This window comes from Homalodisca vitripennis, chromosome 8 (genome assembly GCF_021130785.1).
Source record: "Homalodisca vitripennis isolate AUS2020 chromosome 8, UT_GWSS_2.1, whole genome shotgun sequence".
In the NCBI taxonomy this organism is placed as follows: Eukaryota; Metazoa; Arthropoda; class Insecta; order Hemiptera; family Cicadellidae; genus Homalodisca; species Homalodisca vitripennis.
The window spans coordinates 12,070,871-12,142,959 of NC_060214.1; the positions used below are offsets into that span (position 1 = coordinate 12,070,871).

Here is a 72,089-nt window from a genome sequence, read left to right on the forward strand (position 1 = left end):
TGTATACACTACTTTTCAATTTAAAAAATATTTCAGCAACAACAGAATTACAGAAAGGAATGAACCCTTGTCTTCCAAAATGACCTCTATATCTTTTCTGTATACACCACTTTTCAATTTAAGAAACACTTTCATCAATATCAGAATTGCAGAAAGGTGTAAATCTCGTCTTCCAAATTGATCTCTACACCTTTTCTGTATACCCAATTTTTTTAATTTTAAAACCACTTTCAGCAACAACAGAATTACAGAAAGTTATGGCCATTTATCTTCCAACATGACCTCTAGATCTTTTCTGCACACACCACTTTTCAATTTAAGGAAATTTAAAATTTTCAGCAACAAAAGAATTACAGAAAGTTATGAGCACTCGCCTTCCAAGTATGACCTCTATAGCTCTTCTGTATGCAACACTCTAGAATTGAATAAAATAGTTATGTATTTTTAAGGCAATAAAATTCTGTCCATTCTCAAGGTACAACATGAGTTACTGAATCTAAAGCTATCGACTCTTGGGCAAGACACCGAGGGTCCTGCTAGTTCTGACTACAGATAAGTTGGTCGTACGAAACCATAAATGATGGTACCCTTACGAGTCCTAATTTTCACAGATGCTCATTCAACCGCCTCGGCTAAGAGCGAGAGATAAGTGCTACTGCTGAGATGTAAGGTTACTGTTCAATCACCGACTCTCAGTCGAAGATTTCTCCACGTACGAACCACGTGACTGGGAACCTGTGCAGTAAACAGACATACTCGAGATAATCGAGTAATTTCCCATGGTGCCGCGACGTCAGCCCCACGTGGCCTAGTGGCGGAGTCCATGTTCCTCACGCTCTCAAGAGGATATGCTCAGTTAAGTGATCATTCTTTCTAATTGACATAGGACAGAGCTTGCGCAGCACGTGTGCTTTCCTACGCTTTAACTTACGGGCGAAGTTTTAGACTGACTCGGATAAGTTATGGACCCGAAACAAGATGACGTTCAGCACATTACACATACGGCTGGTTACAGTATGTAAACAACTGCGCGAAGGGGGGGGGGGAGTGGCTAAATCCGTGTTGTACAGACTCAAGTTCAAAATCATCAACTGCGGTGGGGTGGGGGATGTGAGTTGGTTTAGAATTCACTTTTACAAAGATTTTTGACTGACTGTAATTAGTACAATACTGATATTAGTAACGACGTCAATTGCTGTGACGGTGCAAAGTCAATAAGAATAAATAAGATTTATTAACTCGGAAAGATTTGTTAATGATTTTTTTAAATGCCACTTTTTAGAGCAAAAATCGTATGTAATAATTTATATTAAAAAAAGATGTATTAATTTATTCAGACAGCAAATAGTGTATTGGTGATTGGACAGTTTGAATTTAAAATCCTAGCTTTTGCGCTGAAACCTACAACATACAACTGTTTAAGGGGTAGCTATATAAAGCAGTGTGCTCTTATTTCTTACACTTGAGCAACCGGCAGTGGCATCATAGCTAATTATGAAAGTAAACTGTTGAAATGTCTTGACGCGGTTTGGATAGAAAAACTTGATAGTGAAAGTATTAAACATACCCTTAGGAAGTTCAAGGGCAGTCCACCAATTTCATTATATTACGAAAGTTACTACTAAATGTAGGCGTTTTCCCTAAAAAAATAGTTACTATACAACTGAGCTTAAATATTTTATAAGATAAAGTACGAATATTGGAGGAGCCCCAGTCTCCAAGAGTATCCTGGTGAGACTCTGTAGGATACGCACTTTTCTTGGCGTTCGTTCTATGATGAGTAACGCCACTGATGTTACAAAAAATCAAACTGGATTGGTTACGAAATTGCCTAGCATATAGATAGTTGTTGCGTGTCTCAATATCACGATACAATCAACGAATAGTCATAAATTCTCATCCTTCGGTCTCCACGTTGAAACTGCCAAAACGTTTCCGTTTGGTTGCTCGAACCTAACCATGACGGCACGATATGCTGTATATATATAACTGTTGTCGGTTCAATCTTCGTACAATAAGCATTAAAACTTAGGTCTATTGAAAAATGTATCCTTGCCACTAATCTAATCCTGCAGGAGTCTTCTTCGGGACCTCATCAAGACATTTTATGAACATTTCGTGGAACTTTCGCATCTATACTATTTAAAAGCCATCCCTATTTCTCCAGATTTTCTTCCAAATTGAAGAGTCTAAATTCCATTACCAACAATTCCATTAAAGGGAAGGTTCTAATTTCCATTAGAGGCTTCCCGTTGTTTGATTAACCCCTCTATGGTTTCAGAGAATTCCACAAATTTCCAACAATAACATTTCGCGGACTTCTTGCTTTTCAGCTAGTTATATTGTCCATAGCATATATCCACTTCTCCCGTTTATTTAGCCCAATCAGAGCCAAAATTCCCTTTTGTCATCAATTTGAGGCTTCCAATAGATTATTCGGGTTCCTTTTGTTAGATTTCGTTACTCTCAGGCTTTGATCAACCCCTCCATAAAACCCCAGCAGGGATCGCTGCTGGCTGGTTTACACCTTCCAGTTGAACCTACCACTGGGCACAGCAAAAACCGAAGTGTCACTTAACTCTGGGTAATCTTATGGATGTCCAGGAGAGGCACATCACTAATCGCAAATGTCGAGATTCTGGGGTGCGAGGGTATTTCGATAGGACTGGGAGAGATGACTGTTGGAGTTGGTGGGGTTTGTTCCATAACTATCAGAGGTTCTTGCTAGCCTCAAACAAGGGCGTGCCACCCCCTGCTTGCTTTGACTGGAGAGGCTGGTTCAGAGCTGGTCTCTCATTCTTTCGGGGGAACATGACTTTGAGATTGGTGCCCTAATTCTTCCTCATGGATCTCGATAGGATGCGGCCCCTACTCCCTAACCTTACCCATCTTGAATATCCTGTCACTCCGGAAGCAACGATAAGGTACTTACTGGACTAAGTGCAATTTATAAGCTTCTTGTCCCAAGAGAACAAAAAAAAACTCCTCCATGAATGTTTCTGATAAGTCCAACATTTTCACTTTATCTTTCCCATTCCATCCAGTTCCTTGGTGATGTCATGTGAAGTTTAAGAACTGAAACGCCCATCGGGAATAAAATTATGACAAGATTATTTTACGTATACTAGATAGCCATAGATATATATTAACTGTTTCTGCTCATCCTTGGATGAAAATCTTCGAGGTCGGTTGTACACGGATTGAGGGGAGGGGGGGGCTGGCAGATAGGAGATAATGTACAACCTACAAACGATGTCACATTAACTGTATTTAAGTTATTTTAGTACAGCTGGAAATCAATTCGGACACATTACCACCGCTACTCATATAAGATTTGAAAACATAAATATGCTGTTTACTTCCTCTCATTCATCAAACCTTCAAGCTTGTATGAACTAAACAGCGAAGAGGGCCGATATCGAAGTACAACCTAATAAAAGGAATGGACTGAGTTTTTTTTTATTTTCGCAAAATAAAATTCGCCCGATTCTTTCTTCATACACTCAGTCATAGGTGTATATTTACTATGACAAATGAATTCCAGTATTAAAAATGCAATATAATAAAACATAAAAATCAAATACAAAATTTGCGGACGCAGTACTATTGGGAAAAGAATAAAAGTCCTGGTAAACATCGATGCCACAATGTGGGTCCCCTGAGGTACGCCACTGGGCACACCTGGCCCCGGTGTTCGCTGAGAAGTGTAAACAGCTGCTACAACTGTGCCAAGTGGCGAGACACTCAAGGACGTGCTCTACAGCTGTTGGATTGTTCTTCATTAGCTTGTGGCTTGCTGTCCCAAAACCAAATGTGAAGAAACAGGTGTAGCCTAGAGACTGCTTTTCTTCAACAAGTACCATTCATTAGTCTAAAAATGCAATTTCTGTAGCGCTACATAGAACTCTTACTCTATTTGAGGAAATGGTGGTCGTGAACTGAAATTCAATTTGATGTCACGTTTTCATCAAAAAATCTTCCCTTTAACATTTTTAAATGAGAGCATCCATCCAAGATCTTACGCATCTGTATTATACGTAGTACATACCATATCGTGTTTTGGGATGTTCAACTGGCATTTATCAAAAAAGTATACTTGATGTACCCCCAGTTCGTACTATAGTATTAACAAATAATACTATAGTACGGCTGGGGCCCATGTAGGTTTACACCGACACTATCCTAAAGTGATTAGTATATATACATAACGACAAAGATGATACCATTCAACGTACCATACACTGAAATTGTCACAGAGCATTCCTTAGTCAGAATTCTAGACGTTACTGAACAGCCAATATGACAGAAAACAGAAAGAGTCACATACTCGTGAATGTGGTGGTGCGTGCGTGCAAGCAACCGCATTCCCTATTTGTTAATACTATAGGAAGATAATACTATGTTAGTTATTTGGGTTTTCTAAATCGTGTTTTCTAAAGAGAGGATATTTTACTACCACTGAGTAGGATTGCCAGTCCAAAGTTGACGATAAATCATTGTGATGCTACTGTCAGTGGTAGATTGAAAAGTAATGTGATAGAAAGTTCAGCAAATGAACAGATCAACAACAGATATCACGCGTGTTTTATCACGTGGTATTTCCACTAAATTATTACAATCGTTATCCGCATTCTTAAAGGGTTCAGTAGAAGACATGACAATTAACTTATTACGAGTGCTTACTTATTTAGTTTATTCAAGATTTTTGAAACTGGATAGCTCTTATCAAAAGTATCTGCTTGCTCTACTAGTAATTGTCTGCAAGTTGGCCAGATTTCTTCTGAAGTAAGAAAGAGCAAATGGAACGTGTAGCACATAAAATGTTTACTTTCCTTCGAAAACGTTTTCTCTTTTCATACCTGATCATTCTCTCAGATATTTCACAGATGCTCAAACACAATGTAGAGTGAGGCTGGATCAAGTGGTAACACTGCTCAAGTTCCAGCGGAAGTAGCAACACATCAACTTCCAACACTGGACGAGTCTAAAACACGGCAGGACTCAAATCAAATCAAATCAAATCAAAACATCCTTTATTCCATATAACATATTACAATGCATTGGTTTGCGTCAACTTAGTACAATCATGTGTAGAGAACAATTTACATATGAACAAAATACATAGGAAGGACTAAATAAATTACGTATTGCTATTAATGTAGTCATCTACAGAATATAAACAGTGTTCAATAAGATAAGCTTTAAGCATTCTTTTAAAACAAAATAAATCCTTTTCAGCTCTAAGAGCATCCGGAAGAGCGTTAAAAAGGGACGTGGCATTGTAAAAGGTGTGATGTTTAAAAAAAGTAGTGGAATGGTAAGGAATATTCAGTTTATGTTTTTGTCGAAGACTGTATCCCGACTGAGGAACAAGGGACCGGAAAACACCATGGTTCTGCTGTAAGAAAATCAAGATCTGAAAAACATAAATGCTTGGGAAGGTAAGCAATTTAAGTTCCTTAAAAACAGGCCTGCAAGTCTCCATTCGACGGATGCCAGCTACTATTCTCACTGCCTTCTTCTGCAAGACAAAAAGCCGTTTTGTGCGACAACTTTCCGATCCCCAGATTGTCACCGCATACGAAAGATAAGGGAAAATTAGAGCGTAGTAGGTTGTTAAGAGGATCGCAGCGTTTGTAAAAGGTGCCAGTCTACGAAGCACAAAGATTCCAGAACAAAGCTTACGTGCTACATAATTGATGTGGGATGAAAAATTCAGGTTTCTGTCTATAGACAATCCCAAAAACCTAACTTGCTGTTCAGAAAGGATTTCCTTATCATCGACCCAAACGCTGAGATTATTAATGCTATTAGATGAGATTGCGAAATCAACAATTGCGGTTTTAGCAGCATTTACCACTAGACCATTTTCCCTAAACCATTGAACAATCTTATTAGACTCCACAAAAGTGCTAACCTCCATGGCCTCACGACATTGGTTTTCCATTACGATGGACGTGTCGTCTGCAAACAAACACAACTGGGCCTCCGCATTACAACTCCTGAGGTCGTTTACATATATAATAAACAGAAGAGGGCCGAGTATGGAGCCCTGTGGCACCCCCGCCTTAACGCTCAGCACATCCGAGTAGCATCGCCTCACAGTGCCTGCAGCATCGATGAAGGACACTTCTACGGCCTGTCGACGATCCCTCAAATAAGATGAAAGCCATTGGTTCGCCACTCCTCGAACTCCAATGCCTTCGAGCTTTTCCAACATGATGTCATGGGAAACCACATCGAAAGCCTTCCGAAGATCGAAAAAGACACCGGAAGCAGACCTACCTCTATCCAAGGCATTTACTATTTTGTTGATGAGCGTAAACATTGCATTGACAGTTGACCGTCCTTTAACAAACCCAAACTGATTCTCAAACAAAATACTGTTGTGATTAATAAAAGACCATAATCTATTTAAGACTGCCCTTTCAAATATCTTTGAAAACGTTGATGTGATAGATATTGGTCTAAAATTATCGAGTTCATCCACTCTTCCTTTTTTAAGCAAGGGCTTCACAACAGAAAGCTTCAACAAATCTGGGAAAACTCCACCTTCGAATGAACAGTTAATAAGGTGAACGAGTGGGTCAACAAAACATTCACTACATGACATAAGCAATTTAGATGATATCCTGTCGCAGCCAGAAGACGTCTTTGGCTTCAAAGACCTGATGATATCTGTTATCTCTCTCCTAGTAACTGGTGATAAGAAAAATGAAGATGTACACAATCCAGGCTGCACATAAGAATGAGGAATACTGGATGAGGTTGATGCACTATTAGACACATCAATAAAAAATTTGTTAAACATGTTTGAGACCAGTTTTGGATCACTGATATCAACTCCCTTGTCATCTTTGACGGTGCGGGGGACATTACATGGAGACTGATTCTTCCCTCTACTTTCATTAACGATCTCCCACATAGTTTTGACTTTATTAGAAGATTTTTGTATAACATCAAGCACCTTAGATGACTTAGCAAGCCTAACACAAGACTTGTATTCTCTCTTCAATGATAAGTAATGCTTTCTCCTCAGATCAGAAGAATCCAAATCTTTAGTGAAGCAATACCACTGGAGAACCATATCTCTAAGTTTCAATTGGTGATCACTCAAGGACACTTTGCTGCGTGAGGCACCTTTGCGAACTCTTCTTTTCTTTTCAGGAAAAGCCTGTTCAAAATAAAAGGAGATTGAAGATTGGAATAGACGCATTTTATCATTTATAGTCCCAGCCTCGTAAACATTAGACCACGTTTCCTTATCAATTAGATATTTGAAAATACGGATATTATCATCAGAAAACGATCGCTTGAGATAATACTTAGGATGACTTGAGTCACTTGAAGTGGGTAGTTTGACACTGATCACCAGTGCATGGTGATCGGACAATGCAGTAATTAAAACGGAACAACTACAAACGTCATCAGAGAGATCGGTGTAAACATGGTCAATCAGGGACTTGGAGTTTTTAAATTCCCTGGTATAAGATTTTACCTTATTTTTAAGGTCATGAGAAGCCATGGTGTAAATCAAGTCATCAACTTTACCATCAGACACAGACAAGTCGACATTGAAGTCGCCCACAACAATGGTTCTGATATCTGGACTTATAATTTTTTCCAGACATTCTGATAAACACCTGTAAAATGTCTCGTGCTCCTGTATTGAGGACGAAAAAGGCTGTGGCTTATAAGCAGTGATTATCAAAAATGAGGTGTTACTAAGGTGAAACCTGGCAGCAGCAAGCTCGCACCTGCCCTCCAGACAAAAACGTGAGACATCTATTACCTCAGATTTGATTGAAGACTTACTATAAATACATACACCTCCCTTATGAAGAGTTTTTCGACAGTAGGCTGTGATGCCATTATATCCGTAGAAAGATGCAACTTCAAATTCAAAGTCTCTTAAATGGTGTTCCGAAAGGCAAATTATGTCTGGATCTTCAGATTCAATGAACATTTGAAAATGGTCAAACTTACTTGAAAGACCCTGAACATTATGGTGAACTATCTTTAGTTTGCAAGGTGAACTGTGCTCAGCTACAGTGGTAGGGTCATTTGAGACAGATCCTCTAAAAAATGTTCTCCTTGGGTGATATCAGATGGACTGCAAGGAACCTCCTCGGGCAGAATTGGCTCTTTTGAGGCATTTTCCTCCAAGCCAGGAATTACACTAACAGTGTCATATCCCTTTTTAAGACCGAAGGCAACAGAAAACACTTCTGAAAACAGAGTTCCTAGCTGATGGCTACCTTTGCTATTCAGATGCCTACCATCTCTGGCAAGATGTTGCTTCTTCACCCAACAATTTGCCTCAACAAACATTACACCAAAATTGTTGCACATGACATCCAGCTGATCATTAAAATCAAACAAAGCTCTATATGTTATATCAGACCTTACTAATATGCTATTAACAAAAACCATAGTATTAGGAAAATGGGTTTTGGTGGTGAACAAAAGGTCGGCCATGTCATGGAGGGCCTCACGCTTTCCATGGCCACCGTTATAGCCAGCCCCTCCATTATACCATCTTTTAAGATTGTTTGTTCCCACATGAAAATATATGACAGAAATTTTTTCACCAGTGTACTTCAACAATTTCTCTTTTATATCCTTAATTTTGCCACCCGGACAAAGTTCCACTATTGCTCCCTTCTTAAAGCTTATTTCACTTGCATATCGAATAATTGAGTCACCTATTAATAACACATTTTCATTAAATCTAGAGTTGTTACTTCCGTTACTCACATCTTCGACCAACAACTCACTTTGAAGAGTAGACTGATTTTTAGTCATTGTAATAGGAGTCATTACCTGTTCTTTCTCAGTCACAGACTGAGTTTTAGTGTGGCGCATTAATTTAACATGGTCTTTTCTTGAAATTTTTTTATGCTTTGACATTGAACTTTGAGATTTTTGTTTCCATGTTCCAGATACATTTCTTATGTAAGAAACTTGTACATCAAGTGGTTCTTGTGAACCTAAACTACTAAACTTATTACTACATTCAAAGCGAGCTGACTGCTTTGCAACCGGCATGAGTTTTATTTCGTTCCCTTTAGTTTTAGTTTTTTTTGTTTTAACTAACTTCCAGCAATTTTCTGCTGATTTCTTGAGTATTACAGGACTTACAATTTGTTCGGCATTATCACTAAAGCTATCAGCTCTTTGACAGATAGATTTTCTATTTACAGGAAGATCAACTACATCAGTTTTATTTACAGAGTCATCAGGCAAACTCGACCCATCATGGAACCATTCGAGAAACGGTTTTTGTACATGAGAACAACAAAAATAGTTGAAAATGAACTTTGCATTTAGGATTACATTTATCCCACATTCATAACTATTGTTTTGCTGAGTGCAACTAACAGAAATCAAATTTTCAGGTGGGATTTTCAAGTTGGTAACAGTTGTAAGAGCAGGAAGGTCATTAAATGTTACTAGAGAATCTAGATGATAAGCCTGGTGTCTAGATTTGTCAATAAAAACAAGAGACCAGTGAGAACCATTCCCCCCATTAGCCTCACCCAGGATATCACTGACAGCAACAAACACATAATTGCATGCCTGATAAGATGGAGATTTTAAAAGATCCAAAGCAGTGTTACTGTCTTTTTTAATCAGATGTGACACGGAGGGACTGACAAATAAGCACTGACCCATATCACCTACACTACTTTGCATAGATGAGAAATAATCATGGATGATATTATCATCTAACCATTTATCAGTTGTCATTTGTTTAAGATTAGAAATTTCTTTCTTTGCTAAATCAAACTTTAGGTTCAGATTCTCTATACATTTATTTTTGTTTTCATTTTCAAACTTAAGAGTCTTAATACTATTAGACCTGTCATCTAACTTAAGCTTGTAAGAGTCTTTTTCGGCAGTGATGGATGAGATGTGCAGATCCCGCTGTCTCAGAGAAGCCTGCAGTGTCTCAATGCGCTGGCTCAGTGAACGCTTTTCTGACGCTGCTTGGTCCTGGATTCTGAAAGACGTATCCTTTTCCTCCTGTCTTACGTCCTTCTCTAAATTGAGTTTTGACTCTAGCACTTTCACTTCCGCACTTAGAGCCTGGAGATAGTCCTGTTTATTTTTACACTCCACATTTAAAAGGTCCAAAAAACGAAGCAAACTGGTAATATGTACAAATAATGCTTCAAAATCAACGTCAGGATTGTTGGCAGCAAGAATATTCAATTCTCCCGACAGAGAAAGTAGAATTTCTTCCTGGTTATCATCGTGCAATGGAGTTTCATAAATAATTTCCTCCATCATATATAATAAAATGGTAAATTAATAAAAATTTTAAGTTCCAGAAATTGAGTTTGGCCACTTGAGCGTATGTCCGGTATAGCTACTGTATTTCACTGATTCCAGAACCCCAGGGCTATACTCATACGAAACAAAGGCATTGAAGAAGCCAACGTTCAGGACAGGTTAAAAACAATTAAGACAGGTTAAAAATAAAAAAGTAATTAAGACTCTTATAAATAGTTATTATAACAATAAAAAGTAAATTGTGAATCAATTACAAATATTAAAATACAAAAGTTGTAAGCCAGATAAGTTATAAGCATAAAAGGTGACAATAATAATTACAATGCATACATACAAAACATTTAACATTAAAATAATAAAAATACACAAATATAACAATTAGTTAAATAAGTCAAATAGCAGTCAGATAAAAGATTAGAATAAAATAAAAATTTAAAACATTTTTTAAAAACTTTAAAAACCTTTATAAAAATTTTTATTACGTTCAGACAAGATTACTAATAAATTTAAGAATTGAGGTTGCAAAAAGTATACGCCACCAGTGGGATTTGAACCCAGATCTGCCACATTAGGAGCCAGTCACCTTATCAAATGAGCTATTTGATATTGATAATCAGTTATCAGAACTAAACACTGATAGTTCAGTTTATCCAACTGGCAAGAGAAAAAGAGTTTTCTTGTCTTAAACAGTCACTGGGCTTTCCAAAATGTTATTGTTAGTGTTAATATCTGTCAAACTTCAAATTCCACTGTTAATCTTTCAAACTATTGTGATTATGTGATGAAGTCAGTACAATTAAGTTTTTTAATAATAAGAGTGAGGTTATGTTATGAGAAGATTATACAATTTTAAAACTTCAATTAAAAATAGTCTTACAGTCCAAGTCCATGTCTTCAAGGATGTCACTGTAGTGAAATATTCACAAAAACACAGAATTATAGACCGATGGAAAACTAAAATTTTATATAATTACTTAAATTAGACACCACATTATAGAGCTTGTCAGTTCAAAAAAAAGGAAGGACTACATTTCTAGATCTTCTTCAGACTACACAGATTCTTCAAGTAGCTTTACAGAACACATGCTAGCAAAAAGTCAGGCACTCGGTACGTCTATATCAAAGTGCACCGTTGAAGACTAAATCTTAGCACATACTTTAAGTATGATACAATGATATATATTTAGGTGACTTTCATTTATACTGATTTACATTCTTGTTCGAAAGTACTTTATTGCGCCACCTTTAATTAACTGTACCAGTGTAAACCTTGGTAATCTCAAACTTGTAGTTTCAAGTGATTTGTTTGAAACTTCCGCAAGTTTGATTTTGACTTGGATTTGATTCAAGCAGAAGCTACTCATGTAGTATAAACTCAATAATTAAGTGGACTTAATTATCCACAGTAAAATATGTCCCTTTTTACTTGCATATAATGTAAACACCATAGTAAGCAGATTAGGGATCCCAAAATTTCCACTTAAATTCTAAATTTTGTATGGAACATCAAATATTCCAGATTTTTCGAAGATTTCTAAAAAAAAATAAGGAAGAAGAGGAGCCTCAAATTCCCATTAGAGTAGTTTCACAGACTTCTTATCGAGTCTACGGTTAGAGTACATAGACACATACAGGTCCTAAAATTCCATTTGTCCGTCTGCAGAAGATCAGGTGTTTCTGGATTCTGTCCAACTAGCACAGACGTTGGCCCGACTGTGAGACGTGATGTCATGAGACAGACTGGCAGGAGAACCTCTGCTGTTAGCCCGAAGGCCCCTCAGTTTACCGAGAACCTAGGCCATCGATCCTGGTACCCTGCCATTAACCGTGGGTGTCAAGGCCGCCTGAGTCACTATCTTTGTCTACATTCTACTAAATGATAGTTATCAACTGATTCCCTTGAAGCATTTAGAATTTCTGCTGTAACAACTGAGCATTTAAACCATTAGATTGGGAGTGAAGGGAACATCTGACAGGTGACTCACTTTAATACCAGAATCCGTGACGAGGAATTGAGTTTCAATCCTACATTCCAGCAATTAGAAAGTGTTTTTATTGGTTTTTCAGTAATTCGGATGTGCGTTTGTGGTTTTAATTTTTATCTTATTTGCAGCAATGTCCTTATTTATCTTAGATATCGCATTAAGCCCTGAAATCCGAACAGAGGGTGGATAGTAATTACAAAATTTCAAGTTCTGAAATTGGAAAACAGTATTGCAGTTTCATGCTTTGTGTTTTATAATACAAACATTCCTATAACAAAACTTATCTTAAGATATTCAACTTAGGAGGCTTCGATTTTCTCAGTTCAGGTATTACAGCCAGACGAATCGAATTTATGGAAGGGAAAAATTACCTTTGTGCTGTTAAAGAAGACTCTAATCTCCCTAGTAGGTTAAGGTAATAGGGTATTAATTATGGAATAGATGCTTGTAAGAAAGCAGCTTCTACAGACCAATCAAATCTTAAACAAATACTACATTAGTAAACAAATCAATGCAGATCCATTAAGCAGAATAAAAGACACAGTAAAGAGAGATTTTAGTAACTCTGACCCAGAACTGCCATTAGTGTATGGGTTGTCCAAAGTACATAAAGAAAGTATATCTTTGAGAGTTAGTGTCAGCTCTGTTGGGTCACCTACACAGAATACAGGGATACATCGTTTGAAAACAGCACATTGTTAACACATACATGATAAATACAACATAATACATTTGGAACCCATTAAAAAAAATTGAGACTTCATCAAATCAACAAACCAACCCGACCAGTCAACCATCAGTCGAGATTAGGCCGTTTTGGTTATCTACAAAATTCTATTGGTTCTAAAAAGTGAAATAACAAGGAAACCTAAAGTATCAAACAAATTGGAAATTTGAAAAAAAAATTCAATGCTGAGTCTTAGTGTGGTTTTTAAAAGTCCACATAGAATGAACCAATAAATATAATTGATATAATAGATATAAAATCCCCACCTCTTTATTTCGATACTAAATAATTATATGAGAATGTATTCGTTATTGATTGAGATCTAATCTTTAAAATATTACCAATAAGGAACGTTGTCTCATTAAACGTAAATTATGTTTGCGTTATTACTATTGTTTAGGCTGAACGGTGGGACTGTACAATTTAGTAATCTGAGCCATAAACTCGTTAATCATAAAATATAGGTCATAAAAGTCGACTCTTAGCGTGCAAACGATAACCTTTAATTGCAATACCAGATAACTCTTGTTTACAGGCAAATGTTACGATGAAAAAGACGTTGATTCTGACAGCGACAACAAGAATCATGGGCAGCATTGGTTACGTACGATGTAAAAATCATCGAAGTCGAAATTTGACGTAGATATCGACTATACGTACGCGTATTAGACGAATATATACGAAACCGTGTCTGAGTGTAAGGGGGGGGGGAAGTGCACAGGTGCTGGATTTTATCATATACTAGCTGTTCCCCGCGGCTTCGCACGCTTTTTGTAAGCTTTGCTCGTGTATGAGCACTTCTGGTTCAAGTGAATTATATTGTCAACGCCGATGTAGAGTTTACCTTGTTGACACTATCAAGAAAATCTGCCAAAAGTGTATGTTTATAGCCATTGTACACGTACATGTACTTAATAATAAAGTGGTCTAACATTCAAGCTATAAGGCCACACAGAAATTAATTTAAAAGACAAATATCCATAAAAACTTAGCGCCTTCACATAGTGTGTGGTTATTATACACAACTATCTCGTAATTGTAGTTTACAATGTGCAGGCGCTTTGATAACTTATATATTTTGCAGCGCCTCCTGGTGGTGATTTACATCAATGGGCATAGCATATAAACCTTCTACATGGAAAAATACATATACATACAAATTTTCATAATGATCGGTCAAATAGTTTCTGAGTCTATAAAGGACAAACACAAAAACATTCATTTATATATATATATATACTAGCGGGCCCGGCGCGCTTTGCTGCGCATTTCAATAATTTTTTGCAAAAGTTGCCCGCGGCTTCGCACGCAATTTCCCGTTGAAAACAGTACACTATATTCACTTATTCTTTTTCTATCACATTCTAAACATTGCTGAGATAATTGATAGTCGTTCCATCGTGAGCCTCTTGGGCGTATTATGAAGGTATGTACCATATTCCTGCCTCTATCTAGCTGTTACCCACGGCTTCGCACGCAAATCTTAAGAACCGAAGTCCTTATATTACTTAGTAAATTTTTTTTTTTACTATAATAAATTTTAGATTAAATTAGTTATATCTCCGATGCCACGATTGAGCTTGCTTTGTTGTCTCGATCGAGAGAATATGTACACACGGAGTTTTGAGAACCATACTTCTGTCAAAAAAAACAACTAAGGTTGATTTTATAACATTCTTTATATTTGTAGCCAACGTAAGATAGTAATTATGATATCTGCATTACTCTTCTGATCAAGCATGAGCATGGTTTATATTAAATAAATATTGCAGTTAAAGGTGAATTTTTACGTCAAATTTGAATTGTATTATCTGGATAGTAAAGTCTATGTTTAACAGTGATTGCAAAAACAGTTTAAACAAAATTTGTCGTTTCTCTTAAGCTTACTCTATGCTTTAAAACTATAAGTGTAATATATGTTTACAAAGAACAGCTGATTAAAAAATTTGAAAAGACGTTAACATATGTTTGCTGCAATGCATTTCTTATGGGTATTTCTGTAACCAGTGGGGCGGAATCCTGAATCGGGAAAGGGATGGGCATAGCTTATAAACCTTCTCCGTGGAAAAATACATATACGTACAAATTTTCATCATGATCGGTCCAATAGTTCACGATTCCATAAAGGACAAACATACAAACATTCATTTTTATATATATAGATATATATATATATATATATATATATATATATATATATATATATATATATATATAGTTAGTTAATAGTTAGTTAGTTACTCGTGTGTGTGGAGTGTTATAATTTGTTTTTCTTGATTGATTCGGTTAACCCAGATGTTCGGTTAATCGGGTTTCGGTTAGTCGAAACTCTAGTGTCATTTTTTATAAGGTTCTCTCTAAGCCAATAGCAGTTTAGTTTGTTTAAAATATTTTAATGGAAAACGGAACAAACTCATTTGCAAATCTGTATTGACCTCTCTTGAAATCAAACAATAACCTCTCGACCAAAAGCACTGCCTTACTCATACGCTGTCTCCTCTCTGGCATCCGAAGCATTGTGGATGTTAGACATTAAGAGGGACGATTCCAGAACTTGTAAGTTTTTCCAGGTCTACGCCATGAGTCTCATCCTGTATTTTTGGTTCTCACACCATGGCTCAGAATTTAGACCCGGTATAAAGCATTATTAATTTTTCTTTTTGTTTATTTATTTATTAACTCGTTCTTTGCCCTTGCTCAACTAGCTATTGAAATAAATAAATAAACGTTTGATTTACAATTATTATTGAGTTTATTTGTCACATGTATGATTCAGGGTTTCGTGAATTATACTGCCATGGGCACATACAAAAATTATATCCAACATAGAAAAGGTTTTGGTGCATGTTAGGTTTGAATTTTGAAAGATTTGGAATCATAAATTGGGTAGATCTTACTTGAGTTCAAGTCCAGTTTTACTTTGTGTGTTCCATTGACATTTATTCATCTTCCAATCATCCTTGTCGGTTTAGTGTGGATTTAATACTGGCAATGTTGATCCTTGAAGATTTGGGAGTTCTGCTTACCATCCAATATTCGAGTAGTCATCGTCTAGTAAATGTCTATTCTGTTCTTTTACAAAAATCGAGATTCACCAATTTAACACAAATAATAAAATGTATGACTGTATTTAATAACTCAAATGTTGCTTAACTTTGTGTTTTTTAATAAATTTCTTGATAAGAAAAGGTTTTTCTCAGTCTCATATTGTCATTATTCAAAAGAATAAATTCCATTATTGTAAAGTCACCAGCTGATCTAAATTCACTTTATAGCTCCAGGTGTTGTAAACTTACTTTGCATTACAATCTCCTTGTTTTTTATTTTAATATTTAATGTATTCTGTGGTATTTGATCTAAATAAATTATTTTATTTTATCTGATGATTCAATTTTACAATAGTTTTTAGAATATATTTCTATCTTATATGTATGATAATTTGTTTTATGTTAATTTTAACTCTAAAATAGGTTGCTAGTTTATCTTAATTTTAAAATCTATTGACTTATATATATATATATATATATATATATATATATATATATATATATATATATATGTTTATTGTAAGTTATCAAAATTGTATGGGTGTATGTTCTTCTTCTTGTATGGATTCCTGTGTGTGTGTATATATACATATGTGGTATAAACTCCTTTAGTTATTTATTAATCTTTTATAAACAAACATAAAATAACATGAACTATTAACTTTTCAAAACAAAACTGTAATAGCATCCATCAAGTCTTACCAATTCCGTGTCTTCTAAATATTAATTAGACGAATCAAGACCTTTCTAGAAAGGTTTCATTTGACATCCTGAAGATTTGCGTGTGTGATGCAGTTGATTTGCATAATCTACGGGAGGCAGACGCAGCATCACAACCGGTTCCCTACAACTTGTCAACCGGTTGTTTATTCTTGGACTAAAATCTTGATCGTAGTCACGTCCACGTAGCTATGAGTCACGTGGTCGTACCTTCAGGCTGGATAATCGGATTCTGCATTCTGAAAGCTTTATTAATCATATCGGATTACCAGGGATTGTGCAGATGTTCTTACAATGCTGGCTCATTATTATACAACAGGAAGATAAACGAATACCCGTTTCTGCTGGACAGTGATCAACTTATAATTTATTCTCTTCTCAAACCTGCATGTAATAACAACACCGATAACGGGTTTTAAGGTAATTGATACTTATTTTATAAGGCGACAGTCTTATAAATGCCATGTTAAATATTTATTTTGTAGATAAATTAATACAGTGCTAGAGATTTATCTGAAAGTTATATTACAATTAAAAATGGCGATGACGGTAGTTGGAAACCAGCTGGTTCGTTTTTACGTCCTCCTTGGCATTTATACATCTTGGCAGCATGTTTTAACCTGCCCACCCACTGCAGGGTGGAATCCAGAAAAATCCGGTAATATCTGGTTTTGTTATATAAGATAAGACGGGATAGCTCGGCGAGTGCGCAGTGCGCAGTAGCGATTAAGTTGAGAGTCCAATTGTCAAATTTAAACTGCGGATCTGCCTGTCGCAATTGTCCGAGGGCTGTCACTCATTTATACATGATAGTCCTATTGACCCAAGTCGGGCGGTATCACTGTCACTAGGGTGGGCTTCGTTAGAAGGGTTACCTGAGATAATTACTTGCAATATCTGTCTGGTTGGCCCCAACTACATTCGTTTATATTCATGAAAGAACGTCCATTTGCAATATCAAAATATTAAAAGTGAATACAGTACTTAAAGTTATTCATGGTGAATAAAAAGTCAAGACCCCACCTCGTGTTTTTTTCTCAAGTTTGTTAATGGATATATCATTTGGATAAGGGTGCAATTTGGAAAGAAAGACTCCCCAAAAATGCGATATTTTGGGTTACTCAAAACTTTTAAATGTAAAGCCCCTCAAGGAACTCCTAATTTTGAAAACCATAAACAAACTTAAAGAATGGTGAAAACCACAGATCGCTATCTCTTTCCTATCCAAAATATTTTTTATTCACCCTGTAGTATGAGTTCGGTTTTGCTGTATCTTTATAGTACAAATATAACCGAAAATCTGGACCGTATGAGTAGTTATTATAACCACAAGTCTCTATACTACCAGCTCTGTAAAAATTTATTCGATTTCAAAGTTCACACTGTTTATTTTAAATCAGAGTGTGGACTTTTCCGTTTTAAATTTATTGCTTATAGCTCACATTGTATTGTGTTGTGACTTCAGCACAAAAATGTTCTCCATGGGAGTCTTTTAATTTCGGAACGAGAAATAAAATTATAATCAGAACTCTCAGATTTTGAACACAGCTAGGTTACCCACGTAGAAGTTGGGAAAATTGAAACATAAACATTGTATATTTTAAAACGGTTCATTTCTATATCTATGCACCCTCTATTTCCCACTTCTCATGTGTAACTGGAACCGCCTTCTTGATGGAGTAGAATACTATTATTAAATAATGGTAATTTTTAATGTCACGACAATTAAACTGCTCTCTTCTGCACTCTGGATTCTCAGGAACTGAAGGGCTTTTCGTCCTTGGGGTCCGCCATGAATATGTAAACTACGACCTGACTATTGACGTTCCAGGAAAATCACGTATACCAGGAATAGGCCTGCAGATGTTTCAAGGAAAGGTTCAACGTTTGATTGTTCCTGGGTCTCCTTGACTCTCTCTCTCTCTCTCAACAATTTATGATGAGTCACGGTTCGGCCTCTGTGCAGGTTTAAATGAGTTATTTAGATCGAATACCCCAAAACTAACTGTGGCCAGTGGTGGATCTAGGAATTTACTAAGGAAGACTGAAACCACACAATAATGGAGAACTTCACGTAAGTATTCCGTACGTTCACGAAAAGAAAGTAAGATTGTTAACTTGCCGTGTATGAATTGTACAAGCAAAAAACAAACAACCTTATATATTAATATTGTTAGGATTATACAGTTTTGTAAACCTTCACTAAGGGAGACTGCTCTCTCATATTCTGTTGCAGTGAACGTGTTACAAACGTTAAATACAAATAGAATCCAGTTTTGAACAGTCTTTGACGTATCATTCGTTTTTGTAAGTTAAAAAATAAAACTTCGACAGTGTCAATGAATTATGAATTGTGCATTGTAACGAAATCTACGTAAGATGCCTCGCACGCAAACCACTTTCGTCTGTAGGAGAGACTGCCATAAATTCAATGACCAAAGTATGTTGGAGAGCCGCTATTAATACAGTTACATAAAATTGAGTTGTTGCTTGGTTTTAGTTATTAGAATACAAATTAATTGCATTTTATTTGAAAATCTGGCCCAGAACTGTATATCACAACACTTCAGTTTAGGCTATGTGTGAAAATGCCGTGCCCAAAACGGCATGAATGGAATCTGTGCCCGCAACTTTCATTGTAACTCCAGGGTTACACCACTGGACTCGTAACTCCAGGGTTATACCACTGGACTCGTAACTCCAGGGTTACACTGCTGGACTCGTAACTCCAAGGTTACAACGCTGGACTAGTAACTCCAGGATTACACCACTGGACACGTAACTCCAAGGTTACAACACTGGACTCTTAACTCCAGGATTACTGGACTCGTAACTCCAGGGTTACAACACTGGACTCGTAACTCCAGTTACACCACTGGACTCGTAACTCCAGGATTACAACTGGACTCGTAACTCCAGGGTTACACCACTGGACTCGTAACTCCAGGTTACACCACTGGACTCGTAACTCCAGGGTTACACCACTGGACTCGTAACTCCAGGGTTACACCACTGGACTCGTAACTCCAGGTTACACCACTGGACTCGTAACTCCAGGGTTACACCACTGGACTCGTAACTCCAGGTTTACACCACTGGACTCGTAACTCCAGGGTTACACCACTGGACTCGTAACTCCAGGGTTACACCACTGGACTCGTAACTCCAGGGTTACACCACTGGACTCGTAACTCCAGGGTTACACCACTGGACTCGTAACTCCAGGGTTACACCACTGGACTCGTAACTCCAGGGTTACACCACTGGACTCGTAACTCCAGGGTTACACCACTGGACTCGTAACTCCAGGGTTACACCACTGGACTCGTAACTCCAGGGTTACACCACTGGACTCGTAACTCCAGGGTTACACCACTGGACTCGTAACTCCAGGGTTACACACTAATGGACTCGTAACTCTACTTTACACCACTAGACTCGTAACTCCAGGGTAACACCACTGGACTCGTAACTCCAGGGTTACACCACTGGACTCGTAACTCATGAAGTACGAACTATCAGATGTTTGCTGCAAACTACAATCGACACTAGACTTGTCAAACCATTACTCTAACTAGGTATCCATGGGAGTTATAAGCATGCAGTATGACAAACATAATATCTTTAATTTTATACCATTGAAAGTTACATCTAGGAACACGTATATTCCATATAAGCGTCTATTCCATTAATCTAGCATTGTATAACTACCAGTGCAATAACAAGTTATGAAGTTGCGCTCATTAAACATCCATCATTCAGAGAGATATAAAGTCACCGAGTGCTCAATGTTCTCTGATAAGGATTTGCGGCGATCCAGTGACATCCACGTAGTTCTGAGTGCCTGTACAGGTAGTAAAGTGTCAATCGCTGGCGTTAAATCAATGGCAGACTTACGTAAACCGGTTCTAACCAGATAAATCTGGTTCAGCAAGCGCAAGCTGTACAGGAATCCTTATCGGACAATATCAGTAACTGGTTTCAGGCGACAAACGTGCTCAATCTGAAGCCATGCTTGACGTCAGAATGGAGCATTCTTTACTTGAATTTCAGACATGTAAGCCTAAAACTGAGCTGTCGGTTGCGTGTTTAGATATTGGAGTACAAATTAATTGCGTTGGTTAAATTTACTTAATGATTTGAAACACTGGCTCAGATCTGTCGCTGTACTTAGGCAGAGGCTGGGGTGATTATATGTGTGGAAATGACGTGCCCAAATCTGCATTCGAACCCGGGTCTCTAGTGTAAAAAGTTTATACCCAATGGACGAAACACATGGGGTTGGATACCGCTGAGGTCGTAGTAATTAATACTCGATTTGCAAAGTTTACTTGTGGCAAATAAACAAAAAGCACCACTTCTAGATGTTAAAAATAAAATAATGTACTGCCACTTTGCTACCAAATAGAGTGATAATGAACTAAATGATCATACGGGTGGGCCTAATAGTTTCAATGTTCTATGGACATTTCGCATACGAACTTAATAATTATATAAAACTTTAAAATTAACTTCCCTTCACGTTAATGTCGACTCACAAGCGCGGGCTTCAGCATTTTTGGTTGACATTGCAGTTGTAGTCGGAAAAAAGTGAAGGTATGTCGATAGAAGTCTACAACATTAGTGCTGGAAGCACTCGAAGTTAAAATCAGAGACTCGAAGTTAAACTAGCCTAAAACAAAATCACGACACTATTATCCATTTATCAAGACAACTTAAGATTCATGACAACATGGTCTCTTAAGAACATCACCATAGTATTGTCAATATTAATCTGTCAAATAAAACATCAACCAAAGTAAATTACTTTACTATTTACAACTTTACATTAAATTACATTCAAAATTAGATGTCTCGCATGAAAGGGCTAATTTATAAAACGAAAATATAAATTTTACTTATAGACAAGCCGCGCGAGGTGTTACTCGGCAGCAGGAGCGGCAGCTACAGAGTTCACGAGAGAAAAAATTAATACGCGTGCCAATTGGGTTATCAATCCGCCAAGAATTTAGTTCCAAGAACATCGGATGTAACTTATATTAACCAGTAACGAGTAACAGGATTGCGAAAATATGTATTATATAAAATACAACTAAATAACGGTACAAGCTAGTCCACTCAGCTTCCAGAAACGCGGGAATAACAAGGCTCTGCCACCCAACAAGTTATATACTTCACCTACCTACTTTCTGAGTATAATAATATGTCCGATTAACTACTTTTTAGGAGTGCGATTTCCAAGTATCTCGATAATGTACCGATCAGTTTTTAATGAGAAACGTGTTTCGAGTGTCAATCGAGACTATGTACTTTACTCTCTCAACAGGCCAACAATTTATCAGTGACACGACCAATAAATCGAGCAACATCGTTTAATTTGAGTGAAACCCCGATTTGGTGAAGTGTAAAGTGACGCTCGTCTCTAAAATGTGACATCTGAACAGTAACAATTATCGACTGATTGCAGTTCAAGCTCCACTTCAGCGAAGTGTGTTATCTGAGTGATAGAGATTGGATTCAGGCCAGTTCACCGCGAACCGCCGAGGTTAGAACGTCGCGTCTCGATCTTCTTGTGCTTTATCCCGTGTTGTAATTAGTGTATCGTTTTAGTGTGCCGTGGATTTTCGTCACATTACAGTCCCCAAGGAATGAGATTATATAATCGATTCCTGTTACTTTAGTCGCAACTTATAATAACCCCAGTGTCAGTGGAAAGATCTGTTGTGATAGCCTTAGCACATTTTTAACTACTACCAGTTTAAAATTGCCAACAGTTGTTTTACCATTTTTTTTAAGTTGATACATTCGAGCTAATTCTTTAAACATATTAATTTTGTTCGTCAGTTTTATCTACGTATGTCTGCAACACAGGTTTGACAATTCGAGGTGATGACGCAATGAGAGTAGTCTAGGTTTGTGTTTATTACATCTTTCCATCATTACATTTTGGATTAGTTTTATGTTTTATTTAATTCGGTATTCTTGCTTGTTGCAGTTTTGATTTTAAAATAAACATGTTTCTTACCTTTTAATTGTGCTATTTTAATTTGCGCTAAAGGAACGAGGTTTAAAAAGTATGTGTAGTATTTTTACAAAATGGAACTTTTAACATAATCACCGATCCTGTAATACTGCAGTGTTAGCCCCAATGGCCTACTAGCATTCCTTATACTAGCTTCCATTTGCAAATATGTGGTTTAGTTTGAGCCAATTCCCTTAAGTTTTCTGATACCCTCGTATTTAGGAACTTCACCGGGCCAAACAAGTCAAAATCGTATGTGATGCGATATCAGTGCTGTACAAGAAACGAGGCCAGTGTTTCCAGTAGGTATTCTTCTTCTTACGTTCTCCAGCACAATAAGGGCGGCCCTTGTTTATTGTTGAATCACACCTTCATCTGAGATCTACTACGTGTTCTCTCACTGTTGCCTGCACCTTGATCATAACAATATTTTCAATGGATGTCTTGTTTGTTGTATGCACGAATAATGTTGACAATAATAAGTTTCAAGCACAGTTGAATTCTCAAAGAACCGTGACACTCTAGAGTAGACATTACCCTGGTCATTTACAATCTTAATCTTACACTTTATATGATCTAGAGTAGACATTACCCTGGTCATTAAAATCTTCATCTTACACTTTATATTATCTTGAGTAGACATTACCCTGGTCATTACAATCTTCATCTTACACTTTATATGATCTAGAGTAGACATTACCCTGGTCATTACAATCTTAATCTTACACTTTATACGATCTAGAGTAGACATTACCCTGGTCATTACAATCTTAATCTTACACTTTATACGATCTAGAGTAGACATTACCCTGGTCATTACAACCTTCATCTTACACTTTAGATGATCTAGAGTAGACGTTGCCCTGGTCATTACAACCTTCATCTTACACTTTATATGATCTAGAGTAGATGTTGCCCTGGTCATTACAACCTTCATCTTACACTTTATATGATCTAGAGTAGACGTTGCCCTGGTCATTACAACCTTCATCTTACACTTTATATGATCTAGAGTAGACGTTGCCCTGGTCATTACAACCTTCATCTTACACTTTATATGATCTAGAGTAGACGTTGCCCTGGTCATTACAACCTTCATCTTACACTTTAGATGATCTAGAGTAGACGTTGCCCTGGTCATTACAACCTTCATCTTACACTTTAGATGATCTAGAGTAGACGTTGCCCTGGTCATTACAACCTTCATCTTACACTTTATATGATCTAGAGTAGACGTTGCCCTGGTCATTACAACCTTCATCTTACACTTTATATGATCTAGAGTAGACGTTGCCCTGGTCATTACAACCTTCATCTTACACCTTAGATGATCTAACAGTAGACGTTGCCCTGGTCATTACAACCTTCATCTTACACTTTATATGATCTAGAGTAGATGTTGCCCTGGTCATTACAACCTTCATTTTACACTTTATATGATCTAGAGTAGACATTGCCCTGGTCATTACAACTTCATTTTACACTTTAGATGATCTAGAGTAGACATTTGCCCTGGTCATTACAACCTTCATTTTACACTTTATATGATCTAGAGTAGACGTTGCCCTGGTCATTACAACCTTCATTTTACACTTTATATGATCTAGAGTAGATTTGCCCTGGTCATTACAACCTTCATTTTACACTTTATATGATCTAGAGTAGACATTACCCTGGTCATTACAACCTTCATCTTACACTTTATATGATCTAGAGTAGACATTACCTGGCCATTACAACCTTCATCTTACACTTTAGATGATCTACATACAGTAGACGTTTGCCCTAGTCATTATAACCTTCATCTCACACCTGTAGATGATCTAAAGTAGACGTTGCCCTGATCATCTTACACTTTAGATGATCTAGAGTAGACGTTGCCCTAATCTAGAGTAGTGTACTTGGTTTTCACCTTCAATTAGCAAAGGCAAATTACATAATGTTGTTTAACTGATGTGATATCTTTAAGTGGACCTTCTATAATTGTTGATTTTGTTCTTATATACAGACCATTTCATCATATGATCAAAAACTATTCCAGTCTTGTGAAGTGCTAGAAATGTAAAAACGTTGTTTACTTAAAGACTGAAATTGCCTTAATTAATAAATCTCCTAGAATTTAATTTATGTACATAAATACTCAAGAGCGCACCGATATTGTTATAACATAATTTTTATTTAATTCGAAGGTAATTAGGTAAAAGCCTCTATTCCAGAACACCTTTATTCGTGGATCCATTCAGAGAGTTAAAATTACCTTTGAAAATTTCCTTCCGAACAGAAAACCTCAGTATTAAAAAAATATACACGTGCGGTTTGATTATCTCTCCGTAATCAAACTTGATAGTTACGCAATGGGGAAATAATTACCGTTCTAATTTAGCGAGTGAATCAGCCACCACGTATAGCTTTATAATCTAAAACAGTTGATTAGTTTGACGCCGAAACTTCCTCCTGAATAGCTACAATGGACTTTTAAGTAATAAGTGATGCCTCTGAAACTTAAATACTGCAGGGTTTAATCATAAACCGTGTGGATTAACTTTATTCGTGTACAAGACATCCATACAATATTCCATTGTAAACTAATGTATTCGAGCATCACTTACAGAATTACGTAATTAAGTTTGGGGTGATTAATAATACCGTTACAATATTATACTGTGCTTTCTTACATTTGAGTAACATTTTGACACAGCCTTATCTACTTAGGATTTTACAATTATTTAGACTTAGTATAGGAAATGTTCGATTTTGTATGAGAGTATAATCCTTCGAGACACCTATTCGACGTCTTTGATACATGTAATTTTATCAGTCTTTGATATCCATTGAGCGTTATAATAAAAATAACATAATAATTGATATTTCATCGTGACTGAACGAAGCTTTAGCAAGATCTAGAAACGGGAAATTAGCAACAGTGTCCAAACGTTGACCTAGACTACTCAAATAGCTCACACCTGTGTCCGCCCACTCTTGTACCGCAGAATTGTCACCTGAGCAGGACAAAGTAATTACTAGAGGCCCGTGACTGATTAGCGGGTTGGCGCGAGATGGAAGGTCGGGTAGACCAGCAGCGGCAGGCCCAGTCGGTAATGGCCAATGGTAGAGTGCGCGCGATGAAGGAGTTGAACTTGAACTTGAACCACGGACCCTCGGGAGCCGGGGTGTACACTCCCACCCCCTACACCCCCTCACCCCCCGGCACCCCCCTGAGGATGGCTCCGAGGGTGTTCTCCCGCCAACCGACTCAGCTGCACATCCTCACCCAGCAACAGTAAGCGTACCTTTGTGGTCGTCAGATACATGTTTAGTTAGTGGCATAAGATACGACAGACTAGAATTGTAATTGTTGTTGTAACTGTATTATAAGATTTATTTCTCAGAATACTCTCCTAGTAGTTCCTCGTGTTCTTTCCGTAGCTTATACTTCCTCATAGTCCCAGTCGGGTCGGTCCGGAGGTTGTGAAGAATCACAATTATTACATTCCATTTATTGTAACAAACAAGTTTACAATAATTGTGTAAGCATAACTTGGAAAACATATGATTTTTTAATTTCAACTAAGGTTAACGAAGAATAAAATGAATGTGTTAAAAATAAATTTACGTTAAATCTTTTAACAGCTAGTAACAAAATTTGAACACTAGGTTTCAAATTTGGAATTTATAATTCCAGGCATACAAAGTAGCTTTTATGTAAACCTTAGTGTCCAAAGGAATGCAATTGTTGTAAACAAAAATGTTAATTTAAGAGTTTCCGTAAGGAATTACGAACTCCTTTGGAAGCGTTTTGTAGTGTATGGCAAGACAGTTATAATGCCTAAGAGATTGAATAGTGTTGTTAAGGAGAAAACCAGGTATTTGTTCAGTGTTAATTTTTTATGAAGAATAAATGGTTAATTAATAAAGACATGCTTATGATTTATTGTGCTGTACATAATTCTTATAGCCCTTTTGAATTTTTGAAAGCTTATTCTTAATCAATATAAGTTTGTTCAAAGAGTGACCCTATATATTGAATACGAAAAGATAATCATCCATAATTATAATGGCATTGCCATTATTACCTGGGGAATAACGAGAAATAACAACATGGTGAAATGAGCTTGTAAACCCAATTCGGTAGAAACTCCTTTAATTCAAATTATAATTAACAGTGACTGTCAGAAACCTTTCTGAAGCAATTGATAAGACCTGGTCTTTTATAAAGATCAGTGGACCTAACACAGACACTTGTGGCATCCCTCGATGATTAGCTTTGCAACAAGAATAGTGCCTTACAGAGAAGCCATCAGCATGAAGAATGTGATATTTCCTGTTGTTGTTGTGTTGTTCAGGACATTGTTGACATGCCCACTTGAAATATAATATTAGGGAGTTTTAAAAAGAAGCTAAATGCAGTCGAAGACTTTTGAGAAATCATACAGCGTGAATCTCTCGCACCCAATGACATAAATATGGATTTAAAAGGTTTGCATGGTGGCTAGATAAACAGTGTTTCATGAATTTTTTTAACATACCAGAAATGTGTTTTTCGTAATCTATGTAGAATCTGGAATGGATGATCTTTACAATATCTCTAATACAGAAGGCAGCAGTGCGATAGGCCAATCAATTGGTGATGTTCATAATATTACTTTTATATGCAGACGTTTGACATTGGCAAGTTGAGTTTGTCAGCGAAAATTCCAACTTAAAATTATTGGTTCTGGATGCAGTATAATCACTGAAAATCAGTTTAGCAAAAGCTCGTGAACTGGTAGTAATGCTATAGCAACAGATTTGTTAAGACTTCGCAGGGATTTGTTGATTAGGAACCATCGAAGACTGTATAAATTAGAATTTGGAACGATAAAGAAGATTTCCATATTTGGTTACAAAATAACTATTGAAATAATTCTTTATTTGTCTAGGATACGAAATCGTTTTACACTTTATAATATATTTTACCTTCTTTCATTGATATCGTTTGTATTGTTCTTAACAGAACATTCTACAAGTAGAGCACCCTCGATATACCGGGTGAGTTTTTTAAAGTGATCCAATAGCTAACTTTTTAATTACACAACTTAGCACCACACTTTAAATTTGGAACTTGCTCAATTTTAAGTTTCACTCAGGAATACACTTTCAAATTTTTTAAGAAGGCCAACTTTAAAAATATTTTTTGGAACACCCTGTATTTTATGTCCGAACACCCATCATCAGTCCGAAAAAATCTGAAAACTTCCAGTCCACGTAGCTCCTGAACCATTAGAGATATTGAAAAACTCTCAAAAGCAAAAATGTCTTATTTTGTAAAGTAGAATCTAAAAACAACATAACATACAGGGGGTTCCATAAAAGATTTTAAAGTTTTTCGCCATATTGGAAAATGGCGGCCATCTTCAAAATATTTGAAAGTGTATCCCTGAGTGAAACTTAAAATTGAGCAAGTTCCAAATTTAAAGTGTGGTGATAAGTCGTGTAATTAAAAAGTTTGCTATTGGATCACTTTAAAAAACTCACCCGGTATATTTATTCTTGTCAAACAGTCAGTTCAAATATCTGTTTCCGATGTTTACAATAATATACAGCTAAATCAAGGCGACCTGGATTACGCAGAGTGCCATAACACTTATGGTCACATAATGTGTTTGTTCCTTGTGCTGTAAAACGGTTTTACTGAACGTTGTTTAATATTTAACTTTAAATAATGAGAACGCTTGGGAATGTTCGGTCAAAATTATGATAACATTTATAGACAGTTCGAAATTGTATTTTAGTTTAATCATCGATGATTTTGAGTTAAATGCACTATTTTTGTTTAATTTTTAATATTTTTATAAGATGGTTTATATAGTTTTTTTTTTACCCTTAGATTCGTTTCTTAAATAACGTGTTAAATATAAATGCTATAAATGGTAGGTGGCGTTATTGTCATACGTATATAATGCAATGTAACAGTTGGGAAATTTAAAATAACTTTTATCTTATTGAAACAAAAATACACATTGTTGCTAGGTTTATATTTCTGTAAGATTAGTTAAATGAGCCAAAACGGTTTTTGGATAAAAAGGTAACAGAATATATATATAAATGTAACCTTAGATCCTGCGGCCAAGCTCAAACCACTCAATTCTCAGAAAGAAAATAATTTTATTAATTTACAAAAATTATTAAAGCGTTAGTTGCGCTACCTTATGTTTGTGTACAAGCAAGTAAAGGAAACCACCACAAATCATTATTCGAAGAATGCAACATTTACGATAAAGTACCCTGAGAATTTTCTACAATGACTCTCATGATGAGCAGTCCAGTCACAGCGCTATCACAGTGATACAGCGAGATAGAGGCTATTACACGGCAGTCGGCACGCGTGGTCAGAATACTAATTACAGATCCGTTGATCTGTCTGACTGGCATCCATTCATAGCCGCCACGAGGACTTCTGCAGAACTGCCTTTTGTGGGCCGAATGGCTGAATGGTGCAGACCGGTTGAGCGGTACAGCTCATAATAGCTCACTAGCTGTGTTACATGTCGATAGACCTTATAGTATCACAGTGTGTGTCAACATCTCAGAAACATCAGAGTTCCATGTGGTGTTAGATCGGAATGTGGTCAATAGACCTTATAGTGTCACAGTGTGTGTCAACATCTCAGAAACATCAGAGTTCCATGTGGTGTTAGATCGGAATGTGGTCAATAGACCTTATAGTGTCACAGTGTGTGTCAACATCTCAGAAACATCAGAGTTCCATGTGGTGTTAGATCGGAATGTGGTCAATAGACCTTATAGTGTCACAGTGTGTGTCAACATCTCAGAAACATCAGAGTTCCATGTGGTGTTAGATCGGAATGTGGTCAATAGACCTTATAGTGTCACAGTGTGTGTCAACATCTCAGAAACATCAGAGTTCCATGTGGTGATAGATCGGAATGTGGTCAATAGACCTTATAGTATCACAGTGTGTGTCAACATCTCAGAAACATCAGAGTTCCATGTGGTGATAGATCGGAATGTGGTCAATAGACCTTATAGTGTCACAGAGTATGTGTAAACATCTGATTTCCATTTGTTGTTTGCTCGAAAACTTTCATATTAGTTATGAATCCGGCCGTGTAGGCCTAAGAAACGTGGATAAGCTTAATCTACTACTGGACAATTTTCAATTTACTACTTTCAAATTATGTTATCATCACTTCCAAGGTAGTGAAATAAGGTTCACTGCTTTGAAAAAATTCTGCTTTGAAGCTTTCAGGTTCAACTGCTTCGAGGCTATAAAACCATTTTGTTTTAATACTATCCAGTCATTTTAGGCAATTTTATTGCTGTTGACATACATTTAATTAAAACACAACAGTATACCATTGCAGTATACCTTGGTTAGAACTTACCAAGTATACAGTACCTATATACACTGTCACAATTTTCTTTGATAATCACAAAACATTTGTTGCCACACTTTAATGCACTAGACAATACAGTGAAGAGACAGAATAATTTCCCCATAATTTTCGCTGACAATTAGTTAATTAAAACATTGACTGTTATACTGATTTACATTGACGGGGTTATCAAATGCCGACAAGCTTATCAGAGACTATTACTGCAGACTCAACCATTACATATCAATTACTATTTAACACTTGTTGATGCAATCAATTAATTGTTACATGTATTACTTGAAGTAGAGTAGGAGATGAGCGACTTGGGGTCTGCAATTATAAGTTTGAGGTTAGGTGTTCTGGAGTCGGCTTTCACTAACCCCTCTTGAGGAATTGGATCTTATTTGGGGTCAGAGATGTCATTCCCAATGAATTGGACTGCCCAGGAGAAATAATAATCGGTCATATCTAGTGATGACGTAGAGCCTCGCTCGTTCTTTATTGTGTTGATCCATATTCTTCATCTTAGACAATTATCATTTAACATTAGGGAGTAAATTTGCTACTTGACTCACGTTGTCCTCCGACACGAAGACGTACTTCGCAGGTCTCGAGAACTGTTTACATTGTTTTCTTAGTGAAGTCCATTTTTTGCCCAAATCACGAGTTTTGGTTTAAATTTTTTTTCGAACACGCTGTACATTTAATTACTATTCTGTATTCAAAGATGAAGAGGTCAATCAACCTTGCCGACAATGAGTTGATGGGGTTGGGTTCCAAAACTCAAACCCTAGATACGCTACTGGACGAGGTGAAAAATGCCTAATAAAATAATAAATAAGAAGTCGAACATATAAACTCGTCCAAAATAACACTGGGACGTAAGATCATATCATGTGGCATTTACACTGTGTACCCATGAATTACTTAGCAAATATTCCCATCCTCATTTAGCGTTATCTCGGCAGTCATCGCTAATTCTGTCAGCGGCTCGGCCTCAAGTATCAGCGCCCACGTGCTGACTCAGCCACCGCGTGATAAGGTGCTGAATACCGTGTGATAAGAGAATGTCTACTGCCTTTAGCTTACTTTCACTTAGAGCCTACTTGCTCACGATAGTAATCATACCCCTGCAATATTGCGGAATGTCCGGTGTCGACAGGGCATATGGCACTGTTTGAGGTGGATGAATTACCCTCTCGCTATGAGATCATACATGCTTCTCAACTCAATTCATTTATTGTATTAAAACATCAAATGCATGGACAATTGTCAAAATACATGTATATACGATGTGGTGTATAAATGTAATAAATGAATACAGAGTTACCCATGAAACCTAAAATAAGGTAGACTAATTAAGGGGGTCTACATCTTTCTCTCTTCTAGGTATTTTCAAACACTGTAGTATTCTTTTAAAATAAGGAACTTTTTATGTTTATTCAGGAATTCCATGTCATCAGCAACACTTTTGCAGTAAAGAGGCAAAGAGTTAAAAAGACGAATGCAGGCATAAACTCTCTGATTTTCAAATAATTTTGTTTTGTAGCAAGGTAAGATAAGGTCTTTTGTAATCCTTAAATGGTAATTATGATTAACATTACTGGTGACAGTGAAATTTTGTGGATACTTTTTGTAAAAGGAAACGCGTTGAAAAATACAAATAGACGGGAAAATCAGAATATTGTTTTGGCGAAAGACACTTTACAGGACTGCGCTTAATTTGAAAATGACCCTTATAGCTCCTTTTTGCTGGCGGAAGACGAATTGATTTTTTGTACTCTCAGTTCCTCATATAGCCAATCCATAGTTAAGATAAGGATAAAAACATCCGTAATAGGTGAGTAAAAGGATTTTCTCACTAGCAAAACGAGACAGTATGTACATTAATTTTTGGAAACTTTGTCAATATGATGAAAAAAGTTTAATTAAGGATGTATAAATTACGCACACGCTCTCGTGAACCTCGTGCAGTAAAAATCAGGTGTTGGTGTGAACTTAACTTTCGTTCACAGTTTAGATTGGATAAAAATTGGGAAATGAGGACTCATGGCTCCCAGCGCTTCTGGACACTGCGGGTTTCAAGGGCCTGCCTACTCCTCTGTCAAGCCTCTCACAACCCGAACTATGTGTATAGCAGTTTCCTCACACTGATTACGTAGTCCTGTATTAAACGCATAGTCCATGCGCAGCACAAGTGTTTCCTAAATGAATATCCAGTGATATGGAGAAAATCTGATTCAGAAAAACTTTACTCCAGCCAGTTTGGGAAGTGTTTGTGTCTGTGTCTAATGAATTTTTGCCAAATGATTGCCCAGAGAAACACTGATTTCGGCAGTCATTTAGTGTATACAGTTGTTACCCTAGAACTTATATCAATATTCTGATGAGAACATTATCTCTCGTCGGACCCCATCTCGAACTCGCCGTGGTCGACTGTTTCCTCGGAAAGAAAGGCTCATTGTGTTGGTTACAATACCGGCAGTACCTTTTCCGTGGCAATCCCCGAGTCACACTGTTATCATGAGTAGTGGGATTTCGAACATTTGTTGTTAATAACTTGTGGTTTGTCATAATGAGTGTTAACCTCATTCTATCAATCAGCAATTTTACATTGACAAGTTTCCGAAATTATGACACCCTTTCGAACTATCTACATTCAGTAATGAGCTTTAAACAAAGAACTGTAATCGGGCTTAGTCACAAAATCCAGGAATCCAATTTACGGTCTTTCAGTGCACACATTCGCAATTGTGTTGATTAAGCTGGGGTTTTAATTTCTAACGCTTGAAGTATATACGAGTATATTACATTATTCACTATCACCATCTGTAGTCAATATCTGGACAATTATCAGATTCAATAAAACTACATTAGGGGTCCCACAAGGTTAAATAATAACACCATAATTTTTCTAATTTATGTTGACTTTGTTTATTTAAAACAGCCGTAAGAATACCAAGGAAAAGGCGACAAAGAAACCCGTGATTGAATACTTTAAGGGAGTTAAAAATGTTTAGTATGTTTATTTCATGTTGAATTAAATATTTTTTGTTTTAAAAGTAAATATCAAGCAGGAAGGATTAAATAATACAATACCAAATTTAATCAAATTCCTAGATCTCATCGATATAGATTACGTATATCTGAACATCTTTCAATTCAATCTGGGATAAAAGTATTCTGAAATTTTACTTGAATAAACCAAACAAGGAAATAATCCAAATTTATTTATAATAAAGCCAAAGCATTTTTAGTATCAAGAGAATTCTACAGTGTTGATGAATTCTTGGATCGCAACAAAAAAAATATACATTATAAAATTGGTTATTTTAAATTTCACACTTAGCAAAATCCAATAGAAAACATCCCTCCGTTGTCATAAAATGATCTACATACATCTAAAAATTAATTTATCCACAAAGCTTTGATAAGCTTTTATTTTTTTGTATACTCTATTATATTAACTAGATTAATCTAAATTATTGAATTTGTAAACGTTCTGTACACAAAATTGTTCTCCTTGCGATTAAAAATATTGTATTTTATTATATTTTTAAATAGAGTACAAAAAATTATAAACATCTTTCAGTGTTATCTGCTGATAAACACTGTGATATTTTACTAAATAAGATCAGAGTTTTAAAGAATCTTTCCGATTTAACTTTGCTCAAAACAATTATGAAAGTTTGAAATGAAAACTTATTAATTTTAATGCCTGCAATTTTCAGCCTATCTCGCATTTAAAAAAGTCTTTCTGTGACATTCAAATTACAGTGGGACAGGTTCATGTAATAATTTCAAAACGAAAATATCAGGTTATTGTTCAAAACAAAAATTTATCTTATTTAGTTCAGTAGTTTTGCGTGATAAAAGAACACACGTCCAAATGTTTTACACTTACCATTAATAGGAAAATTTTCAATGAGAAGAGTCCATTGGAAGTAACGATTCTCGTGCATGAATGTTCACGAAGAAGAGGTTATTTTAGTTGCCCACTTTATCGATGCAAAAATTTAAAAAGGATCTTAACTTTCTGTGTAAACATATCTTGTGCTGGAAACGAGAACAGTTATTTTGTTCAACTGCTCATTACTCCTTTTTTCTTTACCCCACGATTGGTTATAAATTCAAATGAAATCTGACCACATGACATGTAGACAGCGGGACTCTGAGCTCTCTGGACAGACACTTGTCACAATCAAATTGTACAGTAGTATGAACAATTTATATATTATAGTACTAGCATTCATTGTCTCGGTGTTATGTAAGGTTTATCAGTTATTGTCCAATACATTCGCATAAAATGAAAACGCAAGTCATTAAAGTATTATAATGCTTGTTGAAGTTTTAACGTACAAAATTCTTCACACTACTTATGTACACACCCTCTGACACAGTAGACTATTTATATAATTCAAAATATATTATATCAACATTGTCTTTATACATAGATTTCATTTATTTACTTTTAATATCAGACGTCATGAGCACGTTACACAAGATTTCAGTAATTGTCACTCATGGAACTTCATCAACTACGTAAATTCCACATAGTTTATATTCTAAATTAATTATAAAAACCAAATATCCTGTTTGTCTGTCCGATCATTTCAACTTTACTTCTGGTATTAGTGAACGATCTACAAGAAGGGGAGCCACGTTACTATCAATTCCAATTCATCGATCAACAATTTTTAATAGGTCCTTTACTGTTCAGGCTTGTCGCCTTTGGAATGCTCTCCGTCGCCTTTGGAACACTCTCCCCGATGCTATCGAATGTATTGAGGACCGTGCTCGCTTCGGGGCGGGCGTTAGAGGGTTGTTGCTGGGGGGAGGGGGCTGTGGGGTGACGGGTGGTGCTGCTTGTTGTGGTCATGTGGTCAATCAGTGTGTTAGAGTGATTGAATGTGTCTTCTTGTTCCTCATTTTGAATTTTCTTGTATTAATATGTATACAGTTTTTCTTTGTAGCCTATTTTAAGTATCGAATTCAATTCAATATATAGATTTTTACTTTAAATTTATTTAATTTTGTATAGGTTAGCATTTTTGTTGTTTTCTATTTAAAGGATAAATTAATAATTTACCACAATTGCATCACACTATTGTAAATGTACTTTATACGATATAAGATCGAGTGGTAGAGAGGACTTGATAGCCCTAACTCCGCCTCTTTAATAATGGAATTTTTCATTTCATTCATTCATTTCATTTCACAAAACTAATGCCGGTTATAACAGTGATCATACTGCATTCTACTTGAGTATAAATATTTCGACAATACAAGAGAAAATTGAAAGTCACGTTCCGTATTTTACCAACACAAGCAGATCTAACGGTTGTACAGCCATGAATAGATAGACATGTTATATACACTAGATAAAGTTTAGAAATATAAAAGTTAAATTTAGGAAAGTGTGTGATAAAATGTACAATACCATTTTTATCCGGTCTTCCAAACGTAATATTTTTATAGCATTGTTCCGAGATACCAAAACACTGAAGATTTTATGCAGTTCCATTTTACCTTACATTTAAGACTTTTCCAGACCAGTCCCGTTGTGGGAGCTAAGCTATTTTTAATAGAATGGAAAAATAGATCTTCACCATAACGTAGGTGAAGCTGCGGCTCTCTGGCCGAGAGGTCATGGGTTCGATTCTCGGAGAGGTCAACACAAATTTGAAAATGGTCTAGAAAGTGATTTACTTGTAAAATGAGCAGTTAAGCGGATGTGCAGTATTGCACAACTCGCAGCGGACTACCCCCCCCCCCTCACTGTTGCACGTGTCCGGTACTTATTAAGAGTTCAGGGCCGGTCATGGTTGGGCGATAGAGCCTGGAGTGTGGACCACAGAGCATGAGCTACTGGAGCTACTTCGTTACATAGAACGTCCGTCTCGGAACATTCTGTAGAGTGTCGCCCTGCAAGGAAGGTTCCAGGGTTCCAGCTATATTGAATCCAAGAAAGAGTGGAAGTGAAGATTCCTCTTCCTCTAAGCGTTTGGAATCTTCAAAACCGCCGGCGACAAAGAAACTAAAAATGAACCCATATATCGTTTGGACATCAGACACGCCTAGAGTACAAAATATAGTGTAATCTTGGTCTCATTGTTTCATCAGGTGCACCAAGTTGTTTTAGACACGACCTCTAAGAACGGAGGAGCAACCGAATGTCTTCGTCGCCGAATTTGTTTACTTGTTTAGACGAAAATAACTCCACATTCCAGGATTCAAGTGTGTGACAGCGTCAGATTCCAGACGCTGCACTGGAAGTTGAGCTGGAGCTGAACTCAATATTCACATTGAATTAACCCTTCCCAGCGTAGCTACGTTACGTCCAGACCTTTAAATACACATCAATTTTCATCAATTTTTGTTTTTTTTAACTAAGGTTTCAAGATTCTTAGGATGACATATTCATAAAACCGTTGTAGAATTACCGGCACAAAGAGAAATATCGTTTTTTCTCAATATATTCAAGGAATCTTTAAGAGGATTCTTTCTACGCCAATAGAATTTTAATGTATTAAAAGTTCCTAAGGGAAATATACAAATAAGCTATTTGCTAATCTATATGACCACTCGGGGAATCGAACTCGTGACCTCTCGGTTGAAGTCACCCACGCTACGGTAAAGGTATTTGAATGGTATAGACCCTTATATATTGTAAATAATCTTATAAAGGTTGCCTGTGTTCTAAACACTTTTTAAAACGACATAATGGATCATGTTTGTTAGTGAGGGATCTATTCAAACATGTTTGTATTTTTGAAAAAAATAAGAAAATCCACCATCACTTTTCCCAATCTAATAAATAACGCACTGGAAGATAATAAAAATTAAAATGTGGTTAGAAATTCTTGTAGAGAAATAAAATATTTATAACATTTCTTACGAATGCTTCATGCGCCGATGTACAGTTATGAATATGCAAATATATATATATATATATATATATATATATATATGTATATTATATATGGGTTTTATGAATACAAAACTTTTGTTGTCTGTTTTATTTGCAATGATTCTTTTTAAATGCGAAGTATAATTTAAAAATTGTGGCAAAAGGGAAATTTTGTGTACTATTTCAAGCACATATAAGCTTCAAAATATACTGATTTTATTATTCCTAGGGCCTATATTTTGTTACCTTCAGGATTCGAGCCAGTTAAAGAAGGCTTTCAATTAAAGAACGCTGGACCCGCAGCCTATCTATAGGTTACGGAGGAGGTGTAGGATTGATGAGATGTAGAAATATTGTTCAATACAAATACATAGGCATCAGTATTTTGTTTAAAACATTTCTAACAACATTTAACAATATTTCTAAAAAACAGGTTGATTTTAGAAACGGTTACATCGTCTGTCTGCAGAATAAAACGGGACTTGTGTTTTCACAATGGCGGACGGACACCGGAAACGGAAACTATTATCCAAGACAGGATCACTTGCGTTTTGTTTTATGTGCTTTTACTGCACAAAGTGTGTGTTTTTCAACTACAATAAAGTTGTAACTTCAATTGACTACAATTTTATAGGTGTAGTACTACAATTAACTACAATTTGTGTGCTCTGTTACTAAAGTAATTACTAAAGTCACTGAGACCATATCAAAAGATAATCATGATTATAGCGGGTGTATGAAATTATGAGTCGCTTTGTAGGGAGGGTTTTGGCGGCCATCTTGACTTTAGCTTCACAAGAACACTTTTCCTCTCTTGTGTTTGTACTCTCAGAACTCATTTTAAGGTATACTTATTACATACACAAATACTTTTTAGTTTTTAATAAAAAGTATGCTCTATAGGAGTAAAACTTTGAAATCATATGGACGCTCGTACACCATGAGTCTTCACATGTAAGTCTACGTCCGAAGGTAAACAGTTAACAGTTTTTGAGGTTTAACATTTTAAGGAATTTTCACGTAATAGTGAAAAGAACTAAACACACGAGGGATACGATAATGTTACTTTTTAGTTTTGTCGATACTGTTGTTAATAATAAAACTGATTTTTTACCTCATAGTTAGATACTCAAGAAGTCTTTACATTACATACTCAATTCGTAAAAATTCACAAAGAAATTTTCTTAAAACAACGCGGAATTTTGTGAAAGGAATGGTTAATTTTACAATAATAATATTTTCTCTATATAAAAGTCCAACAAATTGAATAATATACGTATCCAACAGTGACCTTCTCTATAATGGTTAAATCTGGTAAGACTAGGGGACAAGGAGTAGGAAAACCAACCAAAGGAATTATTAAATTGAATTGAAATGAATCATAATCATATTAAAATTCCGCCATCGTATGTGGAGAACAAAAGTAGCCTAATAAGGAAGTTTTAATGGACTTTTATTTCCCACTAAAATGCCGGTTATAGGTTAGCTGTCTCACAATTCAGACGAAACTTGATATTTTATTAGAACGAAAATAGGATACAATAAATTATTTGCGCCATCACAAGAGACGAACTATTTCAGACCACAACTGTGCAGCAGGGCACAGAATCTGTTATTTACTACATGTTAACAAATATGACAGATAATTACTGTACCTGATAGAGGAAGCAATTATATACCGTTATGTAAGCGGTGATTGTATTGATTGGATTATATCAATTATTTGGTATTAAGGTTCCACGTACTAATAAACTGCGGGGAATGCCAAACACGTCAATTATAATGTAGAGCAAACGATAACTACATAATGGGGCAACAACAATCCCTAATTACTTACTGCTACCTTCACAGGGTAGTGTCGTATTCCTTGAACTAATAAACTGGGGAATGTCAAACACGTTAATTATAATATAGAGCAAAGGAGAACTACATAATGGGGCAAAAACAATCCCTAATTACTTACTACCTTCACAGGCCAGTGTCGTATTCCTTGAACTAATAAACTGGGGAATGTCAAACACGTTAATTATAATATAGAGCAAAGGAGAACTACATAATGGGGCAACAACAATCCCTAATTACTTACTACCTTCACAGGCCAGTGTCGTATTCCTTGAACTAATAAACTGGGGAATGTCAAACACGTTAATTATAATATAGAGCAAAGGAGAACTACATAATGGGGCAACAACAATCCCTAATTACTTACTACTACCTTCACAGGCCAGTGTCGTATTCCTTGAACTAATAAACTGGGGAATGTCAAACACGTTAATTATAATATAGAGCAAAGGAGAACTACATAATGGGGCAACAACAATCCCTAATTACTTACTACCTTCACAGGCCAGTGTCGTATTCCTTGAACTAATAAACTGGGGAATGTCAAACACGTTAATAATAATATATAGCAAAGGAGACCTACATAATGGGGCAACAACAATCCCTAATTACTTACTACTACCTTCACAGGCCAGTGTCGTATTCCTCGAACTAATAAACTGGGGAATGTCAAACACGTTAATAATTATAATACAGAGCAAACGAGAACTACATAATGGGGCAACAACAATCCCTAATTACTTACCTACCTTCACAGGCCAGTGTCGTATTCCTTGAACTAATAAACTGGGGAATGTCAAACACGTTAATTATAATACAGAGCAAAGGAGAACTACATAATGGGGCAACAACAATCCCTAATTACTTACTTACTACCTTCACAGGCCAGTGTCGTATTCCTTGAACTAATAAACTGGGGAATGTCAAACACGTTAATTATAATATAGAGCAAAGGAGAACTACATAATGGGGCAAAAACAATCCCTAATTACTTACTACCTTCACAGGCCAGTGTCGTATTCCTTGAACTAATAAACTGAGGAATGTCAAACACGTTAATTATAATATAGAGCAAAGGAGAACTACATAATGGGGCAACAACAATCCCTAATTACTTACTACCTTCACAGGCCAGTGTCGTATTCCTCGAACTAATAAACTGGGGAATGTCAAACACGTTAATTATAATATAGAGCAAAGGAGAACTACATAATGGGGCAACAACAATCCCTAATTACTTACTACCTTCACAGGCCAGTGTCGTATTCCTTGAACTAATAAACTGAGGAATGTCAAACACGTTAATTATAATATAGAGCAAACGAGAACTACATAATGGGGCAACAACAATCCCTAATTACTTACTACTACCTTCACAGGCCAGTGTCGTATTCCTTGAACTAATAAACTGAGGAATGTCAAACACGTTAATTATAATATAGAGCAAAGGAGAACTACATAATGGGGCAACAACAATCCCTAATTACTTACTACCTTCACAGGCCAGTGTCGTATTCCTTGAACTAATAAACTGGGGAATGTCAAACACGTTAATTATAATATAGAGCAAAGGAGAACTACATAATGGGGCAACAACAATCCCTAATTACTTACTACCTTCACAGGCCAGTGTCGTAATCCTTGAACTAATAAACTGAGGAATGTCAAACACATTAATTATAATATAGAGCAAAGGAGAACTACATAATGGGGCAACAACAATCCCTAATTACTTACTACCTTCACAGGCCAGTGTCGTATTCCTTAAACTAATAAACTGGGGAATGTCAAACACGTAAATTATAATATAGAGCAAAGGAGAACTACATAATGGGGCAAAAACAATCCCTAATTACTTACTACCTTCACAGGCCAGTGTCGTATTCCTTGAACTAATAAACTGGGGAATGTCAAACACGTTAATTATAATATAGAGCAAAGGAGAACTACATAATGGGGCAACAACAATCCCTAATTACTTACTACCTTCACAGGCCAGTGTCGTATTCCTTGAACTAATAAACTGAGGAATGTCAAACACGTTAATTATAATATAGAGCAAAGGAGAACTACATAATGGGGCAACAACAATCCCTAATTACTTACTACCTTCACAGGCCAGTGTCGTATTCCTTGAACTAATAAACTGGGGAATGTCAAACACGTTAATTATAATATAGAGCAAAGGAGAACTACATAATGGGGCAACAACAATCCCTAATTACTTACTACCTTCACAGGCCAGTGTCGTATTCCTTGAACTAATAAACTGGGGAATGTCAAACACGTTAATTTATAATACAGAGCAAACGAGAACTACATAATGGGGCAACAACAATCCCTAATTACTTACTACCTTCACAGGCCAGTGTCGTATTCCTTGAACTAATAAACTGGGGAATGTCAAACACGTTAATTATAATACAGAGCAAAGGAGAACTACATAATGGGGCAACAACAATCCCTAATTACTTACTACCTTCACAGGCCAGTGTCGTATTCCTTGAACTAATAAACTGGGGAATGTCAAACACGTTAATTATAATATAGAGCAAAGGAGAACTACATAATGGGGCAACAACAATCCCTAATTACTTACTACCTTCACAGGCCAGTGTCGTATTCCTTGAACTAATAAACTGGGGAATGTCAAACACGTTAATTATAATATAGAGCAAAGGAGAACTACATAATGGGGCAACAACAATCCCTAATTACTTACTACCTTCACAGGCCAGTGTCGTATTCCTTGAACTAATAAACTGGGGAATGTCAAACACGTTAATTATAATATAGAGCAAAGGAGAACTACATAATGGGGCAACAACAATCCCTAATTACTTACTACCTTCACAGGCCAGTGTCGTATTCCTTGAACTAATAAACTGGGGAATGTCAAACACGTTAATTATAATATAGAGCAAAGGAGAACTACATAATGGGGCAACAACAATCCCTAATTACTTACTACCTTCACAGGCCAGTGTCGTATTCCTTGAACTAATAAACTGAGGAATGTCAAACACGTTAATTATAATATAGAGCAAAGGAGAACTACATAATGGGGCAACAACAATCCCTAATTACTTACTACCTTCACAGGCCAGTGTCGTATTCCTTGAACTAATAAACTGAGGAATGTCAAACACGTTAATTATAATATAGAGCAAAGGAGAACTACATAATGGGGCAACAACAATCCCTAATTACTTACTACCTTCACAGGCCAGTGTCGTATTCCTCGAACTAATAAACTGGGGAATGTCAAACACGTTAATTATAATACAGAGCAAACGAGAACTACATAATGGGGCAACAAAAATCCCTAATTACTTACTACTACCTTCACAGGCCAGTGTCGTATTCCTTGAACTAATAAACTGAGGAATGTCAAACACGTTAATTATAATATAGAGCAAAGGAGAACTACATAATGGGGCAACAACAATCCCTAATTACTTACTACCTTCACAGGCCAGTGTCGTATTCCTTGAACTAATAAACTGGGGAATGTCAAACACGTTAATTATAATATAGAGCAAACGAGAACTACATAATGGGGCAAAAACAATCCCTAATTACTTACTACTACCTTCACAGGCCAGTGTCGTATTCCTTGAACTAATAAACTGGGGAATGTCAAACACGTTAATTATAATATATAGCAAACGATAACCACATAATGGGGCAACAACAATCCCTAATTACTTACTACTACCTTCACAGGCTAGTGCTGTATTCCTCGAAGTGATAGAGTGTAGAAATGCTAAACACGGTAATGTTAATGTAGAGCAAAGGAGAACTACATAATGGGGCAACAACAATCCCTAATTACTTACTACCTTCACAGGCCAGTGTCGTATTCCTCGAATTAATAAACTGTGGAATGTCAAACACGTTAATAATTATAATACAGAGCAAACGAGAACTACATAATGGGGCAACAACAATCCCTAATTACTTACTACCTTCACAGGCCAGTGTCGTATTCCTTGAACTAATAAATTGGGGAATGTCAAACACGTTAATTATAATACAGAGCAAACGAGAACTACATAATGGGGCAACAACAATCCCTAATTACTTACTACCTTCACAGGCCAGTGTCGTATTCCTTGAACTAATAAACTGTAGGAATGTCAAACACGTTAATTATAATATAGAGCAAACGATAACTACATAATGGGGCAACAAAGAATCCTACCTACTTACTACCTACTACTTACTACTACCTTCACAGGCCAATGTTGTATTCCTTGAACTAATAAACTGTAGGATTGGCAAACACGTTAATTATAATGTAGAGCAAACGATAACTACATAATGGGGCAACAACAATCCCTAATTACTTACTACTACCTTCACAGGCTAGTGCTGTATTCCTCGAAGTGATAGAGTGTAGAAATGCTAAACACGGTAATGTTAATGTAGAGCAAAGGAGAACTACATAATGGGGCAACAACAATCCCTAATTACTTACTACCTTCACAGGCCAGTGTCGTATTCCTCGAAGTGATAGAGTGTAGAAATGCTAAACACGGTAATGTTAATGTAGAGCAAACGATAACCACATAATGAGGCAACAACGAGCCCTACTTACTCACTACTTGCTACTTACTACTTACTACTACCTTCACAGGCGAGTGCTGTATTCCTCGAAGTAATAAAGTGTAGAAATGCTAAACACGGTAATGTTAACGTACAGCAACGAGGCAACACCGAGCCCTACTTACTCACTACTTACTACCTACTGCTTACTACTTACTACCTACTACTTACTACTTACTACTACCTTCACAAGCTAGTATTGTATTTCTTGAACTAATAAACTGCGGGAACTTACCGTCAGCCAACCATAGAGGAGCGACCATTCGTTTGAAAATACGGACTTCGAGTCCTTTCATTATCTTTTCTGTCAGTTATTTGTGTGTTTAACGGTTGGTTTTTAAGGTCATCAAGGTATAAAAATATGACCAGAGAAAAATTATTGTTTGGTATTTTAATCTTTTCAGTCCCTTCCCCCCCCCCCGCACACCAACTTTCACCAAAACTAGGGCTATTGATGGGGCTTTTTCTAAAGAATTCCTCTACCTGTTTTTGTGTTTTAAATCATTGAATTTTACACATACAGGTAGATTAACTCATTTAAGTTACTTTTCTAAGATCGAAATTTCTTTTTGAATCCCATAAGAAGTTAATATGCTGTACACTATACTGTTGTACAGGTCTTATGTGTAGACTATCTCTCTCACAACACAACCACGAGATGTGAGCGGATGGTGGAATGTCACGCGATAAAAATTACGTCAGAGTTACCAACCACACAACTCCTAGAACTACGTATTTGTGGACCTTGAATCTTGTTCTTGCTGCACCTTTGCGTTACTATACTCTAGACAGAACATTCCGGAACATAGTCTCGCATTGTATTGACTTATGTACATTTACTTCTGTGGCAATCCAAAAATGTGTTCTATTGTCCCAATATGACTCGTGACGTCACAAGGTCGCTATACCGGTTATAACCACTGCGCGAAAGTCTCTATCCCGAACTGCACTCAAGTCATTTACACTTACATTGGTAATTAGCGACCAATAGCGCTAATGATAGTCTTTTCAAATCACGTTTTGTAGGTTACAAAGCGGTCCAAATTAGGCCTAATTGAGATTGTCTGTAGGTCATATGTGCTTTAGGAGTGGTCGATTATAAAGTTATTTAACTTTAATTTGTTTAAATATTATTTTATTTAGTAATCTACATATTGGTTGGTAGTTAGATGAGTACATAAACAAGGTGCACATAAGAATGATTAATTATTCGTAATTTCAAACCATGAGGTGTTCCCTTTACATTAAGGTATGTTTTGTGTAATGACATGAGTTGATGCCTTGAAAAGTTGTCATTGACATTCTTCTGTGGGAATTATTTTTTTACTTCCATTATGATTGCGCGTAACATAATTTTAACAGTCGCAATCTTAATTTCCAATTCTTATTGCATACCGGGAGTGCCGATGGCCGAGTGGTCTAAGTCGTTGGACTTTGGGTCTGAGTTAGAGAGAGCGCAGGTTCAAATCCTGTCTGTGACCGTTGCACTTTTTATCAGTACAATCAACCTCATACTGTATCGACTCTCCCCTTTATTCAGTTTTATAAGATCCTCGCACAGGCCATGAGGACGGACAGAATAAGGCTTAAAAGGGGATCGGCCTCTTCTTTTATTAAAACAATTTGTTTCAAAACTGTATTACAGCTTACTTTGTATGTGCTTGTAGAACTTGCAGCTCTGCGTCAGATCAGCATCTTTAAACCAGGCCGATCAGAAACTACTGTTTATTTTTTGAAACGTATTGAAATTATTGTATGAAATTTAAATTTTAAAAATAAAAATGAGACTAAACACGTAACTATAGCAGTTAAATTAGAAGAATGATGATTTTGAACTAATTCTCTTTGTTTTTATATAAAAATAAAAAATGTATAAAAACATATATAATTGAATCAAATAAAAATAAAAACTATAACAGTTATCGATGCACATGGAAATAACATTCAATGATTGACAGGGCTGTGTGTGAGTGCGCGTGCGAAAGCACGTGTGGTTCGTAATCCTTCAGGAACCACCACGGTTCCCAGGACTGAGTAAAACTTTCTTCAAAAGTCTTTCATCTTCTTTAAACATGACTATTGATATTGTTATGGGCAATACAATGTATATTTCCTCTTTCTAACATAAATATTATTCAACGAGCATCCTTTTATTGCCAAATTTCTTATTTCATATTAGGACTTCATGGTCAAATCAAATCAAATAGTTTAATTGCAGTCAACAATACAGATTGCACAGAAAACGTCAATTATTTAATCTTAAATTGATTATTCAAGGCCACACTCAAACTTACAACATTCAAACATTCACACTCCATTCATTCCATGCCAATTACATCCGCTTCCAGCGTTGCAGTCACTTTTCCCCATCGTGTGGTCTCCCAGTTGAACGCCAGAAATTCATCAACACTTTAAAAAACGTTTGATGCCAGGCAGAGTTGATAACAGTTTTTAAACGCCTTGGGCGTTAGGGCATTTTTAACTGAATTTGGCAATCTGTTTATAAAACGATCAAAAGCCTGTGAAGGTAAATATATTAAATATGTTCATAGACGATCGTTCTGCGCATTCCCGAACGGCAATTATCTCCGCCTTTTGTCTCATATTCGTGTATGTTTCGTCCTCTGGTTAAGGCACATTTAGACAAAGAAAATAATGTTGTATATAATATGTAGAGACATGGAAAAGTCAACAGTCACACATTTTTGAACACTGTCCGGGAGGACTATATAGTTCAAATTATCGATAATGCGAATTGCTTATTTTGTAATAACTTACAAACAACTTTACTGTCATAAAATGGTTGTTTGCATAGGTTCCCCACATTACGATTTCATACGAAAGGTGGAGATAACTTAAGCCGTAGTACTCCGTAATCAGTATCTGACTTCGGCAATATTTCACCAAAAATCTTAAGATATACACTCCTGCTGATAATTTGGCTCAAACATGATCAATGTGATTTTTCCATGTCAACCCTCGATCAAGGTGTATTCCAAGGAACTTTGAAGAATAGACTTCCTCCAATAATATGTCTGCAATCATAACAGCATGACCACTTTCAATTTCTGTAGAGCGCATTGAAAAGTTCAGAAAATTTGATTTTGATTAGTTTATTTGAGGATTGAGGATATTTAAATGTTGGACACAATTGTTAAGAACAAATGCCTGTAATTCCAGATTTAGTTTTGAGCTTCCTCTAAAACAGAGAGTCGTGTCATTTGCGTACTGCACGAGCTTTTCATGCAGATTCAATGGCATCCCCCCCCACCCCCCCCCCCCCCCACCCCCCCCCCCCCCCACCCCCCCCCCCCCCCACCCCCCCCCCCCCCCACCCCCCCCCCCCCCCACCCCCCCCCCATTAACTCTGACACTAATCATACATATTTTTAAAATGTCCACTATAAATTTTAAAAAGTGACCAATTTACTTTTCAACTTAAAATTTGTTGATATTTTTCTAGCTATTCTAATGTTTTTAGTATCACAATACAATGCCAAGAGCAATATACAATTAAACCTAATTTAGAAAAAAATGACCCCAGATCTCACACAATTAGAACAAATTTCTGCTTCACTTGACAAATACAATACAGTCTCTATAATCCGGCCATTCAGTACTCCGGCACTTTGATGGTGCCGATGAGTCGAATGTAGTTTTCGAGTCTCAGCCTGTCTGTATAGCGTGATGAGCGCATTGCAGTCACATAGCAACATTGGTGCATTGCCGTTTGTTACCGGTACTTGTAAGCACGTGAGCTTGGTGAATACGAGTAGTAAGTACAGTCAAGTGCAGTGCGTTGTTGCAAAAACATAAGCATGTCAAGCTGACATTAGAAAAAAAGTATGCCATTTGGAGAATGGTGAGAAGTTGGCTGATTTGTCTGAGGAATACAGTGTTGGCCGTGCAAAAATTCATGATATAAAAAACAAAAAGGTGCAAATTGAATCATCCTTCTAGAGGGGTAATGAATCATCTTCCAGCATAAGAAGACATTGAAAGCAGGTGAGTTTCTGCACGTCAAAAATTCTTGGTTCATTCAGGAAAGAAACCGGCACACATCTATTTCAGGTAAGATTCATGGAAAAGACAAAAGTGTTTGACAACAAAATCACGAAAAAGGACGATTTCTGCGCCAGTGTCGAGTGGTTGGATAGATTTAATTCAAAAGACTCTTTGGAAACCAATTTCTGGGGAAAAACTCTCAAATGATGTGGAGGCTGTTGAGTCTTTCGTTCAAATTTTTTTTAACTGTGAAAGAAATGGGCTGAGACCTATTACAAACTATTTTACTGTTGTTGAAGAAAATTTACACTATTGTAATTAATAACTACTAATCCAGATATAGGGCCAGATTAATGAGATCCTACTGTAGTAAACTGCTTTAGTGAAAATATACTAATAGACATTTTTACATAGCCAAATGATTTTATAACTTAAGTTGAGAACGATTGTTCACACAATTCAAGATTTTGCATATCATGACACCAGCATCTGGTGGTGAGACATTGTCCGACTTCCAAAAGTTCTTTAGACAGAATAGTCACATGGTGTTAGATCTGATATGACCATAACCTTCTTACCTGAACTGTTTGATAAAGTCTCTCATCACATTGGCACAGTGGAGGTAATTTAGATAAACATAGCCAACATAAGTTGTACTAAAGTTGGTGCTGGTCATCACAAAATAAAACACAACAGTGTAACGACAAATATAAGCATTGGAACATAATGGAACAAACAAAGAAGAAGCAACGTAACAAGACAATGGAACCACTGCCAACGGGAACAAGAAACTGGCTATGCACATTCAGTATCAACTGCCACCAGAATCCACAGAGAATAAAAGTTATTTATATTGCATAACAGATGTAAATTAACTAAAGATAATATTATTATTTTAATGTCAATCTAGCTAATATCGGATCGGACCTTGTTCTTTTACGTATATACTACAACTTTCCAATGAATGAGACATAGGATTCGAAAGAGTTAAGACCGTTCATTACCTTATCGATTGTCTCCAACTGATGAAAAGGGATGATGTTGACACTGTTGAACCAGTGGTAGTCGGCTGACGATGAGCAGTAAGTATCGTTCTCGTTGACAAAGTTCACTTGGATGCTCGAGTTACGCTGAGTCTTGAGTTCATGCAGCAGTTTGCACAGGAGTCCAGAATTCCCTGCACAGTGCCCGGATTGGAGTTTTTGTATAATGAGAATATTTTGGACTAATAACATCACTTGAGAATTTAAAAGCATATCTTATCAAGGACAGACAAAATAATTCTGACAGTAACTTTTTTTGGACTATTTTATAAACATCATCTTTAAGTTAATGATTTTTAACGTGTTTAAATGTAACATATGCTAACTTTAAATAAATTACATTGAAAAATGCATTGTGAGAATTAATAATTAAAAATAACAGAAATCATTATTATAAAGATACAAAAAAACTTTAATGACATAGATCAGAATCTAGATCACTGAACAAAACATTGATCCAACAGTTTGAGAGAACTGCGATGCCAAGGAAAAGACGGACTTGGCTACTCTCTACTAATTCATATAAAAACTTAGGGACTAATCTGTTCAAATGGGAAGAAAATTCTAAACAGAAACACCTTTTGAGCTACTAATTCATATAAAAACTTAGGGACTAATCTGTTCAAATGGGAAGAAAATTCTAAACAGAAACACCTTTTGAGGAGTTTTTGAGGCACAAGCCTCAAGGCTAAAATCACTAAGAAAATAAAAGGGGACGTGTTTGATAATTAATTAAATGATTATTGAGTGTTTGACAAGTTCTTACACATATAATTCAGTCGTCACTTATTATGTGCTCACCTTAAAGATTCAAATGTAGTCGAGAAATATAAACTAATAAAAACAGACTGACCTGAGAGATCGATAAAAAAATAAGCCTTGGTAAAGCGGAACTCCAATTTGGGCGGGTGAGTGAGATTGTTGTTGCTGAGATCCAGATAACCCAGCTGCGGAATATTGGAGAACGCCATCGCGTCTATCTCTTCCAGGTGGTTGGATGTCAGGTTGAGACAAGTTATAGAACTAGGAAACCGGCCCAGGATACGTGGGATGTGACTCTGTGTCACTGATAATCCTATCAGCCCCTGGAACAGACAGAAAATATGTGGAAGAATGCAATTGGGTTTGTCTCTTCCAGATGGTTGGATATACAGTACAATAAAACAAGAACAGGTATTTTTGGTCCAATTCATTTATATAAGAATACACCTCAGTGGGCACTCCCACCGAGTACCAGGACGAAATTCTTTGGTCAAATCAGGCAATGTTATAGTTTATAAGAGTGAACTCAAATTGTGTTTAGTTGTGTATAACTACTGAATAGATGATTGTGCAACCGAGGTTCTGTCTTGTTGCTTGGGCGCTCCCAATCCACCAGACATCGAGATGGACAGCATCAGAATTACTTTGTGAGTTGTAAATACCTAGTTTTTGTACTCACTCATTTGTATTTGTACTTGCATCATTTTCATGGAGGGAAGGTGAGGAAGAGTAGACGATAAGTTAACTAACTATGTTGCTTCTTTCTTGGGATAAATGAAGGCTACTATGTTTAAGGAATAATAAAACTTAGAGTTCATTCAAGATCGTTTTTTGCCAAGATCATTATTAGCTATACATTGTTTCAACACTGAACCCTTGAAATACGTTCACGTCTTTTTAATTACATGATTAGTGTTATATTTATTAAACTGTTTGAGTGATAGAGTAACATTCTGCATGAAAATTTAACAACTTTTTCCAAATTTCAAGATGCCCTAAGCCCCAATTTGACATAAAGTCTGTAAAATGTGTGTACTTGCTCAAAGTTGTATTGTTCGCTAAAACAGTATACAATATTCCTTACTTTAAATTTTTCTGAATTGCCGTAACTATAAATCAAGAGATGTAATCCAAAAAAATATCTTCATAACAAATTTTTTTTAGTTTTCCACCATTTTTAGAATTATTTAGATATCATTGTTAGTATCACCTCCTAGCATCACCACCAGATTCGACAACATTTAAATGGTGCAGCTCTGGTGGTCGTACTGTTCAAACACATAAAGATTTTCTTTTTGCTCTAAAGAATCCTGGTCATATTAAATTATTAACAGTAGACAGTACACAATAGACAAAGATCCTCAGACTCAGTTGTCCAAGTGGCCAAATTTACCTGGAAGAAGTTTAGGCCGACATCTAACTTGTCTAGGGTGGAGTTGAGGATATGAAGGGCCGTCACTGGCGGCAGTTTTGTCACACCTTGCTGACCCGGCAATTGAGTTTCTTTCTTCTGAACTAAAAACAAACACCACTGAAATAACAACTGTCCTTATTAGTTGGTTAATTACACCTTAAAATGTCAACTTTTCAAGCAGTTTTAAAGAGAAACATTGCTCAGTGTATGCAAGAATACAACTCACTACTAACACAGCGATCAACATTAGTTGAAACTTAAAATGCAACATCAAACGAATTTGAAAAGCTATAGGACAATATTTCATAGAATACATTACCAAAAGACAGAGTTTAAGGACAAAAGTTCCTAATCTCTAAAGGACAGACTAGGGTAGTTCTTAACTTCAGCCACTTTTGATCTACCTTCTAGTGAAACTTCTACAGTTTAAAAATTTATATAAAATAATCAATGTATGTAATATACCACTATTTGTAGACTGAAAACTTGTTTGTTTTACTTGCTATAATTTTCTCCTAACTACTTGTAATGAATTATGAGTTTTGTTATGAATTATGTCATATTCATATTCAGGAGCGAATAACAAAACAAAAGGAAGACAACAAATTATTTGAATCCAGTTAATTTACTCAGTATCATTTGTTTTGAACATACCAATAATTTTAAAGAATCCAGAAGAATGAATTGTCTCTGTGGATCCAACGCACAGTTGTGAAGAATATTCTACTGTATACACACAAACTCACAGGCACAAGAGAGGCTCTCCTTGAGCTCAAACTCAGTTTGGATATTGCAGCAAACAACTGTGGCTGTGTCCGCTTCAACTCGCTTGCATAGACAGAATTCCGTCTGCTGGTCTGGCACGGGGCAGGAGGAAGCTGGGTGGTTAACACAACCCTTCTCTGGTTCCTCTGTAGCAGCCACCAGCACCAGCAACCACACTAGCACCACGTAGCGCCCCAGCATCCCTGCCAACAGGTCAGATCATGTAGGCTCACTTGTCTCACAAATCTTGGTGGTTAACACAACCCTTCTCTGGTTCCTCTGTAGCAGCCACCAGCACCAGCAACCACACTAGCACCACATAGCGCCCCAGCATCCCTGCCAACAGGTCAGATCATGTAGGCTCACTTGTCTCACAAATCTTGGTGGTTAACACAACCCTTCTCTGGTTCCTCTGTAGCAGCCACCAGCACCAGCAACCACACTAGCACCATGTAGCGCCCCAGCATCCCTGCCAACAGGTCAGATCATGTAGGCTGACTTGTCTCACAAATTTTGGTGGTTAACACAACCCTTCTCTGATTCCTCTGTAGCAGCCACCAGCACCAGCAACCACACTAGCACCACGTAGCGCCCCAGCATCCCTGCCAACAGGTCAGATCATGTAGGCTCACTTGTCTCACAAATCTTGGTGGTTAACACAACCCTTCTCTGATTCCTCTGTAGCAGCCACCAGCACCAGCAACCACACTAGCACCACGTAGCGCCCCAGCATCCCTGCCAACAGGTCAGATCATGTCGGCTCACTTGTCTCACAAATCTTAATGGTTAACACAATCCTTCTCTGGTTCCTCTGTAGCAACCACCAGCAAATTGGTGGCAGCCAATAGTGTGTAGCTAAGGTTTTATTGGGAGTTTGTAGATTTACACAAAGAGAACTTACACAAAAATCCATAGTTGTTATTTCAAGCATACATTAGCAGATTTGCAAATATTAATTGCTATAGCACAGATTAATTTTTTAATTGTACTTTTTTTTAATTATATTTTAAATCCCTGATATGAGACATCATGGGGTGCTGTAAAAATGCTGAGACAACTGCTTACATGTTTTATATTTAACACTCGAACTGGAAATCAACATTATAATGTCGATGTAAATCGTTTTACAAGTGGTAATCAACATTATAACACTACCACCACTATTTATAAAACAAAAACAGAAAGAATTGCTAATTTCAATGGTGAAATTTGTTGCTGTTTCCGCAACAGTGATGTTACAGTAGTCATAAATCTTGCCAGCAAGAAGTCTTCATCTAGCCTTTTTGAAAATTTGTGATATATCATGGGTATGGTTTATTATGTTGGTTTATAACTTATTATGGCTTTGTTTTTGGTTACACTATGCTAGATTTTGTTATATTTTAGAAATATTAAGAGTATTTTTTTTTTATAATCGTAGCCACAGTAACATACTAGGTACCGTACATCCCATCACTTTTCAAATATAAAAAAAATTGGTTATTAATTATTTTTTTGTTTTATAGTGCATATAAGTCTCTAAATGTTGGTATATTTTGAAAACTGAGTCTAGTTTTTTGAACAGTTTTCCTTTGTCCTTTTTATTTTTAAACATTCAGGGCGGATTGCTTGGCAAACTAAACGCTCTTGAGTCTGTGATTATGAATAATAACTGTGACATTATTTGTTTATCCGAGCATTGGCTGAGCAGTTCTGAAATTAATGCCTGTAGCATAAAACACTTTAATTTAGTTTCAATATATCAGAGAAAAGTTAATAATTATGGTGGTACACTTATTTATGCTTCTAATAGGCTAAAATGTTGTAATATTGATATTGTGTCTTTTTGTGTTGACAATCATTTTGAGGCATGTGCTTTATTGCTTGACGAACTCAAGATTATTGTTATAAGTTTGTATCGTACTCCTGCAAGTGATGAGTGTTTGTTTTTGGAAAAACTTGAAAGTCTCTTGACATTTTTGACTGATAAGTGGGCTAATTATAGACTGGTGTGTGGTGGTAACATTAATGCTCAGTTTGATGTAACCAAAGATGTAAGGTCTGTCAAAGAATTTCTAAATCTTTTGAGACAATTCAATATGTATTGTCATAACTCTGAACCTACTCGTTCTAATGCGTGTTTGGATAATGTTTTTTCAAATATCCCACTTCAAAACTATTTTTCTTTTGTGGAACATTTCCCATATTCAGACCACAACGCGCTATGGTTCAGGGTCTATGTCACCAGTAATTCCTCAACTGTCCACCCAGCACCTGTAAGGAGTCAACCGGTGAAGAAGCTAAGGAATGAACTCTCAAGGATCAACTGGAATCATACATTATGTTTTAGTGTTTTGTGTTTTAATGATGCTGATGCCTTTTTTAATAGGTTCTTTAGGGTATTTATGTATATCTTTGATAATATTTTTTCCTCTTAAGGAATTAAGTTGTATGCCCAATAATAAAACTAAAAACAGGGGTAACTGGTTTAATGACGATTTAAAATATCTTAGATCTTTGTTAATGGTTCCTTATGACAAGTACAAAGTTTCTATGTCTATATGTGATAAAAATTGTTATACCAGACTTAAACGGTCTTGTCGAGCAGCCATTGATGAAGCAAAAATAAATTATAATGCTAATCTTATAGAAAACTCAAATAACAAGTGTAAAGCTGCCTGGTCCATTGTTAATGATATTAACAATACAGTTAAATATAAGTCGAACTGGGACTTAAACCCTGTACAATTAAAACAGGGTTTTAATAATTATTTTATTGATTCCATAACTGAAATAAGGTCTAATATAAAAAAGCCTAGCTCAGTTTTGGCTACTGAAATGTGCCCAATGTTTGCAAACCCAGATAGTTTTAAGTGGAATCAAGTGTCAGTTTCTGAAATAAGGTCTGTTATAAGTCAAATGAAAAAAACAGATAGTAAGGATTTCTATGGCCTATCTAGCAATATGTTGAAGGAAATAGTGGATCATGTTGCAGAACCACTTACCATTAGTATTAATTTATGCCTTGAGCAGGGTGTATTTCCTGATAGTCTGAAAATTTCTAAAGTAATACCGGTATTTAAAAAAGGGCCTACAACAAGTCCAGCAAGTTTCCGTCCCATCTCGCTTATTCCAGTCTTTGGTAAAGTAATTGAGCACATTGTCTATAAGCAGGTAAGCCTGTACTTGGAATCGCATGGATTTTTGTCTGATCAACAGTTTGGCTTTAGGCAAGGTAGATCAACAATATCTGCCATTGATACTGTAGTAAGGGAGATTCTCAACGCTTTTGAGTCCAAAGAGTATGCCTGGGCCACTTTTATTGACCTAAGCCGTGCTTTTGACTGTGTTGATCATAGCGTGTTGCTTGAAAAGATGGAACAGTATGGCATCAGTGGATCTGCAAAACAATTTTTTAGATCTTATCTGTCTAGGAGGAGTCAAGCTGTTTATCTTGATGGCCGGTGGTCTTCAGCTAGGGAGCTTAGATGTGGTGTTCCACAGGGGTCTATATTGGGCCCTCTTTTGTTCTTAATAGCAATAAATGATTTACCTATTAATATTCAACAGTCTAAAAACTTGTATGTATGCTGATGACACCAATTTTCTTTCTATTGATAAAAACTTCATTGATTTACAATTACAAGTCAATAATACCTTAGAACTAGCTTCAAATTGGTTTTCAGCTAATAACTTACTTTTAAATAATGACAAAACTAAATCAGTTCTGTTTAGTCTTAGGCCTGTTAAAGATGATATTGAGTTTGATAATTGTGTCAAGTTTTTAGGTGTGTACATTGATTGTAAGCTGTCATGGGCAAAACACATTGAACAAATATCAACTAGGCTATCTCGTGTGATTTATCTATTAAGACGTCTTATGAGTTGTGTTCCTAAACATTATATTATTACTGTTTACTATGGTCTATTTCAGTCCATAATAAGCTATGGTTTGATTTTCTGGGGCAATTCCAGCAACCTTAAAGATATCCTTGTGATACAGAAGAAGGCTGTTCGAATAATTACCAAGTCTCACTACCTGACTAATTGTAAACCACTTTTTATTAATTTAGGTATTTTAACTGTTTTTAATCTCTATATATTTTATTTGTTGTTATATATTCATAAAGATATTTTATCATATAATGTAAGGAATGAAATCCATAAAAGATTTACAAGGCATGGTAATCGTCTTGATGTACCCTTCACAAGATTGGAAAAAATTAGATCTAGCCATACTATAATGTGTATTAGACTATATAATAAGTTACCACTCTCAACCAAAGATTTATCTTTAAGTCTCTTTAAATGTAAGTTACATAGATGGCTGGCTGTTCATCCCTTCTATAGTATCGATGAAGTTTTAAACATGCCAAATTCTGAAATTAATGTTTTGTAAGTTTGTTATATATGTAAGATTTATTTATTTGATTTATTGACTATTTATTTTAGTTTATTATTTAGTTTAAGATTTTATTTGATATTTATCAATGTTATTTTAATTCAAGAATTAGGTATAGCAAAAATGATGTTTTATATTATCAATTTACACTAGTTAGTCCTACCTAAGTAGTATAAACATTAACTATGACAAGTTATGATTTGTAACATAAAATGATGACCATGTCGATTGCTATATGCCTAAAGACAATAAAGATTTTGATTTGATTTGATTTGATTTTAACATTTAGTGAAAGAATTATGTTTTGTAAATTTTTGAAAATAACCATAACCATATTAACAAATTTAGCCTTCCTTGTACTATTTTTGGTTTTTACAATATAGGCTACATAATCATTCTTCAAGAGAACCTGGATACCATTATATATTTTCTGAAACTAGATCAAATGAAGAATAATGTGGCTATCTCAGATTTCTATATGTGTAAATGTGTCATACTCTAACAAGGGCACCACTTAAAACAGATTTGTTTGTGGTCTTTTTCATTTATTTTATGCTTTATGCATTGTTTTTCAACTGTATGAACATTTTCCTGAAAACAATAATGTATTACACATACAGGTTTATAGTAAAAATGTATTTTTTACAAAATGTTTAAAACGGGTAAAAAACAGTCAAAAAGGGTCTGCCATCTGTAAACTATTATCAGTTTGAGAGTAGAATTTGTTGATATAGGAAAAGTTTGTTCAGAGTGTTTCAGAGAACCACAATGTTTACATCTTTATCATTACCATACTTACTCCTAAAATATGCTTTCTGGAGTTAAATACACTATTCACTGTAAGCAGATATTTGCTAGCATTAAATATTTACATGTTAACTGACATGGTAATATTTAACTGTTTCTTAACTTTTTAGAGCCAACCTTATCAACAATGTCAACACTTTAATCTACCAAGATGAAGATAAAGAAACATTTAAACAATATAACACAGTGTAAAAGTTCAGTGAATAGTAAAGAGACAATATTGTACCTTAATTTCCTATAGTGTTTTTCCCCCCAAAAAAAAAAAAACTAATTTCCTATAAATTTACTGTACAGCTGTTTCTGCTTTGTATTCGTTTGAAACTATTATTTTACATGGAATATAATTCCATATTCCAACTAATATAATTCCAATTAGTATAATCCAACAGATAGTATTATTAGTATAATACTAATTGGATTATACTAATTGGATTGGATAACACTTTTTTTCCAAACACCACCATCTTCCTAAGAACCAACTCCACTTGTCTCTTTCAGTACAAGCATTGTGTTTATACTGGACAATATTATTGGTAGTTAGACTATGATTTTTTTTAGGAAGAGGCAGGAAAATGCTTTTATGCACACAAGTGGCCAGCCTCCTACTTACGTAGAATACCCACTAAAAACCTCCTCTACTCTTAGGATTCTAGCCTGGAAAACCGTTTATCGCTTTAAACTTCGGGCTGGGCCTAATTTTGGCTTACGCCCACAGGGCTCGCACCTATCTAGCCGTTCGGATCTTGGATATGTCCTGCGTTCCGGTCCAGATCAGTCTTTTTGGCACGGAGTATTTCGACAATGACAGATTATAGACTAATTTTAATAATTAGATTATGCAGAGGTTTAACATTGGTTTTTATTTTTTTTTTTTTAATATAATTTGATTATAAACCTATATGTATTATATATCACTGTTTTCACAAGAAAATTTACTTTTTATTCATGGAAACAAAAACCCAAAAATATAAGAAATTTATCACTTTTTTTACTAAGTTTGTTTTCAAAAAATAAAAAAGGTATGTAAAAGTGGTGGGGGTGCACCTATAAAAGACATATTGTGTGAAAAAAAATATTTCCAAAATACCCAAAATGTTGAAAATTTTTTATAGTTTTAGAAAATGTATAGTTTACTACACTTTTTTTAATTAAAACAATTATGAAATACTCTAATCTGAAGATAGTACAATACGGCTAAATTCGTTGCTATGGATACGACTGTGTTACAAAAATTCATCAAAACCTTAATTATTACTCGAAAAATTCATAAAATACATTAAAAGTAAGCTTATAAATATAAATAAAGAAGCTTTATATCATGATCATCGCATATGAAAATGATCCTAAAGCTAACTAAAACTATTACAACACTGCACATAGCCTAGAACACAAAATCTCACTAATATATTTTTTCACATATATTTCTTCATAACATGACAAAATAAACTGATAAAACACAATATACGAGAATTTATGTACGCATAAATAAACATACTTATTACATAAAAACACTTATTTCATGTAATAAACTTACGTTTTAGATGGACAAGAATAACGCGACCGGGTAACAATACAACAACAATGGCCGACTGTTTACAAACAACTCTCGTTTTCAATATGTCATACTTAAATCATGGCATACAAAACAAAACAAAATACATCGAACAAATCAGCAACTATTTCTGATTCCAGTGGTATATGAATCATTGCAGTTTAGTTCGTGTATTGATTATAACAGATGTCAAACGGGCACGTGTCAAATCGACTGATTTTCAGGCGACTGCCACTACAGAAACATTAATATCGACTGATAATCAGGCGACTGCCAGTTGTAGGGTTAATAGAAAAACATTGTGTTTATACAAGAAAATATTTAGTAGTTACGAGAATAATAGATGTAAATAGATTATAAACTAACTTTAATAAATAGATTATGCAGAGGTTCTATAACTTTACTGGTATGAATGGTTTTGATATATGTTTACTACAACACTGTCCTTTAGACTAGTATAATTTATAATATACAGTATGATATATTGAACTCAATTCAATATATAGTATTTATATACACTTTTTTCTATTTTATACACATTACGCACCCAAAGATGGTTTTTACCGAATTATACAAGCAATATTTAGAAAAAAGTTATTTGTTCCGTTGTTTATTAATAGGTACGTGTATATATATATATTCACATTGTTCTTTGTCAACAAAATGGTACCAAATACAGTTAGGTTTGCAATAAAAAACTATTTTTTACAGAGTTTAGAAAGAAAGCTTGCAAAACTGGGGAAAAAGTGGTTTGTCATTTAAGGAAAATCATACATACAATGATTATATTTAGTTTCTACCCAGAGGACTGAATATTTGTAAAAGTTTTAATTCCTTAATTTACTAGTCATGAAAAGTTAATATTTTAAAGCAAAATTTAATTTAATTTAATATTAAAACTACACCACAACTGGAATATCATATCAAATCGATAATATTATAAACATTTAAACACAAATTTTATAAAACGTTTAAATATTTTTGTATGACTTATTTTAAAATATAAGTAATATAAACAAATTTGTGCAATACCTCAGTTTATGAATAGTTCTGTTGACACTATGAGGTGTTTCTACAGATTGAAGGCTGGCCCTGGAGTGTCATTCACTTGTTGAGAGATATGATAAATGTATTTACTATATAACATAGCACAAGTGAACTATAACTTTCCTTGCCTCACCTATTAGAGTGTCAGATGTGAACTAATTACAGTAAATAAAATTGAGATCCGATAGCCGTAACTGTGATGTGCTTCTTGTATGAGCAAACGCTCAACTAAAAGGCAAACTGTTTGGACTAGGTTGACAGCATCAATGCCACTGCCACATATATCTTCTACTGTTGACTCTGTCCACAATGCCTCCACCGTTCTGCTGGTCGCTCAGTCAACTGGTTTCTTAAAATAACCGCTTTCATTATGCATTCACAAGAAGGTTAAGGTTCTTCCTTTGAGACAACAATTAATTGAGTAAAATGTCTATTTTTATTTTTGTTTTCTGAATACACACTAAATGTTATAATATTTCCTCCACCTTTTTTATATTCAAGAGCAAAAACACTTCTTTAATTCTGTTATGCTTATCTAGGGTGAATGGGAAAATAGCTTCTCAACGATACACAGACAGAATGATGTTATGAACAGTATTTTTATTAAATAGTTATTTTATTCCAACTTAAAAGTCAACCAATTATTTTTAAATTTTCAAGTAATCAGGTTTGCCCATATCGTAGTGTTTATATTTTATGTTCTCAGCCAATCTGCACAAGAAAAAATACGGAGTGTGTCCGATAAGTAAAACGGACCATTTTGTTCCGACGTCACTGAAGAGCTACTGCATCCTCTTCATGAATGTGGAGTGTTTCTGTCCAATAATCCTACTATACTGTCATGTGGAGTAGCTTTGCTGGTATCTATGTATAGTACCTTCTCACTGTCACCATATCAACTGACTTCTCTTGTTTTCTGTTTTCTATGATTATTTTTACTGCCTAAAACTATACATGAACAAGACTGTAACATTCATTTTTTCAGTTGCCTTCTGAACACATAGAATGTTAACTCGTACATTAATCACCAACTACAGTGAATCTGCTAAGAAAAACATGGAATGCTGAGAAACTTTGGTATGAAATTAACATAACAAAAGAAGTGTTGGAAAAAGCTAAAAAGCGTATAAGGGAATTGTGTTGTTCCATGGAAATTCTCAGCGCTAAGAAACTGGTAACACTCAAAGGTCAATTAAACAATTCGGTTGAGAGCAGTTCTCAATGTAGCGTAACCACCATCTGATCTACACTTGTTCTGACATGAAGGACATGAGCTATCATCATTGACAGGAATGCTTTTAGTATCATGTACATGTAAGTTGTTTTGTTTATACTCTTAACAGTTAGTGGTTATTACGGTGATTAAGTTTGTTGGAGAACACAAAAGAACAGCCTCAAAATGTATAAAGGAGTACCGCCTTACAACCACGACAAATAAGGAAACAATTCAATATAATTAAATTTGCAGAGTGCAATAATAAATCAAAAACTATCTGGAATATAATTAACATGAAATAAAACCAAAAGAAGTGACTAACTAGCTTATTTAAAGTCCAAGGACAAGAGAAAACACACCCAGTAGAGAGATAGCAGATTATTTCAACCAATTCTTTATAACTATTGCAGACGAGACAGTATAAAAAAACAATGTAAATGTAAGAAGATAGTTAATCTCACCAATTATTAATAAAGCCCCCAAATCTGCTACATATAACTACTAGTGTGTAGGCATGAAATGTCAACTAATCAGATCAGCGCAGTCTAAAACCAAACTAATATTATGACATATACACCCAAATTATTGGTATTTTTAGCATAAACTGATACACTCAGACCAGAGAAACCTGAAGAAGTGCCTTTCAAGAATCCAACTTGTACATCCTAGAGACAATAACCCACAACCACATTAAGGAATCAGCAAGAAGTGGATTGAAGTTCACCATGTTACAGCACCCACCAATGCATCAACTTGCTAGATATAGGCTACTGAAAGATAGCGCCAAGCAGCTCTTTACCCGAGACCTGAAGAACCTGCTACAAGATCTACCCTTTTATACCATTTAAATGCATAACTTGACTAGAGTTTGTAAAACTTGACCCCTTATCAATTCATTATTAACAATTCTTTAACAATTCATTATTAACAATTCTTTAACAATCCTGGTGTGATATGTGATTGTGACCTTGACTTCTCGTGCTCGTGACTTGTGCTTACGACATGCATCCATTGCAGTGACAACGCCTGACTGGACTCCCAAGCGGCTCTAGTATGATTTGTTTATTTTAACCTAGATTTTAGTTATGTTAGGTCCGTTCTCCACCTGAGGATGAGTTCAGATTGCAGATCTTGAAACTTTGTGTTGTACATTTTGTAACATATAATGACGGCAAATGTCCAGAATTCTATTAGCCTTTCAAACTTTCCATCACCATAACAAACTTTTAACAAAGAACTCATGGTTTATGTTATGACGCTTCATAGCCTATCTTGATGATAATGTAATTACGATGATTTTTACTAAATTGAACATTTCAATCTTAGTGTTGCGCAAATTTTGTTTTATGCAGGCACCCTTGTTTTAGGCTAAACCTTGTAGTAAGTCAGTACACTAAGAAAAACTTACACAATAGAAAAATCCATATTTTAGTTACTTTATTCAGTAATTACAGGACTTCATTTTTTATGGAGATTGCATACTTTGGAAAAAACCGAGTCATCAGAACAAATGACAATGTACACTTGGAGAGTTGAGTATTATATTTTTAAGCATGAATTTACTATTACCTAATAGTTTGTAAACCCTTAGTAAAAATAAATTGGCTACCTGTAACATGCAAATCAAATATAGGCTAAACCTAAGATATAACAAGCTCTTGTAGTGTAGTATGGTGGTTAGAAAAAATCTGTTTCCACGAAAAAATTACCTGAATCTTCATGAATAAGAATTTAAACCTTGAATATTGGAAGAAAAATAATGTGTATAAAAGTACATTATGACAAAGGAACATCTTCAGAAGAGTTATCTTTTTGTCTACCCTCGAGCTTTTATTATGTTTATGTAAATTTTGGTAAAATTATTACTGTTAAAGATTTGTTATTCTCTGTTCAAAAACTAAATACCTAACGATTTTCATAATATAATTGCTGGTCTTTTGAATATTTTGGATTAAAATATCATCCAGGTAGTAGAGAGGAGAGGGTAAAATTATAAATTCATTGTGCAACTTCTGAACAAATTACATTGAAGTTACCTCATTAAAACATTTTTCAGGTCACATAACATGCTACGTTGCGAAGAGTTGAGTCAATGTGAATTGTTGAGTTTTGCTCAGTTCCCCTTCCTCTTAGTGCAGTGTCTGGAATCTGACAATGTCACTTTAGATGCCAGATGCTGCACTAAGAGGTTGGTAAACTGGAGCTAACACTTAACATTCAAATTTTTCAGTTAACATACCATTTTCTAAATTACTACTGTAAAATACATTACCTCAGAAAAATAACGTAATTTTATTTTAACAGTAAATGTGATGTATGAAAGTACATGAAGGTGATATTGAAGCCAAGTTTAAAGCTGCGATCGCAGTTGTCGCATTTTGCGAGATTACCCGAGAAAATGCGATGCTGTTTAGAAAAGTTCTCAACAAATTGGGACGAAAGAGGGAAAGAACACTAAAGACGAAAAGTATATCGCATTTGGAAAATTGTTAAAACTACTGTTTTCAATGATACTATACGATAAAATATTAGAGACCTTTGCTGCCAGCCGACAAATCATTTAGTTGAAAAGTGCCTGGCTACCCTGGGATCAAAAAGTATACATACCTGAGTTTGAACATTAACTACAAACTAACTAATAGAGCTAAAATTGTGCGAGTTACATTAAAATATAGCTTGTTTAATTCTGCGTCTAGACATATAAATCAAGTTATTTACAATCAATAACTAAGTTTTGTGTCTGTAAGAATGAAAAATTACCAGTTTTTGGTGCTTAACTAAACTGCAATTTTGTAAATTAATTATTCATTGTTAAATCGCTATTTGAGGTCCAAAGCCCACATGGGTAAAGATGATGGGAAATGGTCAACTTTATTAAAACAATATTTAATTTATTATGGTTCCCCTTCCATCCAATGACGTGTGCAGACCTCGCACAATGAAAGAGTAGTGTCCAATGAACGCTCATGCTTTGTTGCTATGACAACAGTGCTGGTGCGCCATAGCTGGCACCCAAACGATTAAAAACAAAGTTGTACCCTTGACTCTCTAAAGGTTTCATAATCAAAAGTGGTTCGTCTTGATGTCTATAACTAGTACTGGAGATTTTTTAGGTTATGTCATAATCAGATTTTATTTGGAATTGCAGACATTCATAAAATATTAAGTATAACTAATTTAAGCATCTAATAGGCAAGAATTCATTTCAGTGAGGTTTAAACATTTGTGTTTACAAAACAAAGAAGGCTACAGGTTTAGTGAGATTGGTTTTTAAACCAGGGTCTAATTGGTTTTCTAAAGATAAACTGATGTTAAAACAACACTATACTATTTTATTTTATATTGAGAGAAGACTTTTCATTTTTATGCATATTTTTACAATAAAACTAATACCTATGTTATTTTGAAACTAAACTGTGTTTAATCAAACCTCTTCACAAAAATCTCTTTTTTTAATTATTGAGGTTAGAAATATTTTAACAGTATTTTTATTCAAGTTCTGAAGGCAAAAATATTAGGGAACTTCAGAATGTTTTTCGATAAAAATCATTGGAATAACTGCTGAACACCAACGCGCTACAGTTCAAATATGTTTGCTGAAGAGTCTGAAGCATATTTGCCAAGAAAATGTTCATCCCAGCTTAAACCCTGTATTCAAGGATGAAAACACTTATCTGGCAAGGGTGCACATTGTGTATTTCCTTAAAGCCTTGTACTCAGAACAACTTTTGAAATTTAAACTTGGAAAGACAAAGGCTTGTTGAGAGTAAGGAACGAAATTTTTTGACATTAATTAACCTGTTGCAGAATAGCATGCTGAGGAGTGCCCAACAGACGTGGGACAGCTGCGGTCTCTCTCAGTCTAACATGTTTCCATTATTTATTTTATGATGTTTATTCAAAATTTTATAATATAAAACTTTGCATTTGAATTTTTGACTGTATGCAACTATTGCCGACAAATACAAACTTACAAATAACCTATAAATGGACTTGGTGTGAGAAATTTACAACATTTTGTAGCAAAGTTGTGATATGTATTTTGTCACAAGGAGCCAGCACCTTACAGTAATAATTAATTAAAACATTTCTAAGTTGAAATAGTATGTAAGAACGCCCCTAGAAAATGCAACAGCTGCATTATTGATTCTTTGAACAAACCTGTGATGGACGGTTAAAACCATCACTCTTTTTGAATCAAATGGCTATAATCATTAGTAGGCTACTCTCTTGGAACCACTTTTAGCTAGGCTACACTTCAACAGGTTAGTAGTTTATGTTAAACCATATGTTTATAATATGTATTATTAGGCATGTATTATAATGGGTTTATATACTTTTCTACATCAGAATATAAGATATTAAATCAGTTTTGTTTCACATAAAACTAAAGGTTGATTTTGTAGACACAGCCACATATAACCGAAATTGACCAAAAACGTTCAACATATTCAAATTAATTCAGATTGCTTCAATATTTTCCAATATGTTGGTTGAACTTATTTTAATGGGTGGTTATTAATTACAACTAAGCCTATAAAATAATGTGGCTGGGGACAATTTAGATGTTTCCATGCTCCATGACAGAGACAGTGGTATGGTTGGTTAACTATATAAACTAATATTTAGGGTATATCAAAATTTAAATTCTCTATCCTAAAAGGAGTAATTTTTGTTTAGTATATTCAATTATTTCATGATACCATGTACAGTGTTATGTTTACAATTCTCTAATATTAAATGTTTGAATTTTAATTTATAACCTTGAAAGTATTCAAAAATAACTCTAATACAATTCAATTGTTGACAGAGTAACAAATTAATAAAAATGTTACTTGATGTAGGACGTTAATCATAACTTAATCTAAAAGTAACACTATTTTTACCTCTCATTTGGAAACTAGAGCCGATTGTGCGATAACAGAAAACGATAACAAACATTAAACAACAAGTTTCTTCCCTCACCACCAGTAAAAAAATTCCCAAATCCCTATTTATTTACTTTTTGTCAGTGTTACCAACTGTGCAATCTCAAAGATATTTTACCTCAAATTGAAAATAATCCAGTTTAGCTGAAATTGATAAATTAATGACGTTTATCTACCCACTAAAATTCAGATTTCAAAAATTTATTCTTTGGAGGATTTGGAAAGATATGTGTATTTTTCCTTTTTAGCAGAAACAGTCGTTTAAGAATGGGAAGATTTATCTCAATTCCCAATGACAAAGTCGTCAGCTTATTGGCTAGATTGAATACTCTTCCCATATTTATTTAAACAGTAATGTTATTACATTAAGGAATAAATGTAAATTTATAAATATATTGTACAGATCATCGGGAAATCAACAAAGCCAAGTGCTTAATAAATAAGAAATTATACATCTATATTGCATTAAGTATTAGAATCCTTAAAAAATGCAACATAATGACGCTATATTAGCATAATAAAAAAATGTAATAAATTATATAATTATGAATCACAAGTAAATACATAAACCGATTAACAATATCAGCAATAAATAAATATAAACTTAACAATACCAATATTAAATAAATAAAAACTAATTTTTTTTTTTTGCGTTGGGGTATTGGGGTGGATTCACATGATCCTCACACGTCAACCTGAGCTTATTGTGTGCCCATTTGATGTTAGAGGGGTAAGCCTATCTTTGTGCCCTTAATTAGGCTAAGAAGCTTTTCCCCGATACTAGCATCTGGTTCGTCGCCTGGTTGTTTATCACCGAAAAGAGCCCTTCTCCTTGCTCCCAGTCTCTCACAGTCCAGTATTATGTGTTTTGCAGTCTCTTCAGACTTATTGCAGAGTCTACACTCCGAGTCCTCATTTCGTAAACCTAGAGTGTTTAGGTGCTTCCTGAAGTGGCCGTGTCCAGTGATCAAGGCAATCACTTGCTTAACCTGATCCCTGCCCAGCCCCATCAGCCATCTGGTGAAGCCGGAGCTAGAGTCAGTAAGCAGTCTTTTGCCGAGTGCTTGTCCTTGGTGACTCTGCCACCGCAAGCGGTGTGTCTTCATGGACCATTTGTTTATACTTTGGTAAGCAGCTGACTTGCTTATACCACAACTCGGTTCTGGACCAGTGTATGGCATGCTTGCTCCGCTTTTGGCAAGCCTGTCGGCGCATTCGTTGCCCCCTATGCCTGTATGGCCCGGTACCCAACCAAGGCGTACAAAGTTGCGTGATCCAAGCTTGCAGAGAGTGTCGAAGCACTCCCACACAATTGCGACTGTGGCTAAATCTTAATTCGATTATTAGAAAATAGTTTGAGTATTTCTTTATAGTTGGCGCAATCATTCTTACGAAATTACGAACGCTGTAGCTTTGGCCGAATAGTCTAGTGTTGGGTTTACTGACGCATAACCCTGTATGTTACCGGAATTCAGAAGAAGAGATTCCTCCCCAAAGACGATTACGTGCCGTGGGGAGGAGCAAGAGCTCAGGACTGGGCGACATTGAACCGACAACTGCGGGAATGTTGTAGGTCAGCGGTTACTTGTGAGGTGGGCCGTGGATGTGCGGAGGGCAGAGTGGATGTGGATGTGAAATCGAGGACGACCGGTCGTCATGAGAGGGGGTGGGGAGGGGGGCTCGCCGTTGGATGAAATGCTGTTGGAGTCAAGAGCTTTAAGAGCTGCCTGACTGTCTGACATTATGCAGATGTTCTTTCCTTGGTACCTTCTGGTGAGGCCTAGGTTGGCACAGGCCAGGATACCATAGATTTCGGCTTGAAATATGGAGCAGTTCCGTCCAAAACTGCCGCAAAGGGCAGTTCTAGGGGATTAACTAAACACTCCATATCCGGTTCTGCCCTTAATAAGCGAGCCATCCGTGTACCAGACAAAGCTCTTTCTTATTGTTGGGATGTTATCTTGCGATTTCCACTCATCTCTGGAGTAGAAGTCAACAGAGAATGGCTTATTGAATACGAACTCTGTTCTCATTATGTCTGAGACCATTTCGAGAATAGCGTTTGGGTTTACAGCTTCGGTGATGGTGCCGTGGCCCGCCCGTTTTAGACGTGCCATTCCTCCACAAGTCAGCAACCATCAGCCGATAAGCTGACTTGCGCGCTTCAGCTTTTATGTAGACATCAAGAGGCGGAAGTCCTAAAGCCACCTCGAGGGTCGCTGAGGGACTGCTCCTAAATGCTCCGGTTGCAAAGATTGTGCCAAGCCTTTGTAAGCTTTCAAGCTTGGCTTTAGCAGTTACCTGATTCACCTTTGTCCACCAGACTAATGAACCATAAGTGATTTGAGACCTTACAACTGCTTTGTAAAGCCGTAGTGCTATATGGGGTTTTATGCCCCATGAGATTCCTGCAAGTCTCCTGGACGTCATGAGCGCCCACTTTGCTTTGTGCAGGATATTGTTAAGATGATCATTCCACGTAAGCTTATGGTCTAGAGTCAGTCCTAAATATTTGACTGTCTTTGATCACTCAAGCTGTGTGGATGCGAGTTTCAGCCTGGAAAGAGACTCTAGGTTATTTTTCCTAGTGAATGGTACAACTACTGTCTTAGAGGGATTTACTTTCAGTCCCTCTCCATGACACCAGTTGTGTACATGTTGAAGGTTGGTATTCATGATATCAGCAACATTTGTATGTTTTCCCTGTACCATAAGGACTATGTCGTCTGCATATCCTTGGACATAGATTCCATTGTTAGTAAGGTCCTCAAGTATACCATCTACTACTAGATTCCACAGTAGAGGTGACAGGATGCCTCCTTGAGGGCATCCCCTTGTGGGTGCGATCACAAGCGATTCTTCATTGAGATCGGCCCTGATCCGTCTGGAGTACAGCATGGCCCTAAGCCACCGGCACAGAGCTGGCTCGAGGCCACGTCGCTGTCCTCCACTTACCATCGCAGTGAATTTAGCATTGTCAGAAGCTCCTTCAATGTCTATGAAGGTGCACAATGCCAATTCCTTGGCGGACAGGCTATCCTCAGTCCTACTGACTAGTTGGTGCAGTGCTGATTCACAGGATTTGCCTTGCTGGTACGCATGTTGGTTGCGATGAAGGGGAGTGTCTGAGAGAACTCCCTTTCTAAGGTGCCTCTTCACCAGTCTTTCTAATGTTTTCAGTAGAAACGAAGATAAACTGATGGGACGAAAAGATTTAGGAACAGAATAGTCCGCTCTCCCTTTTTTAGGGATAAAGACCACCCTGTTGAGACGCCAGACTTGTGGTATGTACCCATAAGCTAGGCTCGCCCTGAATAGTTCACATAGAAGAGTGAGGAGATTCTCCGGCCCTTGCTGAAGCAGGGTCGGAAAGATTCCATCCCCTCCTGCAGCTTTTAAAGGGGCAAATATGACAATATTTATCAGAAAACTAAAGACATTTCTTACCACCATATCTTGCTACTCTTCAGAAGAGTTTTATAATCATAGAAATAGTTAGTATTTTGGTTAACAAATTTATAAAATATCTACTGAAAAAGTGTATGTTAGTTAATCTTGATTAGGTCTAAGTTAGTTATCAAGGGTGATTGGCGTACTTTTATATCAATATTTTCATTGGCACAATAATGTAAGTATTTATAATATTTACATAATAATTTGACACTATTCTGTACAACATATGTATACAAATGAATAAAGAATATTTTGAACTTGAATTGAATTTGAAGTAGAACTAGCAGTTGATTCTCGAAAATGTCTTTGTACACAAGACCAATATGACTGTTTTAAAAAACAAATGGGCCAATTAACTGGTCCCCAATTAATTATACCACGCTATACATTTATCGAAAACAGAATTTGGAAGTTCGCGCTCTGAAACTGCTTTTGGATTGTGTGCTGACCACCGGTGACTGTTTTCAAATTTAGAATTCCGTATCTTGTAAACATTGATTTGTCCATGAATAAAAGACAACTTACATTATTACGACTTTCTAACACCCATCGACAAAATTTTAATCTTAATGCACTGTCACCTCGATGGTTTTGAACTCTGTGTAAGTGATATGAACCAAAGTTTTTTTTTCTTTCAATGTTCTCCAGACTGCACTACGAGAATACGTTTAATCTATTTGAACGTCGGCGAGTGCTAAGTTGAGGACTGCGTTGTATCATGTCAATCATATTATCTTGTTCCCGTACAGGGTGTATTGAACGATGTTCTTTCGAACAATTAACGGCTGGGAAATATCCATTTGTTCGTAAGTGACTGAAAACCCATGCAAATGTTACAAGAATAGGTGTTCTTCTGTTCGGAAATCGTCTTTCATATTCACGTTTAGCTGCTCAAACATTTCCATAGACAAAACCTTAGACGAAAACAATATCTGCGTACTCTTGATTTGAAAATTTAAATGGTATCTTGTCGTAAAAAACGCGAATAAAGTACAAATAATTCACATACACTGCACAAACCAAAGATGATAGAAGAGTCAGCTTTACAATGATGATAGACTGAATTATTGGACAACTGTACAATAATAACTTGTATTCAGGTATTGTTGCAGCACTGTTGTCAACTCTCGATTTTCAATAAAATAAAAGCATTTTAATTGACGTTGTATTTTTAAAATCATGTTTCTCAACCTACAATGTTTTATACTGTAAATGCTTTGTAACTATTTACTTGACTGAAAAAAACATCACAAAATGTTTTGTTTTATGAAAATCGTTTATTTAATAAACAGATATTGTATTTTTGTCTTTATTAATGCTCTAAAAGTTTTGGTTAAAAATTTTTTTAGCCATTTAATGAAGTTAATGTACTTCAAAAGTACAAAGTGTGTTTTTCGAGGCCGAATTTTGCATATTTTGTCTCATTTCTCAGAAATGGGTGGTCTAACAGGTCTGGGATTTTTATTTATTTTTTTATTTATGTATTTAACGGAAACCCATTACATGCAACTACATTACAATAAGCATTCAATATTTGAAGAAAAAAATTACACAATAGCTATATATTACACGGATGGCAGCAGGCAACATTAATCAAACAAGAGTCCATCGTGCATGAGAGATATCCAAATAAAAAAAGAGACAACGTATACAACCAATGACAGTACTATAAGTAATATAAATAACAATAATCGTAATAAGATAATATAAATATATGTAAATACACACATATATGTATAATAAAAAACTAAGAACCAATAAAATAAATATATCTTAAGCATTAAGATATATTTATGTTATTCCACCACAAAGAGATGGTGGAACATTCTATAATAATCAACAGCATAATCATGCATAGCAGCCGTGCACAAAACACATACACGACCAACCAAATCCAGCTTATTAAAAATCTATATCAATTCAAGAAGTCATATCAATACGAAAACAATAACAATAACAATACTATAACAATAACAATATGTATTGTATTGGGATGTATTGTATTATATTTTTCAGTTTATGTTACATAAAATCCAATAAATTTAACAACCATATTTACGCAATAAAAACGTCAGTTTCGCTTTATTTCCGTCCTTTTCTAGAAAATCGGGCGAAATCTTTCTCTAACCGTAGCTCTCTACAAAGTGCTTCCGGATATAAGTTTACCCGGCTAAAATTAGGTGATTCAATATCGATTCGAATTTTTTCATTGTCTAAAAACTTTCAGTTTTTGGCAGGCAGTGGCGCAAGAAAAACTCGGTCTGGTGCAATAAGTCTCAGGATTTCAATACACACAACCACAACCTACAACCGATCCTTCACCGCCACTGCCTGTAGATTACGGAACTCCTTGCCAGATTCTGTTAAATAAATTGAGAGCCGGGAACGGTTTGTGGCGAAGCTGAGACAAAGATACATGGACCAGATGGTTGTGGCGGGCGGCGGGGCTACTCTTTGAATCGTGACTGTGTAAATGAAAAACTTGTGTTAGTAAAGCTTCCGATGGGGCTTAACCAGAGAGTAGAAGAGGATCCTCAAAGACATGCATACTGGTGAAAGATCTGTCAAGGTGATGTATCAGGCTAAGGTCTCGAAGCACTTGTTGCAGCCCGCTTGAGTTTGTTGGTGTTTTTTAACGGGATTCTTTCTACTCCAGTTGAGCATACTAAACGTCTTTACGGAAAAGCAGTCTAAATTAACTTACAAATATGCATTGATCTCCCCGGGAATCGAACCCAGAGTTAGAGAGCAGCAGCCTTACCCCTAGGAATTTGTTGTTCTGTTTACAGTAATTACTTTTACTTATATAGTGATTATTCTAATATTGAGCTGCCAAGACCTCAGAAAGTATTTGTAAAAAGAGCGAAATGGAAACTGTCAAGAAATATCTTATTGGTGTCTTCTCCTTTCCGATGGAGGTGAGTGAGAAGTGTTTTGTATGTGGTCCGTCTTTAAGGGCCACACCAGTGCTAGTGGGCACCATCTGTTTAATTAGTAAGTTATCATTGTGTAGCAAAGTGTCTGAAAATATTTCTTGTGGTGCCTTTTTTTATAAATTCAAACCAGTACTGAAGTTGCACGTAGTTAACCCTTTTGGTGAAGCAGTTTTTATTTTATTATTGTCATATAAGCTAATTTAATTTTGTAGCCGCAGTCAAGATTATTTCGTAGTTATTAGCTTTC

At 35.8% G+C, this 72,089-nt stretch overlaps 1 protein-coding gene across 1 annotated transcript; it reads right to left on the minus strand.

Annotated features, from left to right (window-relative positions):
* Positions 1 to 34,860: 34,860 nt before the first annotated feature.
* LOC124368018 (protein halfway-like) lies at positions 34,861 to 51,814 on the minus strand. Its single transcript, XM_046825289.1, has 5 exons — positions 51,504 to 51,814; positions 50,737 to 50,858; positions 49,435 to 49,666; positions 48,543 to 48,715; positions 34,861 to 35,112 (listed from the first exon to the last, which is right to left on the minus strand). Exons 1-5 carry the CDS (start codon positions 51,721 to 51,723, stop codon positions 34,861 to 34,863), a joined length of 999 nt encoding a protein of 332 aa, XP_046681245.1. The 5' UTR covers positions 51,724 to 51,814.
* Positions 51,815 to 72,089: the final 20,275 nt, after the last annotated feature.

Excerpts from the sequence above, each read along its gene's own strand:
- LOC124368018 (XM_046825289.1), bottom strand. The coding sequence starts at position 51,723 with ATGCTGGGGCGCTACGTGGTGCTAGTGTGGTTGCTGGTGCTGGTGGCT. Across the intron at positions 49,667-50,736 it reads TCGGCCTAAACTTCTTCCAG|GGGCTGATAGGATTATCAGT; the intron begins GTAAATTTGGCC and ends TGTCTGTTCCAG. Across the intron at positions 48,716-49,434 it reads TTTTTTTATCGATCTCTCAG|GGAATTCTGGACTCCTGTGC; the intron begins GTCAGTCTGTTT and ends GGCACTGTGCAG.